This window comes from Euphorbia lathyris, chromosome 1 (assembly GCF_963576675.1).
Source record: "Euphorbia lathyris chromosome 1, ddEupLath1.1, whole genome shotgun sequence".
In the NCBI taxonomy this organism is placed as follows: domain Eukaryota; kingdom Viridiplantae; phylum Streptophyta; class Magnoliopsida; order Malpighiales; family Euphorbiaceae; genus Euphorbia; species Euphorbia lathyris.
In genome coordinates this window covers 123,560,051-123,632,139 of record NC_088910.1, presented here as the reverse complement: position 1 = coordinate 123,632,139, position 72,089 = coordinate 123,560,051, and the positions used below count along the sequence as shown (strand labels likewise).

Genomic DNA, 72,089 nt, shown 5'->3' with positions numbered 1-72,089 from the left:
CGAAAAAGGATCAAAAACAGAAGAAAAACCCTACAAAAGGAGTCAAAGACGACGTAAATCAAAAGCGCCAAGTCAAGGACACGAACGAGAGCAAAGAAGTGAAAAAACGCACCGTGCCGCGACCGCGAATCCACCACCCACGGCCGCGACACGCGTCCTTCAGCTACTTCCTCCCTTCGTCCAAAGCTTAACTTGATGTTCCCCCATTCACGGCCGAGGATCCCCATTCTCGGTAAGTGCAGAATTCTGCCAAAGGTGCAATGAACACATGTTGAAAATCAAGAAACGCGTTCGTTCGGGTGGATAGAAACGACTCTTCACAAAGAACACAATTCTTAACAACGGACACGACTTTTTACCAACGAATACGTCTTTTCACAAAAGGACATATCACTTCAATCACAACCCTTCAACATCTATAAATAAAGAGTTGATGTTGAGAAAAAAGGCAATGTAATGTTATGTAATATAGATATAGAATCAGAGCGTAGAACTAATGTATAAGTTCTAAGTAAAAACAATTCGAGAGTTAGAAATTAGATTCTGTACAAAACAAGATGAGGTACACATGTTGTTTATAGTTTAATTACAAACACAGTAGCGTTTAGACATTATTCCAGTTTTAGTTTGCATTTTGGTAGAGGCCGACCGAATCCCTATTACGAAGTTACAGCGAGAAGATTGAGTAGAGTGTTCGCCCCTGAGCCTGACAACCTCTAAGGAAACCCAAGGAAAGGACTGATCAGTCGTTCACTTGCACGCCCTCGAAGAACTCGATGCTCCATGTTCTCTGTAAACTTGTATCAATTTATATTTCATCTAATAAAGTCCGTTCTATTCGATAAATCGTTATGCAGCACTTATGGTAACCAACCCACTAAAGTGATTGCTAGTGTTTTCATTAAAACGTAGTTAATTCAAAATCATTACAAGGAAACTTTGTTGAACACTTAGGCAAATTATTATCTCGGTAGAGTTTTAATTTGGTTAAGGGCATTATGCCGGCTAAAGGGTTTTGCCACGTTCAAAGCCAATTAATTAGAGGTTCCGTCATTTATTTCATCATCATAATTAATACAAAGTTTAAGTTGTTTTCTTTGCTCAATGCAAACGAATACATTTATTTGTTTTTCTAAAAGTTCTAAATGTTCCTGTTTTGTAAAATTCATCCCTAAATCAGAAAACTTTTCTAACGATCGATATATTCTAATATAAAATCTTATTCTAGCATTTTCAAATACTCAAAGTCCACAAACTCAATTAAACAATTATTTTTTTCCCTAAATTCAATTAGACAAATTTCACTTTTCATTAACATTCAATAGTAAATCTAACAAGTTCGAAATTAACAGATTCAAAAATAAGTTTTTCGTTAAAAAACGTATCCCTGTGGGATCGATATTTTTATTACTACAAGCGAAACCGTGCACTTGCGGAAATCGCTCAACACTTTGTAATCATCTAAAGTGTTCTTATTCCAAAAAGAGCAAGTTGTATCAATTGTGAATTGAGAGTGTCAAGCTGAGTGTTTAGTTGTAAATACTCAGTGGTAGAGAAATCTAGGTGCTGGGTTGTAGCACTTAGTAGGAGTTGAGTAGACGAATAGAGGAAGGTACTCTTGCATATTCAACTGCCTTGTAACCGGTTTGTGCTCTACCCTTAAAGAGCTCAGTATTTGATTCTAAAAGCCCGGACAAGTCTGGGGACTGGACGTAGGCAGAGAGGCCGAACCAGGATAAGTGATACTGAGTAATTTCTAACTCTCTTGATTATATATATATATATATATATATATATATATATATATATGTGGATGTGTTGCTTGTTATATTTACTCAGCATATAAACTGTTTAAACCTGACACTGAGTAAATTAGAGTGCTGAGTTGGAAGCTGACCACAAAAGTGTCAATTCCCAACTCTCAAGTGAAACAGTCTTAGTCAGCATCTGACTAAAGCTGTCTTACATTAAGATCGGCCAAGCTGACCAAATCTGAGTTAATAAACTCACCAAAACTATTAAGTCAACAAGATTAATTAGCGAAAAAGTTATATTAGTTCCTAACCCCCCTTGGAACTAATCACACGGGACCAACAGTACGGACATTTTAAATTGTTGAAATTTCTTACAGTTGTCCATAAGCTAAGAGATGTAACTTCCAATTCATTTGGTATGGCATTTTCCATCACATAATAATGGGAGTCTTACCGAATAAGTCTGAATTTTGAGTTTTATCACCTATTAATAAATGATTAATCATACTAAATAAATGAGAGATTTAACTTTGGTAATTGCTCCTTAAATTTTGGAAATATATTATTGGTTATTGCATTTAATCTTTAAAAGAACTTATTAAATTTTTCAAAATTGTTTTTTTTATTAAAGATGGAAACTTATTGCCTAAAAACAAGATGTAAACTTATTTAAAATAATTTATTAATCTTCTAAATTTGATTAAAGTACTGTCGGTATAGACTTTATACATTGCACGAAAGTTTTAAATTGTTGAAATTTCTTATAAGGGTGTCCATAAGTTAACGGAGGTAACTTTCAATTCACCTAATATGGCAGCTTTCATCCATAATCCTGTAAATCTCATCGGTATAAGTTTGATATCACGCATCAATAAATGATTAACCATGTCAAATGCATGTCAAATATAAATGATTAATCATATCAAATTAAAAAGGTTGAAGAGATTTGTGATATAACTTTAAATTTCATAACCTATTATATTCACTGACAATAAAAAAATCATATTTTAATTGATATTTAAGACTTCATTTTGCAAAAGAAAAAAAAGACTTTATTTTTTCCTTAAATAAAAAGGACTTCATTTTGCAATAAATGGTCCATTTAGTCCATTCAATTCTCTTGCAAAATTAGTACTCCATTCGTTTCATATTACATGCCTTTTTAGAGAGTTGTATAGAAATTAAGGATATTGGAAAAAAGACGTCGCCCCTTATTTATTAATTCCAATATTTATTTATTTTATAATAAGTCCATTATTTTAATTAATTTCCGTAAACCCGTATTTTATAGTAGAAAAAAGATAACTTAACGTGTACTGATCATATAAAATGACATGTAATATAAAACAAAAAAGAATCTCTAGAAAGACATGTAATATGAAACGAATATAGTATAAAATAAAACGTGTTATTCTCAAAAGTTGACACGCGGCAAATAATCATATAATCAATTTTCAACTAGTTTTACAAAAAAAAAAATCAAGTTACAAACTAAATTAATATATAACTAATCGAAGACCCACGTGTTGCACGAGTAATATAATATGATTTCATTATTTTATAATTGTTAATTTAAAATATTGGAAAAATTCGATCTTACTTCAATACAATTAAACTATATTTACTAAGTTTTGGCTGTTTTGTTTGTCTTTTTCTTTCCTTTCCTACAAAAAAAAAAACTATATTTACTAAAATCTCAAGTTCATAATTCACATTCCTTTTGTATTAGATCTTGAAGGATGTAGATAGTTATTATGTAAAAGGGGAACCTAGTGAGAGAAGCTCCTCCTTCTCTCTAGGTTCTTCTACCTTCTTCCCTTCCTTCCCTATTTCCGCCGCCCACCACCCCTCTTCTTCTCCTTTCCGAAAACCGACCCCTCTCCCTTTTCCCTTCTTTGGAAAATATATGGCTTAGCCCCGATCTTACAACAAAGTTCAAGACTACTTCTATCTAGTTGAGGAGGAAGAAGGAAGCTTGTCTTCCTTCTTCCTCCTCCCCCTATTCTTTATTTTTCGTCCTAGTTGTTTTTCCCTTCGTTTTCTATTGGTATCATTTTATTTTGGTCGGATCTGACATATTTTATCCGATCTCTGGATCCGTTTGTCATGCATCCGTTTGTTAAAATTTTTGTTTTTATAACCTTTTCTGTTGTAGCAAGCGCGGAAAAGGTAGATCTTATCCGTAGATCACTGGATCTACGTAGTTATAAAAGAAGGGACTTAGATCCGATATTTCAGAATGGTTCAAAGGATAAAGATTGGACTACAGTTGCTCCGCTGCGAATCTGAGGTTACGATAAATATATGTTTCAACGGTCTTTTATTTTAGTTGTACCTTTGATGGCTTTTTTTGCTTTTTGTAGTCTTTTTCTTGCATTCGTGGTTCATGTAATAGGCTTTGCCTATAGATATGTGAGGTTTTATTCCTTACGATTTTCATGTTGTACTATCAATCTTATTATTACTTAATGAAATGGTTACATTCTCATAAAAAAAAAAGATCTTGAAGAGAGAGAAGAGAATATTATAAGGAGAAATTTGGCAGAGATTTTTATCTATGTCGTAATTGTTCAAGTGAAAATGCTTATTGTTATTTTTTTTTGGAAAATAATAATAGCTTATTTTAATTTTTTGTTAATGCGATACTTTTTTTAACTGAAAAGGCTACTGTAAATCATAAAATATAACAATCGTTAAAACCTTAAGCATGTAGAATTCAAAAACTGATATTTCTATGATGAGAGAGAAGCATAATATATTATAATCTCATACAAAATTATTTTAGAATATAGCAATGAGAGATTGTGAGTGTAAATGTTGACCGTTAACTCAGGTTTGAGAAAATCCATCCAACTTTATTTTTGTTCGTTTCTATTGACTTTATCCCCTTATTTATTTTTAACCATCAATTACAAATTCAGTACACTAGCTTTCATGTTCTTTAATGAATATAACTAGCATGAACCCCGTGCAATGTACGAGATGCATTATAATATTTTGGTGAAAGGAAAAATCAAACGATGATTTAAAATTATAGTAATCAAAATTTATTGAAAAAAACTTATATATTATAGTTCTGATTTATAGATTTTGTTAGAATTACATAGTATAGTTATTTTTTTACATTTCCATCTACATATCTCATAGATTCATGACTTGAATGGGTAATTTGATGACAATTAAAACAAACAAAAAAAAATCTAACTTAAATGAATTAAAAGCTATGCAATTTGAGCATTGTCTTTTTTAACAAATCAAGTAGCTGCTAGCTATTAAATGTCAAAAATACATATAAACTATAAAAAAAAAACAGAAATGAAACAAATTTAATTGCTAGTCCTTGGTCAGTCATAGTCATATGAATACTTTTATTATTTTACATTTATTATTTTACATCGCTACCGATTTTATTCAATATTTTAACATAATTACAGAAAACAAAAAATTGAAATTTGAAACAAAATAACAAAAAACACGTATATAATAAAACAAAAAACATCACGAGACCCCCCGATCTTTCATTGTTTGGTGCATTAAGCCCTCGAAGTTTCATTTAGACACATTGAGACCCTGATCTTTCATTGTTTGGTGAATCAAGCCCTCGATCTTTCATTTAGACGTATTGAACCATTGGTCTTTTATATATGAGTGTATTAGGCCCTTCCGTAAATCAATTCATATATAAGTGTATTAAGCACTTGTTTGGTTAGGTTTATATAACCGCAGTGTTTAGCATTTTCTCTGAACACTGTAACATTTTGAAACTTTTCATAATTTTAATTTATTAAACTGGTATATATATATATATATATATATATATATATGACATAGTGATGTGAATTCGTTATTAATGTTTAGTTAATTAAATCATAAATTTAAATTGCTTTACATGAGGAAGGAACCACTACAAAATTTAGTTAAAAGTTATAGTTTTTCGGGTGCAGTCAGAAGAGTTCAATAAAAATGCTAATATAAGTTCCTATTTATTTCCTCATATCTCAGTATCAGAGAATATAAAATGTTTAATTTATTATATTCAAACAACCAATCCTAAGTTTTAATTAATAGGAGACCGTAATTTTAATAATCACCCAAGGAATCCATAAATGTATGACAGACAACTGAACTTAATGAAGAGGATTCTAGTTTCAAATAAGATAAAAACTACACTTCACATGAATAGATCAAACTCTCTTTTGAATCTGTCTTTGGAGCTTACATATATCATCTTGCTTCTGGCTTTTGATGTATTAGGAGATCTGAACAGTAAATAAGGTTAATCAAGTAAAGTTGATCAATGATCATTTGGAACATGATCTATTCTATAATATTATGATAAATACCATGTAATAAAAACAATCCCATTATTTAGTGAGTTCTCCTCTGTGACATAATCATAGTCGTAAACGGCATTGATATTCATCACACAGAAGGCATTACTCAAAACCTCATAATTATCAGTTGGTTTACCTAACTTCTACACAACAGTTTGATTTTGTTTACTTGCCATATGCTGCATTTTCACCATGGAAGCAACCAAAAAAATGTGTACCATATAATTGCCAAAAAAAATGGTGGAAATTTGCAAAGTTCCAACAATTACAATTTAAAAATAGCTCCCATGTGACCCCATGATTGCCAAAAATGTGGAATTGGAAATGCTCAAATTGCAGCAATAAAATTTCATAAACATATCAAAAACTTTTGGTAAAATTAATCCAATGGAACCATAAAAATTAGTTCAACCAAAATAATCCTATTTGCATGCAATCTATTGCACAAACCATAGTAGTTTAAATTAACTTATGATGCTAAACATTTTAGTTTCTCACTTTAAAAACATTTCAATTATAACATTTATCCCAGTTCACTGTCCAAACAAAAACATGAAAAAGGAAAAAGTTTTTCACATGGGTTGAATGTAGGAATCAGAAATTGAACCAAATAAACTCTATAGGCTAAGACTCATACATAGAAAGTGCAAGTCTTATATTACATTAAAAACTCTTTTATCCAATAGTAAATGAAATTGAATTTTAGATCTGGACATGCAAATGAAATTTCTAAGGGAAGGCATAAAACTTGTTACTTATTGTTGAAGAAATTTGATCAAATGTATCACTCAAAGCTGTCTTTGAAAAAAGAGGTCAAAATGCATAAACATTGGTTCTATTGCGTGTAAGCTAGAGCAATTCCGCACCATCAATCCATGCTAAATGGTAAAGAAACAGAGAGGTAGAAGGCGAGTAAAACTTCTAACAATAAAGACATTGAAAGTAATTTAATACTTATCCCAAGCCTAATCAGATTCAACTATTATGAATAAAAAAACCCATGATATAAACTGTTTCTTACTCTCATCAAAGTCATCTCTTCTTTTTCTCACTCCAATCGCGCCTTCACCGCCACCCTCATTCTCCTCACTCTGTTCATCAACCAACTTCTGTTACTTCAGCCAATTGAGAACAATGTATCTGAAAACTTCACAAAATCGTTCAAGGCAACTGTAATCAGATTCAACTACTAAGAGTCGAAAACCCATGCTTACTTCATCGAATTTCAAAAGTCTGCATATGAAGGACAGATGCAAAAAGAAAAGATGAAAAAACAATATCGCTAATGCTAAATCGGGCGGAAATAAAACAGAGGGAGGGACATATGTAACTGTTTTAACATGCAAAATTAGTTCACTTTATCACAGCAAAGTAGGCCATTATTATCGGTCTATAAAACATAAATGATATTTATAAAAAATATGGGAAATGACAATGTGGGAAAATATGTAAATAATAAAAACATGAGTATATGTTCATTGTAGAAGAGGAAACAAAAGCTATCCTTGTTGTCAATAAGCTGCTCTAGTCATCCATACATGAACCACAAAACCAAAGTACAACATCAGATGGAATAACAAATACTCAGTACTCAGGTCATATTAAAACAGGGAAAAAAACAAACCTCGAATGCTAAAATCTTTCAAGTCAATACAAAGTTCATATAAGTTTGTCAAGACCCTAGCTTTTCCGAAGCAAAGACCTAAAAACTGTTGTGCGTTCAATGAGCTACAACATGAAGGATCAGGAGCAGCTACATTGCAGAAGAGGGAGAAGATATAAAATATTCATCTTCAAGTCATTTATTCATCTTCAGTTTAATGGACAGTATGATTTATTGGTAAGAAGAAACTGAATACATAAACTCAAATTGGTCGCAAGTTATTTTTGCCAATGGTAGTTTTAGGTTGTGGAAAGCTCTTCTCTTACTCAATTTTAGCCACTCAGATGATCAGATCATTGGGACAGTATGAAACTGAACAATTTTCAATCCCATTGGCTTTGGAAAGTAGAAGCTTAAGCCGATGGCTAAATCACCAATCAATACCCTAGCTTTAAACCCATAATATGCTACGTGAGTGTGAAACTCTTTGTCCGTGAATTGCAATTGACTAACCAGACAAATTAAGGAACAAATTAACCATATATCCAAATTTGTTCTTGAACCCAAATTTGTAGCCCATAGCTTTGCAATATCATCAATTACAATTGAATAAGAATCTAAGTAGATCACCCTGCATTGAAATTGAACTCAAAATCCTTTATGAGAGATGGAAGAACCATGTTAAAACGCAATATGAAAATACTAAATGAGTGAAATATACTCGAACCATTTCATGCTGAGACTTTTGAGAATTAAAATGGATTTAGACTTTTGTATTTACTGAGAAAAAAGGAAAATCGCAAATGAACTATCGTACTGAAGATACAATATGATATAATAAATCAAAATTAACTAACTAAAGGCGATGAATTTCCCAACAAAACATGCCATCATAATTCAATTTGAACAAAAGAATCTATAACCAATGCAAAGCAAGGTGAGCCTCTTACCAACACCATAATTGGTGGAAGAGGGTGGAGATCCACCGCAAGTTCTGTCACCTACGCAAAATTTCGAAGCCGTCGATGGGAGGAAGCTAAACGCAATAAAACTGATGGGTAGCGGAATGTTAAGAGTTCAGCCATGGGAGATGAAGTCATTTGAGTGAGAGAAGAAGAAGTATGAGGGAGGGAGGGAGGGAGGGAGGGAGGGAAGGGGAGAGGAAGTGGAGATGGGGAAATCAAACCGAGATGAGCTCAGAGAAACAATAAGAAAAGAAGGAACATAAATGGGAAGATGAAGGAGGGGACGGTTACATCGTGTGAAAATGGTAGCAGTTTCCTTCGTGGAAGTAGAAGCGTTGGGTTTTTTTTAATACTTAAAAATAATAATAATAATAAGTACTTTTAAATTTATTAAATAAAAATCTATGAAAATCAACCGGATACTCTAGAAAATAACCATGTCAACAACAAAAATAACCATGTCAACTATAGTATCCAGCTTTTAATATATTAATTGATGAGCCACTGAACCGTTTTCCAAGAAACCGTTATAATCAATAGCATTAAGTGCTTCCATAAATGCATTAACGGCTAGACATAAAGAATGTATCATTAATACATTAAAAATGCATTAAATGAAGGACTGTCTACTTATCACTTCGATGGTTATGGAATCTAGTATAAATACCTCCATTCTGAGGTATTCAAGGTACACTTAGGTGTTGTTTGATAAAACTGAAAATTAAGTGCTGAAAAAATAAGTACTGAATTTTAAGTGTTGAATATTATAAGTGCTGAAAATATTGAATGATTTAATTTATATAAAAATATTAGTTGATAATGTTTAACTTAAAATGTTAAGTTAAATATTTTGACTTATCAAAATAAGTGGGTTTTCACTTAATTAACTAATTTAAGTGGTGGAGAAACAACCGTTATCAAACGCACTTAAATTAAATAAGTGCCTAACATTTTAATTTACGCAATTAAGTGTTTATGAAACAAGGCCTCACTTATTCCCTTCTTTTGTGCTTATAGTTTAATCTAAGAATCATTATTGACTTAAGCATCAGAGTGTCCCCCGTCGAACCTAATGGTGCCTCACAGGGAAGAGCTCCGGTTGAAGATTTTTCACAAGTTATCAATATTTTAATAAGAGACAAGTCTACGCGTTTATTAATCAGATCCTTAAATCATTTAAGTCATGAACCTAACTCTGAAGACATGGCATGTTGTCAGCTCGTGTGCCATCTAATTTTATATGTTCCTGGATATTAAACCCGGGTGTCGACTTTGAAATATTAAATTAGCCCGAAAATATGATAAGTGGGTAATAAATAAATGAAAATGCATACACCAGAAGGGACAGACTAAGCGTCATCTTTAAAAACGTTAAGTGACGATGTAATGTAAGAACAGAACCACTGATTTGCCGAGCATGATAGTTTCGGGTTCCGCGGCCGCTCATAACAGTAATTAGTCAATTGTATTTCCAAACCCTTTCAACTTCGAGGACCCATGTCGGTAATGTCAAAAGCCTCAAACTCAATATTGGTAATATTTGACATTGTGCAAGTTTTGAAAGAAATATATAAATGAAATATGAACAACTACGAACTGTGGAGCGAATTCGTGTTACTAATAACATGTTATGAAATAAGGTACAATGTAATAAGAAATTGAGAGAAAGTAGTAAGTGTATTTTTTTTATATCTTTTTTTGTATTTCACTTGTTAGTATTACATGAAAGAAATGTATATTTATAGGTTTATAAATATATATATTCAGTAACAACATAAATCGTGGAGTTACAAATATTAAAAAAATTGAGTTACAACATTAAAAAAAATTGAGAGTTACAATAGTTACACATCCATCAATTTATTGACTCCTTCGACCCTTAATTTTAAATTGGGTTAATTTAAAAAAAAACTCACGTAGTTTTACTAATTTGCAAATGGTTTATGTGTTTTTTTTTTTTTGTTAAAAATAAAGAACTGATGTTTTCTTTTTCATTTACAAATTAAGGACTTTTAGATTGTCATTGCGAATTTGACCGTTGACAATATCAAAATAAAAAATTTCAAGAATTAAATTTTTTAGTACCATATTTACCATGGAATTATGTTTTATATTTTTATAAATCACAATTTTTGCGGTTTCTTTTCTTTCAACATTAACTTCATTTCTCATATCCAAACAATTCCTAAATAACCTAAAAGTTAAAAGGTTAAAGAATTTAAAATTATTTAAATATTTTCAAAATAACCTAAAAGTTAAAAGGTTAAAAAATTTAAAGTTATTTAAATATTATCAATTCTTGAAATTCTATATTTTAAGGTTTTTACTTTATAAATGAAAAATATATTCATTTTCATAAAAAAAAAAAATGAAATAACCACCCATCCTCTATTTGAAAAACAGTTATAAATTAGTGAAAGCATAGGTTTTTTATTTTTTCTAATTAACCCTTCTAATTTTCAAGAGTTTTAAAAATCCATATTAGCACTTTTGAACAACAAGGGCGCAAACTGCACGTGTGAGGTGGGTTTTCTTTTAGGGCATGTTTGTTAAAAGAGTAGTGAAACTAGAGAAAAGGATTAGTTTCCGGATGATAATAAAATAAAGGGAAAATTACAAAACTAGGTCAAATGGGAAGGTTATTTACATATTTAACCCATTTACTCAACCTATTACATATCTAGACTCATTTTGTGTGACTTTTCAAAAATACCACTGACCTTCCCACTTCCCCCCTATCTCCGCGAATCACCGCTCCCCCCTATCTCCTTGGTTATGCGAAAAGTTGCTCCTGCATTAATGATTTCAAGACTTTTGATCTTCCTTTCTTCCTTTAAATTGCACGAAATCTGCACCATTTCGTCAAAATCACAATGAATTTCTCATTTTTCTCTTTTCATCTCTTGATTCTGCAACTTCCGAACCCTAGAAAACGAAGCCATGGTTTTTCATCTTCATGTTCGTTGCTTGGTTTCTTTCTTCTTGTTACCATCAAAGAAATGGTTTTTCTATGTTATTTCCTTCGTTCTTCCCATGTTATCATATTGTTATTGTCGCTTTTGGGGGTGAAAGGGACGAAAAATGTAAGTATCTGTTTTTTTTTCTGCGTTTTATCATGAATTCACTTCGCAATCGATGGTTTCGCTAAGCTTTGCGAAGAGAACGAGCCTGGAAAGTGATGATCTACTTCGTGTATTGATGATTTCGCGACGTTCTGCGAAGAGAAAGAGTCTGAAACGTATGGATCTACCTCACGAATCTATTAGTTCGCGAAGTCTGCGAATAGATCCTTACGTTCCAGACCTCGCAGACTTCGCGAAAAAATCGTTATGCGACGTAGATAGTCACATTTCAGACCTCGCAGACTTCGCGAAAAAATCGTTATGCGAAGTAAAATCACCTCTTCCCCTGCACATTTACATTCGCATGCTTCGCTAATTTTCATTTCGCGAATCCAAAATCGTCCTTTTTCATAACTAACACGGTTAATTTTTTCTGTAGATGGTTGAATACGTAACATCCCTTTCTGAAAGACGGCGTACTGAGCTGCAGGGAAGATGATTTTCCTTCCTGTATAGGGATGAACTTCCCCAAGATTGACACATTCACTCCTGAAATGATTCGTTAGGAGAGGTTGTGTCAATCTCGGGGTGCACCATGAGACACGTCCATCCCATAGTGCCAATCTTGTTAGTAGATTTTGATAATGTTATGATTTGAATGTCGTTATTGTGGCAATCTTGTTGTAAATTTTGATAATATTAGTAGAGTTCATTGTGGCAATCTTGTTGTAAATTTTGATAATGTTATGATTTTAATGTTAGAATCCGTTGTTGTTTGCCCTTTTTTGTTATATACCACTTCGCGAATTAGCTTCAAAACACATCCAGGCTTCGCATATGCGAACTAAATTCATCAAGCAAACCCAAACATTTACTTCGCAGACTTCGCATAGTATGGAATATGCGAAGTCAGACGGGATGGGGCGAGCCGCGCGTAAATATTGGGGGTATTTTTGGAAAGTCACACAAAATGAGTCTAGATATGTAATAGGTTGAGTAAATGGGTTAAATATGTAAATGGCCTTCCCATTTGACCTAGTTTTGTAATTTTCCCTAAAATAAAAACGCCCAATGCTTATCTAGCCCCTTTAACTTATCCAAATTGGTGGTTTTATCCATTCAATTCATCGAATGTTCTATTTATCCCTTTAACTCTATAAAAATGGTATTTCTCACCCTCTTAACTTGTCCAAATTGGTCATTTTATCCATCATCAACTCATCGAATGTCCTATTTACCTCCTTAACACCATAAAAGTGGTATTTCTCACCCCTTATGATCCTATTTAACCCCTTAACTCTATAAAAGTGGTATTTTTTACCCCTTTATAGTGCAAAATTAATAGAACTTATTCAAATGAGTTTAAAAATATATATTTTTAATATCAACCTTTTATTTTGTTTTAATTTGATAATTATATAAATCTTTCACGTGTTTATTACAATAATATTTTATTATAATAATTAGATAATCAAAATTTAACTAGCCAAAAAGTTAAAAAAAGAAACAACGAATGAAAGATACAAATAACAAGAACATTAATATAAACAAGTTAAAGATGTTATATGTAGGGATAATATACCAAAATAAGTCTATAGTTTTTGTGGAAGTATCAATTTAGGTTCTACGTACAAAATAGCACCAATATAGATTTAACATTTAGAAAATGATATCAATTTAGGTCTCGATAATAGATTGTAAGGGGTGAGAAATATCATTTTTATGGAGTTAAGGGGATAAATAGGACATTCTATGAGTTGATGGGGGTAAATGGACAAGTTGAGGGGGTGAGAAATACTACTTTTATGGAGTTAAGGGGGTAAATAAGACATTCGATGAGTTGGAGGTAAAATAATCAATTTGAACAAGTTAAGGGGCTGAGAAAGCATTATTTGGTAAATTACACCCATGGCCACTGAGCTTTACCCATTTTCACATTATGGCCACTGAACTTCATTTCTTCCCGGTATGGCCACTTAACGTCTCAAAATGACCGTTGACGGCTAAAAATAAAAAATTCAAAGCGTTAATGATATTCTAAAGAATTTTAATTTTTGAAATTTTTCGTTTTGAGGTCATTTGGTTAAAAGAGAGAAAGTGAATTTTTAGAAAGAGAAAGCTCTAAAAAATGTGATTTTCGAAAAAAAAATGTGGTTTAATGGTAAATGTCGTTCTGAACAACTTTAATTCTTGAACATTTTCATTTTAAGGTCGTTAACGGTCTTTTTGAGAAATTAGTTAAATTTGAGTGGCCACCGGTGTTAAAAAGTGTAAAGTTCAGTACCATAACGAGAAGAAATGAAGTTCAGTGGCCATAATGTGAAAATAGATAAAGTTCAGTGTCCATGGGTGTAATTTACCCAGTAATATTAATATGCATCCTGAATACCAACGAATCCATTCCTCCCTTTTACCCATTCATCACTCCAAACAAACACGACCTTATTTTCAGATAGGGTTTCGCCTTCATTTTTATTTCTCCTTTGTTTTTCTTTAATAGAAATAAAAATTCGAAGGGTTGTTTGTTTGGCTCCTTTATATTGGTCCCCATTTTGTACTCTCTAATATCCTCTTTTAACTCCGTCTGTCAATACCGAGTCGGAAAATGGCCGCCACGCACTAATTCTACTCATATTGACTAAACTGACCTCGTCGGAATCCCACTCATTCCGCCGCCGTTACTTTTAGTGCTATTACCTTTCGCTCCATTTTCTTTACCTAAAAGTATCGATCTCCTTCGCCATCAGTTTTAGTGAGGGAAGGACAAAGAGAGAGAGAGTGTTGTTTTTGTTAGGGTTTTGCGTGGACTTTTCAAGTTTGTATTGATGGACGAGAGTCTTCTTGACGATATTATACGGCGGCTGGTGGAGTCGAAGAATGGTAGGACGACGAAGCAGGTGCACCTACAAGAGACGGAAATCCGGCAGCTTTGTGCCGCATCCAAGGAGGTTTTTCTCAGTCAGCCTAACCTTCTCGAGCTTGAAGCTCCTATAAAGATTTGTGGTAATAGTTGTAATTAGATGCTCAGAAACTCGATTTGGTTTACTCTATGTTCTCTAGGTGTTCGATTGCGATTATTTTTATTCCCTATTTTAGAAGTTTTATTGAGTATCTTGTCAATGTTTTATACGTCTCTGCACTTTGATTCCATTCAAGCTTTGGAAATTTGAACTTCTCGCTGTTTGATATCTGATAGCTGCTAGAGATGGGGCTTTTCTATGCATGCGATTGTATTCCGGAATTTCCATCCCTACGAAACAGAGACGGCAGGGTGTTCACTGGATGATTGAAGGAATGATTAGTCTGTGGCAAGCCTGCCAAAAGTTTGTTTTAGACTTGTGATTGTATTGGCCTCGCTAGAGTCTTGGCTTTGGTTGATGAGTTTCATAATGAAGTTATACTACTAGTACATGCATAGGGCGGCTTATGTGAAATGTGTGATCATCGTCAAATAATTTTGTTGGTAACTATCAAGATTTTGTTTTGGCTTATGTTTGCATGTTATGTCAATTGACACGTCATCTAAATGTAAGTATTAAGATATATCTTTTGTAATTGTTACAGGGGCTTTTCTTTTCTTTTTGAATGTGTATAGAGATTTGGATGATTAGAGTCAGCTTTATAATGAAACTTTTTTCCGAAGTTCTGGATACATACTTTCACTATTACAAGTATGAATCTGAAAACCATTTGTTTCCAGAATCGATTATCAGACAAAGGGATGTATTGATTCCTAACTATTGGCATATGATTAGGCTTTAAGTAATTCACATTCTTGTTAATATACATTTTTCAATGGTAAAGGGCAAGTGCTTGTGTTATGGTTATCTTCTTTGGTACACCTAGTTTCCATATCGGTCTAGACAAAAATTCTATTTCCTATTGTAAGAGTTGGCTTTTTGCTCATTCAAGAGGCATTATTTATCTGGTGGTGGAGCTGGTCTTGTTATCACGCCATAGCCATTTTAGGTAGATGTTAAGATGATATTATTCATAGACACGTGGGTTTCCGGGGGAAATGCGCCCTTGTATGACGAGACTGATTAATTATATCATCAACCACAAGGGAAAATTTTCCTTTTCCTTTTTTTTTTCTATGACAACTTTCGTTTTCTAATTGGTTGTTAATGATGGCGTCATCATTTTGGACGGTCAATTTAAGAAAATGTGATGTCATATGCTTGCATTTTCTTTCTGTGTTTCGACCCAATATATGCTTCGACTATGGGCCAGCTTGCTTATATTTTTGTTCCCTTAAACTAAAAGAAGTCTTGGGCCACCACATACAAATGAATATAGTTCTGAATTGTGTTAGAAGTGCATATTCGTTTTAGCGTAGACAACCCTATTTCTTCAATAGGATTGTCTGTTTTTGGGTCACCTAATTTTAACTAATTGCTGGAATGCGGAATGTTTGGTGCATACATAGATACATTTAGCATTCTATTTTTACTTGGAGATGTTCAGTCATAATTGGTTAGTGGTAATAATTTTGGAAATTTATCTGGAGATGTCAGTATGCTTCTTTGTTGGGCAAGCCCTCTCAGATTCATTGCCAATTTAGCTTCTTTTTGTTATTTAATGAGTCAAATATTCTTTGTTAATTAATGAGCTCATGTACACTGTTTGTAATGGTTTGGCAGGAGATGTTCATGGTCAGTTCTCAGATCTTCTACGCTTGTTTGAATATGGTGGGTACCCACCGGCAGCAAATTATTTGTTCCTGGGAGATTATGTTGATCGCGGAAAACAGAGCATAGAGACAATCTGCCTCCTCCTTGCTTATAAGATCAAATACAAGGAGAATTTCTTTCTCCTGAGGGGCAATCATGAATGTGCTTCAATCAATCGTATATATGGTTTTTTTGACGAGTGTAAGAGGAGGTTTAATGTGCGCGTCTGGAGGACATTTACTGATTGCTTTAACTGTCTTCCTGTTGCTGCTCTGATAGATGAAAAGATTCTTTGCATGCATGGTGGATTATCTCCTGATTTGAAAAACCTAGACCAGATTAGGAATATTGCTCGCCCTGTTGATGTTCCAGACCAGGGCCTTTTATGTGATCTATTGTGGGCTGATCCTGATAAAGATATTCAGGGCTGGGGAGAGAACGACCGAGGGGTTTCATATACATTTGGGGCTGACAAAATTGCTGAATTCCTTCGGACACATGATCTTGATCTCATCTGTCGAGCCCACCAGGTAATGTTACTTGAATTAATCTCAGTACTAGAGTTTATGTGTGTACGCATTTTCAAACTATATTGATTGTTGATCTATCCAATTTTGTTAATAGAAGCATTGGACTGTTTTCCAGTGTTTACATCAGTGACTTTTGAATTTGTGTTTACTTGTGAAAAGTCGATGTATGCAATGTGGAAGGTCATTAAGTTTGTGCATGTTCTATGCATCTCTGCATGCATAGAGCATATCCTATTAGTTTGTTTAATGATATTGCTCCCTTAATTTTCTGTTGAGCCAATATAAGGAATTTTTTTTAACCATTAGCTGGACCATACGTTTGTTCTTTAAGAAAATCACGTTGTCATTTTATTTGGTTTGCTGGTGCTGTAGTCTGTGCTCATTGACATTAGATCTATGTGATAAGTAGCATATTGATTCTCAATTAATGTCTATGTCTTTCGGGGTTTTTTTTTCTTTCTTTTTTGCTATTTATGAGAGTGATTAATAGGTTGTTGAAGATGGTTATGAGTTTTTCGCGAAGCGACAGCTGGTCACAATATTCTCAGCACCAAATTATTGTGGTGAGTTTGATAATGCCGGAGCCATGATGAGCGTGGATGATACGTTGACCTGTTCCTTCCAAATCCTTAAAGCTTCTGAGAAGAAAGGAAAATTAGGATTTGGTAACAATGCGTTGAGACCTGGAACTCCACCTCATAAGGTATGTATCTTGATTAACTGAGCATATTATAACTAGACTTCGAATAACTTCTCTGTCGTATAACTGCTTTGAATAAGGTGTATGCTGCATTTGTGATCACTCGAAGTTCTGCACGACTCAAGTATCAGACAAAAGTTACAGAAAGCCAAAAATTAAAGACATGAGATATTTTCATTTGTTATTTCAGTTATAAATTGTGTTGTCTTGATTATATAGTTTGGGCGAAATTGGTTTCGTAATGCCTACTTTTGCTGCAAAATGCAGCGAAGTGGAAACAGAAATCTTCCAATCACCCGGCAATATAGATTCCAGTACCAAAATTCTGTCAATTTCTTACACGATTTACACAAACATATAATCAATCATGTGGAATATATTGATTATATAAGACAATTATAACACAGTAACCTGTTTTGACACGACAACACGATTTACACAAACATATATAATCAATCATGTGGATTATATAGATTACATAAGACAATTATAACACAATGACCTGTTTTGACACCCGTACATGTTTCTCGGTTACAGGGGAAGGGTTGATTTATTTGCACAAGTATTAAAGAAAGATCTGAAGTGGCAAATCAAATGGAGTTGATCTATACTGCTGGATGATTTTATGCAGCTTGGCAAGATCACAGAAGCTATTAGTATTTTACCTTAATTGACAGAAAAGGTGAAAATATGAAGGGATAATGTTAGTGAACAAAGTCAAACGAGCTGAGGCACTCAATTGGGTAGTTATCTTTTTTTTTTATTTATGTAAAATGGAGCTTCTGACTTTATACTCAACTTTAATTGGATGGCAATGACCTCTCATCCTCTGTTGCTTGCAATTAGGTGAAAACTTTTTTTTTTTTTCTGTTTCCCTTTCCACTTCGATTGGCCTACCTGATTTACAGAATTTGAAAACGTCCAATTTGTCCCTTTTTTTTCCTCAATTTGCGCCTGTGTTCTTTATCTAGTACCCCGTTAGTCCCATGGAAAACATTTTTTTTTTCTAACATTCCATAAAATAGGCGTAGCTAATTTTAGTTTGTTGATTTAAGAATCAATTTAATCACTATAAGTATCAATAATATACTTGGTTTCATCTACAAAAATAAACTATGTGTTTTGACCGATTTAAAAGATAGTTTGTGATTTCTTGGGTTTCTATCTCCCCGTGGTATTTAAACTATAAGTAATGGTAACCGGACAATCCTCAATCCTCTAGAGAAAAAGTGTTATAAACCATTCCACTCACAACTTCTTTTGCCTTATTCTTTTGAGTCTCTTTTGTCACACTCAGAATTTGTCTTCCTTCACCTTCAATAACTCGCATAAGAAAAAATATGTCCAAGAGAGAGACATACGGAGAGAAATAGATCAAAAAACAATCTCCATTGACTTGATGTTTCTTTTCTTTTCATTAGTTTTCTCCATTTCGTTTCTCTCTCTAGATGTCATTGTTAAGAGCTTTTTTAACAGATAGAGGCAAAGCATCTCACTTTTATATTCTAGAACTCCAGTAATGATGTTAGGGAACAAAAGGAGAACAATAAAGTAAATGACAAACATTCAAAATCCCTTAATGTTGGGCGAATTCCGCAAGTGCACGGTTTTACTTGTAGTAATAAAAGATACCGATTCCACAGATAACTTTTTATAAAAAATTAATGTTCTGATTAAATTCGTTTTTTCGATGTTAATAGAAAAATTGTTAAATGTTTAAATTGTTTCTAAATCTTACAGAAATTACATTTAGATTAAAGCTTATTTCAAGCTTAATTTATATTAAGCAAAAACACAACTTATAACTTTGATTTGTTTAGAAAATATATAATAAATTACCAATTTTCTCAAGGAATTGAACTGTAATCAATCTTTCCTCTCGGTCTAAGACTGAAAACCTTAATCAAATTCGGTGTTTATATCCGATTAATCGACCTATCGTAATGACCAAATATAAATCCGAATTTGCTTAAGTGTTCAATGAAGTTTGCATGAGAAAATACCAAAATCTCTTTATAAATACTTTTGCATGTATACACTTGTTAGAATTACTTAACAGAGAAGAAGAAGTTTGAATGACATTTAACTAGGTATGAGTTTCAGGTTCTCAATCCTTAACTCAACTTCGTAGGTTTGTTAGACCGTGGGTCGCCCCCAATCCTGGTTTTTCTCGTTGAGCCTTCGAAATAGCACCTCTCTGTCGATCTACGAAGCATAAACTCGACTTGAGTAATCAGTGTAACTCTTTGAAACTCTGAATTCTTCCTCTATTTATAACCTTCCAAGAGGTACGCTGAAGAGACGTGTCCGTTAGTGAAGAGTTGCCTCTATCCGGATGAAAGGATGCGTCGTTTGGAGATATAAACATGGAAAATGTGCTTAAACAGCTTGCTGTCCCTGTAGAGATTCAAGAATCTCGTACGTGACAAGGGGAAGAGGGAAGGAAGGAAGTGCGCATCATGGCTGCTCCTAGGCGTGTCGCGGTCGAGATTTAAGGATCTCGATAGTGACATAGACTCTTCTTTTCCTCCTTTGTTTATGTGCTTCAATTCTCTGACGTGATTTCTGATTCTCGTACGTGATTTTCATTAAAGCTTGATTTCTCACTCATTTCTACTCCATTTTTGCTCCTATTTGGATTTTTTCAAATAATTAACACCTTGCACACAAACAACAAATACCAGCATGAAATCTTTCCAAAAGAATATAATTAATATATTTTTTACATGAAATTAATACATTTATGCATGCTAATTTAGGTATATTTTGGGCTTATCACTTAACCCCAATACACCCAAAATCTCACAATTCTCCCTTGAAGAATATCACTCAAATTAGCAATTTAGTGTCAATTGCTTGGATGATCAAAATCTATGCCAAATTGCCAATGCATGGTATTTGTAGAAAAATTCTGGGATGTGAATGGAAGAAATTAAAGTAAAAAATTACATGAGAATAAAAGAAAATAAAAGGGGCTAAAGTTGACATTGACCAATTTCGGCAGGTGGTCTTGCTGTTTAATTTCAAAGCATCTACACAAATCTCTACATTGATTTGAAATTTCACAAAAGTCTTCTTTCGTAGTAATACCCTTTTGGGCTAGCTCACTTATTGCTAATACTGATCAAGTTCAAGTAATGCTTGAACTTAGTTGTTGGAGGGTGCTTCATCATCATGACGGTTGGATTATCCGCAGTACAATTTTATTGACAGTGATATTTCCTTCAGAAATAATGTCTCGAATAAAATGGTACTTCACATCAATGTGTTCCGTTCTTTCATGAAACATCTGGTCCTTTATCAAATATATAGAATTATGGTTATCACAGTGAATGATAATTTTCTGTAAATTTGAACTGAGCTCACCAAACAAGCCTTGTAGCCAAATAACTTCTTTTATAGCTTTAACTACAGCCGTATATTCTGTTTCAGTAATGGAGAATGCAATTGTAGGCTGTAAAGTAGCTTTCCAACTGATAGAACTGTTACCAAGAGTAAACACATAACCTGTGATGGATCTTCTTCTGTCAATATCACTTGCATAGTCTGAATTAACATAACCTGCCACTATCTTCTCACTCATTCTAAATTTTAAACAAGCATTAGTAGTACCCCTTAAATATCTCAGAATCCATTTCACAGCATTCCAGTGAACTTTACCAGGATTGGACATATATCTACTGACTACACTAATTGCATTTGAAATTAGTGGACGACTACAAACCATCGCTTACATGATACTACCAACCGCACTAGAGTAAGGTACATGTGACATATATTCAATATCCATTTCAGATTATGGACAGATTAACAGAAAGTCTGAAATCATCAATAAGTGGAGTACTTACATGTTTAGCATTTTTCATTCAAAATCGCTCAAACACTTTATCAAAAAAACTTCCCTAAGTTAAACAAAGTGTTCCTGCAGCTCTATTTCTATGGATCTCAATACCAAGAATTTTTTTGGCAGCTCCTAAATCTTTCATCTCGAATTCACTACTCAACTTTTCAATTTGTTGATATCAGATATATCCTTGGCAACAATAAGCATATCATCAATATAGAGTAGCAAATAAACAAATGAGTCATTTACAAGTTTTGTGAAATAAACACAACTATCATATTGGCTCCTAAAATAATCATGCCCAATCATAAAGGAATCAAACCGCTTATACCACTGTCGAGGAGACTGCTTTTACCCATACAGTGATTTTTGTAACAAGCAAACATAGTCTTCTTTGCCTTCGATTTCAAAACCTTCAGGTTGTTGCATATAGATGTTCTCCTCAAGTTCTCCATGTAACAAGGCGGTTTTAACACGAATAGAACTATGTTTAATAACATGAGAGAAAACATCATTAAAATCAACTCCTTGTACCTGATTATAGCCCTTAGCTACTAATCGTGCCTTGTATCAAGCATCCTCAATGCCTGGAATGTCATCTTTTCGTTTGAAGACCTATTTACAATCGATAATCTTCTTATTTTTTGGTTGTTTCACCAATTCCCACGTTTTATTTTGGTGAAGAGATTCCACCTCCTTTTGCATGGCTATCAACCATTTTCTAGAATAACCATCGGACATGGCTTTTGAATATGTTGAAGGATTGCCAACTCCTTCAGTCTCCTGCACAGCAACACAAGCAAAAGTGACATAATGTGCTAACCTTAAAGGCTGCTTTCTTTCTCTTTCTGACCTGCTTCTAACAACTGAATGCTCCTTTTTTATAGTTGCAGATTCTTCTACTTCGATAGACTTTGTCAATTGGTCACTCAATAGAGATAATAAAGAACATAATGAAAATCTAAATGTCTTTCGGACGAACACAACTATTACAGTGATTGTGTATTGCAAATATTGCTCAATAAACACTTTGAAAGTTTTGATTTCTAACTTTTGTCCTTTTGGTGAAAAGTTTTCTGTTGTAGAAAGATGGTCTCTTTTGTCTTGAGTCGCACTTCTGACTCAGCAGACGTACAGTCTGCCAACTTTCCAATTTAAGCGTGTCCATATAGAGATTGAGGGGACATGGCTTCTATAGCTTGTCCTTTTTGCCAGTTTTGGAGAATTAGCGTGATTGTGACAAGGTCAACGCCAGCTGTCTGTTGCTATTGCTTATGGGCTTCTGATTTCGTTGGGCTTCCTTCTTTTAGATCCAGAAGACCAGCCTTTGGGCCTTTTGTTTATTGTAAGGCCTATTTCATTTATAATTGACCTAAAGCTTATGTATTAAGACATTAAATAAACATAGTTAGCTTAAATCAAATTTAATTTATTTTCTTTAATATGAATATTTTTGGGGATCTAATTTTCTTAATTAATTTATTTTTGTCAGAATAAAAAAACTCTTGGAAATTGTGTTTCAACAATATAATCTTGGGAAAATTACACAGAAATTCATCTTTGAGAAACTATATACAATTATGTCAAATCATAATTTGAGATTATGTCAAACTAGTAAAATCAGTACTTTTAATATACTTCAAGGATTGAAATTTATAAATTAGAAGTCTAAAATATATTTTCTAGGGTTTATGATTTATGAATTGGAGTATATAACTTTTAAATTATGGTGTAAAATCATAATATATAGAGAATAATGACATATTAAGAATTAAGTTGGGTGATATGACTTAGTTGTAATTTTATACTTAATTATGATATTCATGTATTTGACCCTATAATCTTCATCATTTAGGCACTTTTGGATATTCAGATCATAGTCTTTTTTTCTGCAACCACATAGATGTAATGATCTACAAACAAGATCAATAATTTTCGCTCTTGGTAAATCCGAAAAAGATATAAGTGAAAGGATTATTAAGAACATATGTAGTTCAAATGGATAAATAGATCGAGTAGAATATATGAACTCCAACTAAAGTAAATTTAACAAGCAAAGAAAAAACACCAAATCAGTGGGATGAGGAAGAAGGAAGGCAAACTTCCTTATTCCATCTCAAAGTAGATCATCAAAATAAGGGAGTTTGAGGCTTAGTAAATCTTTAACTTGAGAAGAAGAGTTCGTGAAATCTTAAAACCAAAATGAGATGAATCTAAGGAGAGGGGGAGTTTCTTTATATGATAAGTGACTGATCGAAACTAGAATTATTTTATAAAATGGATTTGTTTGTCATTTTTTATTGTTATTTAATTCTTTAATTTTTATTTTTTTTCTAGTTTTATCCCTAATCACTAGCACGTAATGGCATTGCTATTAATTTGATGAGAGTAGACGACACTTACATGCTTCTAAACATTTATTTTACTTGTATGAATAGACATATATTTCTTATTTTTTCATGTAATTTTCATGTGTTAACAAAGACCTAAGAATATTTTTCATTGTTTTAATAAAACATTTGTTTTTATTATAAGAATAAACATTTGTTTTATGTGTATGGATTATTAAAGGAGAAAATAATAGCTATAAAAGACCACTGCATTTATTTATCATTTTAAACAATCAAGTAATTACCAATTGTTAGCGGTCACTTAAGTTTTACCAAATATGTTTACAACTAGTCAAATATGCTAAACAAAAAGGTAATCAACTAACTCCTAAACTCTAAACATTATTTATCAAGCATGCCATGTGAGAATTTTTTTAATAAAATGGTATGTGTAGTTTCAATGTCAGTAAGAAAAGTATTTGTTGGGTCCGCCTAATGTTTCGAGATTGACTTGTTCTGGAAAGATTGACATGAGCTGAGTCGGGCCTTAGTGTAAACTCGAGTAAATTACATACGTGGTGTACAACATTTTACCTCTCTTCAAACTTTGGTGTACAACTTACAATTTTGCACACAAATTGTACAACCTTTTGATAAACTCCCACTAAAGTGTACAATTAGTAATTATGACGGTAAATGTGAATTCAATGTGCTACATCAGCAATTTGACATCTCTAAAAGCTAAAAATTGACCCACCTAATATGAAATTACTGTTATACCCTTTATCACATACCATTTTTCTCTCCTTCATCTCTCATTCATTTATTCTTCTCTCTAGCACTTCCTTTATCTCTCTAAAACCAGTTGTCACCCCACTTCTCTCCCCTTTCTCTCTCTAACTCCAAGATCAACATTCCTATGATAGCAACTTAGCCAAGCAATTCCTTAAAGACTCAACACATTTAATGTTGAGGATTAAAAGAAGTGTGATCATGTCTTCAGTTGATGCTTCACTCTCTAATAATCCATTGGGAATGGAGTGGAAAGTAAAATGATGATAATTGGAAGAATCAAGGGAGTTGAAATTAGTATGAATTATAACAATAGAAAAGCCTTTTGGATATAATATATTTGTGATTTGAATCATGGGATTTATGTGACCTTGTAAAGGTAAAGGAAACAATATTGTTCCTATTTGCTGCATACCATAAGACTTATTCATAGTTGTTTTAATTAATAGTGGCTTAATTGCTAACAATTTGATTTGTGGTTCCTTACTCTTATACTCCCTCTATTTCAAAATAATTGTCACATTTGACCAAAGCACATATATTAAGGAAATGATTGATTTGCATTAAATTTATGCAACATGGACTAGAATACCCTCTATCTCTCTTCATTAATAATTATCATTTTTTGTGTCTCTCATTAAATTGAACCTCTCTCCATACATTGAAAACTTAAAATAGCAAAAAGTTTAATTAATATTAAGCTCATTAATAGGGGTAAAATAGGAAAAAGTTGCATTGGAAACTAAACCTGACAAATAATATGAAATAGAAAAATTTGATCAAAAGTGACAATTATTTTGAAATGGAGGGAGTATTATTAGTACGGTTAATTATAGTACTTGAAAGTTGTTGAATAATTGTTGAATTTGTTTTTTCACATCAACAATATCAACCTCCAAGTTTGGAACTTGTTCCACATCAATAGACAATTTATTTATCCGATCCCTCCTTTAAAAAATAGTAGATTCTTGTTTTCGTAATTTAAGCTTCAACTTCTCAATCTCAGAGTTCTTTTCATCCATAGTAAGTTTCAAGTCTTGGAGTTAGAAAAAGAAAGGGAAAGATAATGGGAGAAGTGAGGCTGTAAATGGTTTTAGAGAGCGAAAGGGAGAGTTAAAGAGAATAATAAATGAAGGGGATATGGAGGAGAGATAAAATGATGGATGTGATAAATGACATTGATAACTTGTGAAAAAATCATTGATCAGAGCACTTTCCTGTGAGGTACTGTTGCGATCGGTCGGGAACACTCTGATGCCAAAGTCAGTAATATTTCTGAGAATAAACTGTAAGCACAAAGCAGGGAATCAGTAATTTGATCCCAGAAAGATGGAGTATTTATATAGGCTTCTTTAACCTTCAACATTAATGGGGAAGCATGTGAAAAGTCGTGTTTAATAAATGACTTCTTGATGGTTATTAACTGTTGTGTAACAGTTCTCATAATTGCGGATGTTAGTGCCACTTTGTCCTTTTGGCATCTTTGTATCTGCCCTAGAGATTCGTCGACGGATGCTTATCCATAAGAGTATGGATGACAGATCTTTTGATACCTAATCCCTCTTAGTATGTATCTTTGCTCATGGCGGCTCCCTCATCCCTTGTTTAATTATGCTTTTTCCCCATGTATAATATTTGGATGTTATCAAATGGATATGTAGATGAACAGTCATGTCATTACTCATCTTTAATTGCTATTAATTGTCATCAATTCTCCATTAATCCCAACATTCATCATCGAATGCCTTAGAGTAGGAGGTATTCGAACAGTCAAGTCTTTATTCCCCTTAATGGTCATTAATTGCCATTTAATTGTATTTATTCTCATTCATAGATGGTTATAAAGACGTCTTTTGGTATGCTTAGAACCGCCAAGGCATATGTACGCTCTCCTTGAGAATAATGATGGATCCCTATTACTCGCTCTCATCAGGCGTATCTTATTATGACATGTCTCATCATGGTCCACGTGGCGTGGTATAATGTTAGAGATTCCTTCATTTTTCTTCATTATTGCATATTCACCCTTACATTAATTATCATTAATTCAATATTAATCATTCATAAATACCTCTTTTAGAAGGAATAATGATTTGTCATTATTTCTATTATTTTTCCCTTATTCCTCGCTATAGAAAGAATAATTTGGGTTGTTATCAGACATAAAAATAATTTTCATATTAGATGGATCAAATTTTAACTTTTAGAGAGGTCAAATTGATGACGTGTCGTGTTGACTTCGCATTGACCGATCACAATTACAGATTGTATATTTTAATGGGAGGTCATCAAAAGGTTATGCAGTTTTGTGTGTAAAATTGATAGTTGTACACCAAAAATGTGAAATATGTCAAATGTTCTGTACCGTTGTAACAATTCATTTCAAATAACAATAATAAATAATGGAAATAAAAACAAAAGCAATTAATGGTAGTCACCACCTAATTAATGCTATGACAAATTAGTTGAAATTATGTACATATCATCACAAGAGAGATATGAAAGATGTAGGGTTAGTTTAGCATTGCTTTGGCCAAAAGCATTTGTTCTAGTGAAAATTGTTGTGAGATGCTGTTAGAAAAAATACCCATGAGAAAAAATAATAAATGTGAGGTAATTGCATGATAAAAAAAACTAAAAAGTAAAGAAACAAAAAATAATATATATATATATGGCAAAAGTTAAATTGAAAAATAATTGTCATTAATTATTACATTGAAAAAATAAATAAAAGGATGTCATTATTAATCATTAATCTTTTTTTTTTACTAATTGATAATTAATTACTCCATTTTATTCTCACCATAACATCTCATTCCCTCTATTTTCTATTCCTACCATATTGAAAGAAAAAAATCTCAAAATGAATGTGAAATAGTGGGAAATATTATGGAGGGAATGAGATTTTTTTCTTGACCGAAAATGAAATGGGATGATGAGAAACTCAAGTTTATTTATTCTTTTATAATTTATTATCTTTTTTCTCATGAATTAATAATCACTTCATTTATTTTTTCAATCAAAATTATAAAATTTCTAAGGGAAGATGAAATTGTGGAAATAGAAAATAGAGGGAATGAGATGTTATGGTGGGAATAAAATGGAGTAATTAATGATCAATTAGTTAAAAAAGATCAATGATTAATTAGTAAAAAAAATGATTAATGATCAATTAGTCAAAAAAAAGATTAATGATCAATAATGACATCATTTTATTTATTCTTTCAAGGTAGCACTTAATGACAATTATTTTTTTTATCTAGTGTCCCAGGGCGCCCGTTAACGGGCTCGTGTATATATATATATATATATCAATTTTTTTTTTTTAGATAAATTGGAAAAGCTATTTTCCAAAAAGTTATAGATGGTAGTTTTTTTGAAAGGAGCTTTTAAGAAAAACAATTTTCTATTTACTAAATACTGTTTGGTCTAATACACAAATAACCCCTGAATTTGTTCAAATATTGCAACTGCTCCTTACAACTTTCAATTGTAACAACTTACCCCTTAAACTTGTTCAATTGTAAAACATAACCCCAAACTAGGAATTTTTCTACCCTGTACTTGAAGCAATCGTTTTTACGTTTTTCCGAATTCGTATAACGTCAAAGATCTGATTATCACACTCCACGAGTGTTGCAACTTTACGATTGCTTCAAGTGCGGGGTAGACAAATTCCTAATTTGAGGTTATGTTTTACAATTGGACAAGTTTAAGGGGCAAGTTGTTCCAATTGAAAATTATAGAGGGCAGTTGCAACATTTAGACAAATTCAGAGGGTTATTTATATATTAGGCCATGCCAAACATGCCGTAAAGAGAGATTAAGAAAAAAATCTTCCAAAGAGATTATTGAGAGTTAATGAGGAGAGCAATGTAGAGCATTTTGGAAAACCATTCAGGTATAGAATTTTATAGGAAAATTATTGTATTTGAGATTTTATAAATTCTCTTGTATTTGTTCTTAGTTGCTCCACTAATAAAGTTTCTCCTCTTTCTGACGTAGACAAATTGACCGAACCATATAAATATTGTGTTTTAAGTTAGTCTGATTATTAAACTTATCTAATCCAATCCCTAATTCTAACACAATCCATAGAATTTTCTAATTAAAATAACGACGTGAGATGCTATGAATTATCTACCGAAATAATAAAGTTAGATAGGAAGGAAAAAAATGATTGATTTAGAATAAACTTCAACAATATTATCATCTTGGGTAAATTAAAAAAAAAAACCCTGTGGTTTCACTTATTGACAAAAAAAGATCTGTGTTTTTTCTTTTATCAAAATGGGGATTGTGTTTAAGACCGTTAACTAACACACGAAAAAACAGCTAACCCCGTCAACTGAGCTGACGTGACAGAGGGTTTTTTGTCCAGTTTTTTTTCTTTCATATAAAAGGCATCCCTTTCCATCAATAATCGATCACCAATTCAATTTAGGGTTTTTCCCCAATTTAGGATTTAACTTCTAGGGTTTCTCAATCTATGAAAAAATTGGGGGAAAACCCTAAATTGAATTGGTGATCGATTATTTTGATGGAAAGGGAGACATTTTATATGAAAGAAAAAAAAACTGGACAAAAATACCCTCTGCTACGTCAGCTCAGTTGACGGGGTTAGCTGTTTTTTCGCGTTTTGGTTAACGGTCTTAAACACAATCCCCATTTTGACAAAAGAAAAAGCACAGATCCTTTTTTGTCAATAAGTGAAACCACAGGGTTTTTTTTTGGAATTTACCCTATCATCTTTGTACTAAAAAGATAATTAGAACTTTAAACTATTAAATCATTAATAAGGCTGTACTAAGCGAAAATCATGAACGAGTCTCCATCCATCACAACTAAAAATCACCAATTGAGTCCTTATTGAAAATGATTTAATTGAATAGTTTCAGACTTTCTTCCCTATATTTATTTTGAGCCAACACATAGATTATTACAGTCCATTTCAAATAGTCACCGCATCTGATTTTAGGATAAAATGAAGACTCAATTGATGATTTTTGCTTAATTCAAAAATCTCATTAATTTTTTTTTGAAGTGATAAGGTACCAAAATAGGCATATGATTTTTGGAAAAGTTAGGTTCCACATACAAAATAACACTAATATAGGCTTAACGTTTAAAAAATGATACCAATTTAGACCTCGATAACGGAAGGTGGTACGTCATTCACATTACTCCGTTAAGTTTTGTCAATGTATGTGGAGAGAGAAATCAGAACTTAACGACGTAATATGAATGACGTATCACGTCCCGTTATCGAGATCTAAATTGGTACCATTTTTTAAACGTTAACCATATATTAATGTTATTTTGTATGTGGAGTCTAAATTGATACTTCCAAAAAACTATGTAAATAATTTATTAGGCTCAACCTTTTTACGCAACACATTATTTAGCCCCCTTATTTTCAAAAACACATTATAAGGTCCTTATGTTTTATCAATATTAATCATTTGGTCATTTTGTCTATTTATTTTAGATTTTTAACTGAAAATATCTTAGTTTTCAGATAACCACAGTACTATATAAAATGGTCATATTACTCTGTCATTTTCTATCTATCTATTTACGCTAAATATACCAGTTAAAAATATAAAAATAAATAAATAGAAAGAATAAACGATTAATATTAACAAAAAAATATAGAACTCATCATTTATTTTTTTAAAATAGGAAGATTAAATAATATGATACGTAAAAGATGTAAAGTAATAAATTATTTATTCCAAAAACTATAAACCTGGATTTTGAAGTTTTAATTTAGGGGGTAGAAAATGTGTCTTAACAAGAAAATGGAAAAGATTCGAAAATAGAAAAGATATGCAACCCAAAACTGGCGGCAACATAGCTCTCTCCAAATTCAAAATTGAGCTGTCAATTTTTGTTCTTTTCGAGACAATTGAAAAGATACCCCTTCTTTTTTGTCCATTTATATAACAACTCCTTCCCTTGCAAGTTTTGCGTGATATAAGGAATTTTTTTTTTTTTTTTTTTTAATTAAATTTTAGGTTTAATGTATTTTTTGAAGAAAGGTTTAATGTATAAAATAATAATATTTTAGTTTTAATATCCGTAAAATAATATCAAAGAATTCAGAAACTTTTCAAATTCCGTTATTTAAAATTAAATTGATACTATTTTATAATCATTGAAAATAAAATTATTATTTTATATGTTCGCAGTTAAATTGATGCTTATTTAAATTTTTTGATAACATGTTACATAATCGTATGTTTTATATTTATTCATCTATTTTTTTCAATAACTTTTATATGATAAGTTTAACTATTTAGGGGTGTTTGTTTATTTTTTTTATTTCTATTTACTTTTTTAGAAAAATAATTTTTTTTCTAACAACAAATAGTAAACCGTAACAGCAAATATGTAAATAAAAAGGATCCTTAATTAGGTTTTAATTTTATTTTTTCGGATATTTTTTAGATAGATTCTTTTCCGATTAAAACTTTCTACGTACGTTAATCGAATTAAAATTTTTAATAATTTAATCGACTTGAAGCTATTAACTACTAAAATTTACCTTTTTTTTTTGAATCATACTAAAATTTACCTTAATTGGTACAAACATTTTTCCTAAGTGATTAATTCAAACATTAAATGAAAAATTTTACTGTTAAAAAACGTAAGTTTACTGTTCTAGAACCGCAAAAGCATAATAACGGTTTTATTAAAATAACACAAATGTGCCATCCTTTTTATTTAAACCTCCACCCAATCATTTTACACGTCAGACTTTCTATTCCATAAAGCCCTACGGACAATCTCTTATTTACGCAGAGCTTCATTTGGTATTCTCGTAATTAACGTTTATATTGAACCTTATTTTGTAAACCATATAAAGTGAAATTAATCTGTATATAAGATATCTGTTTTTTCTATTTTTTTTTATAAATTCAATACTGAAGAAAAATCCGATACTGTTGAAAAATTAGGACCTTCAACCTTGGATTAAGTGAGAGAGGGAGCAGAGTAAACAAATCGTAGCGAACAAGATAAGGAGGCGGAGCGATGACTGGCACGACGGCGCTGAAGCCGGTAACAGGAGGTGCACCGCAGAAAATGGCGGGGTCGTTCGTGAACTCGTTTAGAATAGCAGCTGTAGCTGACAGATTAACCGCGCACCTTCAGTTTGCTAACGTCTCTAATCCGACCGAGTTCTTTAGTCTATGCCTCGCCCTTGCCAGGTATTTGAGCTGTACTGTGCTCGTATTATCAGAAAATGATAGTATTTTAATTTTGGCTTTTGATTTCGATTGGCAGTGGCGGATTTTGGTTTCTTTCGGTCGAATGTTTGGGTTTTTTCTTTGGAATTTTAACTTAGGGAAAGCAGAAGCAATTTAGTGAACCATTTTATTTCTTTGTTTCATCTTGTTGTATGATAAAATTTATCCAAAATTGCTAATAATTGGGGAAAAGAGGAGGGGATGGAATTCAGATTTAGTAGCTTACTCTTTTTGAATAATCTAGGTATTTCACGCTAAGGGATGCGTGACTTCCTTTACATTTTTTGTTAAACTCTTGTAGGGTTTCATGGTTAGAATGATTCTGAGAAAAGGCCTGATTTTTTTTTAAAGCACGATGATGGGAAGATGATATTATGTCCTGCAGGAACTAGTTTGTTGTTACTGGATTCAGGATAAGTTGTTACATCGTATAAAGTACGCTATGCTCAGAGATATCTGAGACCAAAAAGATGACTGCTGATTAGTTCCTAGGTTTGAAGAAAGTTGGTTGAGGTCTGATAACTTAATAGGGGAAAAATTGGGCTTATTAGTTGCTATAAGCTTGGTACTGTTCAACAATTTCTGAGAGAAAAACAATGTCATGTTGATGTTTTATGTATCCACCATAGTTATTAGACTCGTACTCTATGGTCTGACTTGAAACCTTCCTGAATCGGCCATGACTCGGCCGAATCGTTGGTGGCTGAGTCACCCGAGTCGGTCGAGTCATGGCCCTGCTTGAAAAAAAGAAAAAATTAAATAGAAAATGGAAAACGTACAGGTACTGGATTTTGAAACATCCATTTAGTGGAATAATAAATGATATTAATGTTGAAACAGCCTGTACCTTCTATAATGCATTGAAACTTGAAAGATCCATTTTGAAACAGCCTGTACCTTCTATGCCTAGCTATGAAATTTATTTGTGCTATACCTGTATACGTTAAACATAAAAAAATAAAACGAATAAATGTAGAGATGTTTCAAATAATTATGACTCTTCATTTGAAGTTATGAAATTGAAAGATGACTCTTCAACTTTTATGAAAAGGTTATATATTTCTATTAGGATTGCATTAAATTTGAATTTTAATTGAAGTATTTAACTTGATATAATTTCTATTTGGATATTAAAATTTCATTTTTAGACTCATATTTAAAGTTAAATATGGTTAATATTTTATTTTTTTTTATAATATTTTAAAATTGATCCGTAATCTTACGATTTGACACGATTCACGAGTCTCGATTCAACAACTATGGTATCCACTGTTGGCTCTCAACATGTTTTGCTTCTGATCCTTTCTGATTGTGATAACAGTTTGTGGTGTTATCTTTATTTCATTTCTTGGATATCCTCTACTTTATATGCAATTAAATTTTGACTTCACATTTAATTGATTTTATTAGTATGACATTTGGACTGCTATAGTTCTTATTTATCCTTATTTTTAAATTTTGGTATTTCCTGGACTTGATTTAATTTACCTCGACATATGCAGAGGTATTGATTGTGCAGTTGCAAGCAGTGAAGTTCCTCCCAACGCTCAAAGGTTACCATTATTATTAAAACAGGTGACCTTTCTTTTATTCTGTTAGACATTAAATTGTAAGTTTTCATGGTTGCAGTCATTAGTTTAATGATGGAGCAACATGTTGAGATTAATATGGAAAACTCTTCAATTAAAATGTTAATATTTTGTTCAATATTCTAATAGTGATGTTGATTGAATTTAGTTACACAAGGACAAGACACCCTGCACCTTTGTTCTGTTCATTGGTGCTATTTTTCTTTTTTTCTAGGTGTTTCTGTAGTTGGGTGGTCCGAAGTGGTCAAGAAGACCCTTGTTGATATATCTTGTTTATGAAACTCCGTTCTCTTCCTATGCATGTTTTGGAGCTCTCTAGTTTGACACTTCTTTCATTAATAACAATATAAAGGGAATAACGTATGGCATTGTAACTCATAGTGCTTTCAAGTAGTATGTTTTGATAATTTGAACATCCAAGTAAAATACAGCAAGTAAATTTTAACCATCTAATCAGCATAACAAAATTGTTATCTGAAAATTATTAGTGTTGAAGTTTCAATCCATAAATGGAACTTGAATGATTTTCATTCATTTGAAGACTAAACATTGATATATGAAAACAGTGGTTCATAGATTTTAACCCTAAATTACTAAAACAGTTCCAAGGGAGCATAACATAAGAGAGGATAAGGATCAAATAACTGGGTGAATGAAGTGATATGTTGGTCCTCTTGTGGGGAACAAGAAATGTCAGAGCTTCATTTTTATTCTGGCATTGTGAAGAAGGATTGCTATATATTTTCTTACTGAAGTTATGGTTGAATTAGCTGGGAAATTCTTGACTAGTCTAGAGATGAAATTTCACTTTGTACCCATCTGATATATGGTGTGCGCAGCTGACATATTGTTCACCATCATAATTCTATATATTCTCATTGACTAAGACAGTTTCTAAGAACGTGATACTCTAATGTCAATATGTATGTGGATAGTTATGTTCTGAAACAAATGTCATGTTTTCCTTTTCTTTTTAGGTATGCCAACATAGAAAAGATATCTTCTTACACTCAGCTATCCTGGTCCTTATGATTTCTGTCAAGGTACGTGACGAATTAAAGGTTTTGCAGATCACCATGTTGGTTGGCATCTTCTGAAGTTTACATCTCAATGCAGTGATAGTGATACCTCTCAATGTTCATTGCATGCGTTTCCAATAATTTATATATATATTTTATTTGCCCTCTATCATTTTACATGCTGTACTCCATCTTCCTTACAGTGGCGGGGACGCGTAGTGCGACCGGGCCGCCCTTTTGTACAGTTATATGTTAAATTAATTCATCCTTGACAATAAAGTAATCATAGCATGTGAAATAACTGTGTTGTTGCAATTTGGACTGCGATCTGAACCTTGTATAAAGTAACTGATAGCATGGAAGTTATGTTTTTGCTAAAACTTGGACTGCAATTTGAACCTTCTGTTGAATATGATAAATATTTTATTTGTCATATTTGAAATGATATTATTATTTTATTCAAGCACATATAGGCTTGCCTGATTCAGTATAATCACTCACTACTTCTGTTGCCAACCTCTTCCATAGCTGTCTCTCTGCCTATCTTATTTTATCTCTCAGATAAGATGATTTGTTCAATAGAGAGATGTATAGTAATAGCGAATTGGACGCTGAGCACGCCTTAGCGAGAATATTGTTCATGTGGGTGTTTAAGAATAAATGGGCTTAATAGGAGTTAAACAACCATGGAGGAACTTGTTCACGCAGCTTTCATTATGCAGGGCGTTTTCGATGATTTATAACATGTTATGTGATATTATTCACCTTTTTGTCTTCCTATGACTAGATGGAGGTGCTTCAAAACTAGTATTTCTTAGATTTGACTGTTCCTCCTCATATTGAACATTCTGTATTTGTTTTTTTCCTTTTTATGTTCAACTCTCTTGTTCACTTTGTTTTGACATGATAGAACGCTTGCGAATTCGGATGGTTTCAAGCTAAGGAAACTGAAGAACTATCTGCTCTAGCTAATGAGGTTTGCAGCTAATTTTTAATCCGTTATTAATTGTGATGCTTTCTTAGCTATTAATAATATGATCTATTTCCTCCATTGTATAGGTTGGAACCAACTTTTGCAGTCGAGGAGACCTAAATACTGCTTCGGGTGATTCTCTCTCTGTTATGACAGTTATTATGTCAAGGTAACAACACTTGAGTGCTTGTATTTTATCTTATTAATATTATCTTTATGAAAGCACGTTATAGGTTCTTCGCATTCCTTTTTTTTAAGATTATACCCACTTAATGTTTTTGGAGTTCCTGTAGTCCAGACAGAGCAAAACAGTAACAAAAATAGTTTTGATATATATATATATATATATATATATATATTGTCAAGGGTGCACATCGATATTAAGTAGGGTTACACACATATGCTTACTGACTTTCTAACTGTTCAACTGTAGTCAACTTTTGCCATTTAACTTTTTTGTGTGTGAGTTTGTTTGTATGCATGCATAGGTATATATGTCTGTGTATGGTTTATATTGTATGTGTATATATACATAATAAATCTGTATGCATAAGTTTATGTATGTACACAGTATGCTATTACTACTTGTTCCATATGCTGTTCAATAACTATGCACTTAGGTATTTGTTTGGCTCTTTCGTGGGAAATTGCGGGCGTGCCAGAGAATTATAATATTCTCGAACTATGGAATGAAATTGAGTGCGCTTTCTAACTTCTAAATATCACTTTAAGGAATAAAGAGACCTAAAATTCCAAAGGATTCGATTATCAAAACGATACCGACCTTACAGAAATGATTAAGAACAAACAAAATAAAATTCAAAGGAAATGATGTGCTTGGATTGAAATTAAACTGAATGTCTACAGACTGAGAAATAAACTTGAAAAGGGGAAAACTGAATCTGAGAATTCTAAATTGCTGAAGTCTAGAGATAATTTGCTAGAGTTTTGCTTGGATGTGTTGAGTTGTTGAGTCGTGATTCCTTCCTTTTATAGACGTTGGGGTAACTTCGTGCTTTATTCCACAAGTCACGTTCTCCATATTGAGTAACTGCTCCACTTTAACTTCCACGATGAATTGATACGTACACTTTTTGATTTTCCATGCTTTTTAATTGGCTCACAGAATACATGTTAGAAATATTAAATGACCTCATGATCCCCTAGGTTTATCTCAAGTATCCTTTGATATTCACTCTAGGAAGTTGGTTTCCCCTGAGTTCCACTATAAGAAGTTGGTTTCCCACGAGGTACACTATATGGTTTCCCCTAAGGTACACTATAGGAAGTTGGTTTCCCCTAAGGTACACTCTAGGAAGTTGGTTTCCCTCGGGGTACACTATATGAAGTTGGTTTCCCACAAGGTGCACTACATGGTTTCCCCTAAGGTACACTATAGGAAGTTGGTTTCCCCTAAGGTACACTACATGGTTTCCCCTAAGGCACACTCTAGGAAGTTGGTTTCCCTGGGTTCCCCATGAGATGTTTCCCTTGAGAGAAACTGAGGTTCACTGTTGTTGGAAATTCTAAGTGAATGATGTAACAGGAATATATAAAAAGTTTCCTAAAAGGAAAAGTTTCTCCCATGCAAAGTATATACCATGATATGTATTAGGAAAATTTTATTTTTGGTGCAAACAGTATTACACTAGAATTTCTTGAGGATGGCTGCGTAATATTAATGTAGCCTTGAATGCTATTCGTTTCTGAGGAATTGCATATTTTTCAAGGTGGCAATGCCTTTGGTAACACTTGAGCATCTTTAGATAAAATTTAAATCTCTCTCTCTGCAGGTTCTATCCACTTATGAAAATGGGGCAGATACTTGTTTCTCTTGAAGTTAAGGTACTTTTTTCTTTTGACTTCCTCTGGCATCCTCAAGAGATGAACTAATTTATCTCTCTCTGAATTGTAGCCTGGATATGGAGCATATGTGAAGGACTTTCACATTTTAAAGAATACAACACATTCTTCACAGGAAAAGATAGTAAGCATCTTGTACATCATTTTTTTTAAAATTGTAGCTGCTATGGTATGCAAAAATTCGCAAAATTTCTAATTATTGAACTCTATAATCCAAATTCCAACAGACCGACCTAATGATAGGAACTAGCGTTATTGGTTATTTTTACAATTGAGAGTATTGCAGTCTCTGTGTCACAATCTGAATTTTTTTACCTTTAAGCAGTGTAGTACTAGATCATTATCTATGTTACTGCACCAAATTTGTTAAGAGTTGTAAAATATTTGACTCATGGCTAGTTGCACGGGCTTATCTTTGAAATTTTCTGTTCCATTCCAACATGTGGTCTAATTTGTTTTGTGGTGGCCTCATTGAACTTGGATAAATTAATTAATGCAAATCAAGTTTGACAGTAGACTCTGGTGCTAGATATTGTGTTTTTGGTTGCTCCCTAAAGGCAAACAATCAGTACTTTGACATTAGTGTCTGGAAATACAAGTAATGGACATGTGATCATTGAGCTAAACTAATTTCAATCTTTCGTTTTCACATATCACTTGTTTTGAGGGATGGGCGGGTGTGTTGGATTGAAAGTTAGAATTATGGATTATGGCACTTGACCTAAATTATCTTCGTGATGTACAGCGGTTGTTTGTGGCACAAATAGATAATACAGAAACATCAGCGTGTATTACGAGTCCACAGGAAGCGAAGTATGATTCTCTTCTCCTGCTCCTTTTACTGTTTTAGTTGTTGCAACACATTTTTAATCACTTCTTCTTTCTAATGCTTGTAGCTTCCTGTTGAATGGAAAAGGAGTGGAAAGAAGAACTAATGTTGCAATGGTTAGTTGTTTTGCTTTCAAAGTCTTTGTATTTGTGGATGCGGAAGTTTGATTTATATCTTTATATTTGTTATTTTTTCTTAGGACACGGGACCACAGGTTCCAACTAATGTGACTGGAATGCTTAAGTATGGAACTAATCTACTGCAAGCTGTTGGCCAGTTCAATGGTATGCCAAATGAAGTGCTTCATTTTCAAAGGATTATTATAGTGTTGATTTTGAACCATGTCTTATTTCCTTTTAAATAAATTGGAAGGTCATTATATCATAGCTGTTGCTTTTATGAGTGTGACGCCGTTAGCAGGCACTCCCGTGCTACAAGATTATGTTCAACCCAATATTGCTGCATCAGATCCAGGTATGGCTGTAGGGTAGAAAATAGAAGTACGAAATAGATTTTCTTTGCCTTGTATGTTAAAATAGGATTGTTTTACTTCCATAGTGCAATGTGTTATTTCTATCAGCTTATTTTATGATACTTGATTTTCAGATTCCGATATAATTGAGGGGCCATCACGCGTTTCACTTAATTGCCCCATCAGGTATTATATTATACTTGCAACTTGAAATTTGTTGTTTATGATTATCTTTGGTATTTTCTTTTTAGTATTTGATTTTACGAGTGAATACGTTCTTGATTTGCATATTTTCCGTAATTTAGTTGGAACAAAAAGAAATAAAAGAAAAAGACAATATTCTCAGTTGTTTGATCTGCTCTAGCTGTTTCTCTTTGATTATACCTTTGTTTTTAGTATTGTACAAGTGATTGAGAACCTGATGTTTCCAGTTGCTGGGGCAGTTCATTATAGAATCAACCTTGAATGGGAGAGGGGTTCTTCATGATCTTTATTTGAGAACTACCATATGTTTGCTTAAAATTTTTCTTTAGTTCCTCTACTTTCCTCTATATCAGATATTATATGCTATATACTAATTTCTTATGAACCCAAATAACCGCTGATTCACCGGATATCTATCTCACAGTTATACGCGAATCAGAAATCCTGTTAAAGGACAATCATGCAAGCATCTTCAGGTGAGTGTTTCTCATGGTATAAAAACTTGAATGCGATAAATGGGTAAATTACACCCATAGCCCCTGAACTTTGCACTCACCTTTAAAATTGTGCATTATGGCCACTGAACTTTGCACTCACCTTTAAAATTGTGCATTATGGCCACTGAACTTTGCATTTTACTAGCATAATAGCCCATTTACCGTTGACCAAGTCAAAATGACTGAGGAAGATCTCAAAATGGAGAAGTGCAAGAATTATAGTTGCTTAGAATCACATTCCTATGTAACCACCATTTTCGATTTTCCAAATCACCAGTTTCGGATCTTTGTCTCTCTTAATCGAACAACAACTAAACTACCTTAAAACGAAAAAGTTCAAGAAAGTTTCTTACAGTATCATTTCCATCAACTCTACAATGAAGAGTTATCTGCTATTGGAGTAGTCATTTTGATCAATGTCAAAAGGGCATTATGTTAGTAAATGCCAAGTCCAGGGGCTATGGGTGTAATTTACCCTGTGATAAATGTAGTAATAGGAGAACACAGATATTGCACACACAAAAGAATGGAATTGAGTTCTGTTAATGAAATTTCCCAAGAACTGAGAGATAGGTATCAACAGCTCGAGAGAGATAAAATGGAATGAGTCAAGATCCAGTCCCCATAGGAAAATGAGAATTGCCCATTTACTCTTAGTCTTACTGAGCAAAGGCTCTGCTTACAAGAAGCGCAAAGAACAGAAAGTACTATGCCGATCCAGCCTAATTAACCACCTGGAAGCACCTTCCTTGGATTCCTCCTCTACCCTCCAGCTCACCCGTACTACCCCTCCCTTTCTGCTGTGATATTTTCTTTCACGTATATACTTTCCAGACTTTTGGGCTTTTGCTGGCCTGATCCAAAACATTCCTTTGCACGATCTGCCCCTCTCATGTATCTGGATCATGTTTGTTCATATTGTTTTGCATCACTAGACCTCTGTATATGTATGTTGCAAGTGATTGGTTGTGCCTTATTCTGTGATTTCTTTTTGGATAATTGGTTTAGGATATTACAGTCTAATCATTTACTTTAAGAAGGAAAATAGAATACAATTTACTCGTGTTGGCTTAACTTGGTTAACAGATTCCGGTCAACTGGCTTCACTTTTCTCCTTGTTAAATAGGGCTATGTCCCAGCTGCTATTGGGGTTCGAAACCTATATATTCGACGAGTTTCAGTTTAGCTAGCTGGAACGCTGGCTCCTAGTTTTTTCTTTTTATTTAATTTTATTTTAATTTATAGATGTCAAAATCAAATGATAAAAAAATTTCAAAAATTTGCATGGCTTAAGCCAATCTCATTTTTTCACTTGAAACATCTAAAGGGTATCAATTTTAGCCAATTTACTGAGAATCTGAGATTGGTAAAACATATGCTAATTAACTTCCGTGTTGAAATAAAATTAAAACATATGCTGAAGCTGAAATTACACAAATTTTTGGTTTTTGTTTTATTATCTATGGCTTTCTGTTTTTTCTGATTCCTGTTGCTTTAGTGTTTTGATTTTAGGAATTTTGTTGATATAAATTCAAGAAGGCCATCTTGGCGATGTCCGCATTGTAATCAGCATGTCTGCTACACAGATCTTCGAGTTGATCAGAATATTGTTAAGGTGAGTAGTTTTATAGCTGCATCTATGTCTAATGCGTCTGTTGTGTGACTATATTTCAGGTTTAATTAGTTTCAGAAAGTTAGTATGGACATATTTGTTCAGATGATACAATTTCAGGGGTCTTTTTTGTGTTTTTACCCTCCTTTTCCTCTCTAATGCGAATGCTTTATCCATTGATAGGTTTTGAAAGAAGTGGGTGAAAATGTTGCTGATGTGATAATCTCTGCCGATGGGTCCTGGAAGGCTCTCTTTAAGAGCGATGGACATAAAGAGAGTACTAATTGCGCGAAACAATTGCCTGAACAGCAAGAATATGCTTCTTCCTCACCTATCGATCCTGTCGTCATGGATCTTACAGATGATGATTTGATGGATGTGGACGCAATTGCGTTTGTAGACAAGAAACCTTTTTCGGCTACTCATGGAAGTCAACCTGTTGATCCTAATTTAACAGTGCAATCAATATTGGATAATGCAGTTACAGTTGATCAAGATGACTTTTGGTCTAGTGTTGTTGATCTTGAGAGTGGACCCGGGACCACCATTGCTGGGCTAGGGATGCAACCTCTTAACCCTATGCCTGAGCCACCTAGAAATTTTATGACGCCGGCTCTGGTAACACAGAGTAGTTCTTCTGCATTGAGCCGTGATGTTGGGAGTCAGTCGACTAATGATCTTCTGTTGCAGTTACAACAGTCGCAGCTACAACAGTCGCAGCAGCTTGTCAATAATATAGAGTACGGGAGGTTGTCACAGGTACCCAGAAATGTAAGCAGAAATCCTATAGCAGTTCAGGCCCTACCCGCTCCTTCTCAAACACTTCAAGCACAAAGAGCGACAGGTCATTTGGATAGTATGATTGCTAATGGATCACCTCTCGCCTCACAGGCTTCCATGTCTTCTCCACTGACTTCTAATGGTTTAAATGCCAATTCCAATATGGGCAGGCAATATCCAATCCCAAGGTCTCAAACAAATCCACTCCAAAGTTCATTGCCTTTGCACCATCCCTCAACATCACAGGTTAGGTTTATTTCCTTTGCCCTCCTGTATTTTATTACTCCCTCTATTCCATTACATGTGATGTTTTTGTTATTTTCACTAGGATTAAGGAGGGGTTAAGTGCGCCTTTGGTCACTGAACTTTCATGGTTATTTCAAAATGGTCACTCAATTTTAATTTGTCTCAATAAAAGCATTCAACTTTGAATTTTGTCTCAATAAAGTCAGTCCTTCGACTTCAAAAGCACAAAGACGAAGTGACCTGATTGGCACAACAACGGTAGTCAACTTTCACCGTGGACCAAAACCACGTACGGCTGCCACCTAGATGACACGTGACTGCCACCTATCTAACCGAAACGACGCATATCGGCTAGGTGGAAGCCATGTGTCGTTTTGGTTAGCTATGTGACAATCGTGTGTCGTTTTAGTTAGCGGTGAAAGTTGACTAGTGTTGATGTGGAGGTCACGTCATATTTCGGGTTAGGCTTGTCAATGGAGAGCGGGGAGTACCCATACCCATTGGGTCTTGCCCCATTAGGGTCGGGGAATCCTCAATATCCATTTTCATAGCATCGGGAATGTGTAAGAAAATGCCATTCTTGGGGATGGGTCAGAGACGGTAATAGCTATGCTATCCCAACCCCATATGGATGCTCAACCCATTACCATTACCATTAGGGTTAATTATGAGAATATCCATGGGGATTACCCATTAATATATAATATTAATAATTTAATATTATATAGCATATTTTCTAGCATTTACTAAATAATTTCAAATTTATCTTATTTATATTTTGTACAAATCCGAACTATAAACTTATAAAAAACATAACTTTAAATATAGGCAATTTCCTCTTTAAATTTTATATGAAATGATGGAAAAAGTTTGGATATTTATAAAAAATATATATATTTCATTTTTGATGTGAGTTTCTATTATAATTATTGTCTAACTATTTGTAGTTAGCAAATTTAGTAAGTATTAATTTAGAAAAATAATAAACCCATTACCTGTTAAGGCGGGCATGGATAAAAATTTATCCCAATTTAGCTTAATGGGGCAGGGATGGGGATGGAATAGCTGTTCCCATGCCCAACCCGCCCCATTGACAAGCTTATTTTCGGTGTCTTTTTGCTTTTGAAGTTGCCGGAGTGACTTTATTGAGACAAAATTCAAAGTTGAATTGTTTTATCGAGACAAATTGAAATCGAGTTACCATAAGTTCAGTGACCAATGGTGCATTTAATAACCCGATTAAGGAGCTATTAATTAGGTTTAAATTCAGGATAAAATTGAGTCTTTAGGTCTAAATTATCCTGGTCTTAGAAAGACTGAAAATTGCTTGATCCACAAATTTAAATCTAATTGGTTCTAAGTAATGAGTTAAATTAAATACATTTCCTAAATTCTAAGACACTCTCATTCTTTGAGAGTAAATGAAAACATATGGGTAAAATTGAAAGAAAAAAGGTAAATTTCATTGGAAGTCTAAAAATGTCAGATAAATGGAATTTGAATTTTGCTAAAAAATGTTGACATATAGTGGAATGGAGGGAGTATCTTGTACTTTTGTAGATAAGTATGCTTTGCAGTTGTCCTTCATTCTAAATCTGCCTATTTGATTTGCAGCCTTCTCAACAGGTTGCTGGCCGTCAATATGCCGGTGCATATAGGATGTCTCAGACTATGCAGCCTCAGGATATTAGGAGACTGCATATCAGGAGTCCGTCTCCTGGTGTTGGACAATCATCTTCACCTCTCCCACAGCAGCAAGCAGTCCAAATGACTAGACAGCCGCCATCAGTGCCAGTTCAACTCGACACAACCAGAGGTGATGGGATGAGGACACCGTTGATGTCTCAGAGAGCAAACGTTGGAGCACCACAACAAATGAATCCTGGAAGCATTAACGTTGTGGATCTGTCATCAGACGAATGGCGTCCAACAGGACGAATGCGGGGAAGCATCACTGGTCAAGCTGCAGCTGCTTATGGAGATATGGTGATTCGAGCCACCACCCCCCAACAAGGACAAGCTCCGCAGCAGCCACAACCCAATTTCGCATCACCACCCCTACCCAATAATGTTCCAGCCAACCTGCAGGCATTCCTTGCCAACAGCAGGAGCAGGAATTTCTATGCTTCCCAAACACCGTCTAGTCAAATGACCCCACCGGCCACTACAAATGGAGGTGCTGGTTCTGCTTCTGGTTTGGGTTCTGGTTCTGCGCAATGATCGTTACGTAGTTTTGACTCCAAGATAGGTAATGATGTTGATAGAAGCTGCATGGCTTCGCTATATATATGGGAAAATGGCCAATTTTGAAGAGATTTCAGGTTTATGGTAGTTATATTTGCATGTAATTAGTTTGTAAATTGCTAGTGGAGATGTGGGTGTTTGAGTAGCATCACGCCGGGTACTTTAGCCGAGGTTTTGTCAGCAACAATTAGAACTGGAAAGCCACGTCTGAGCAGCTAACTCACTGATTGAAAGGGCTCAGCCAGTCAGGTTAACAGTTGCGCACAGAGTACCATAGACAATACTAATATGCTTTTTAGTTAGTATATTGGTAGGCTGCAATTTAGTGGGAGCATCATGTAATGGGAAGTAATGGATTAAGGTTTATTTAGTTCTGTTATATTCAGTTTAAGTTTAGCCTAGCTGGCTGGTAATTTGGATGGACTTGGGTCGGGTCCCTGTTGAAGACAGGATCATTTGGTCTGTCAGCCCGCATGGAGACTGAAATTCGAAAATAGCCTGGAATCTTATGAGGCAGATCTATTGAATATCCTAAGGTCGACTAAGCAGGGATCGTTTTGAACAAATTGAATATTCACTCGGATTTAAAATCAACTCTAAAAACTCAATTTAAATAAGTCCGTCTAAAAAGAAAAGATATATACAACATAGCATTAATTTAAGAATTACTAACAAAATGTGATGTCATCCGTTAACTCTGTCAATTTAGCGCCATGTCACATAAGGTACCAAAATATGCTTAAGGTTTGTAGAAAGTATCAATTTAGGTTTCACGTGCAAAATAACACCAATATAGGTTTAATTTTTATAAAATAATATGAATTTTTAGGTTTCTTATAAGGATGATTTTGCAGTTTAATACAAAAATTATTGAAAGTGATATAACGGAGCTTTCTTTAATTCCTTTCTAGTTTTTATTTCTCACGGGATCTCAGCTTGAGGACTGCCTGACGACACTATTTTAGCCTGAGGATTGCCTGACGGCACTTAATTGAGCTGCAATATAACTACTGGTTCTCACAGTAACATCATTACTAATCACTCTAGTTCAGCACATGTTTATGCAATGTTATTTTTGATTTAGATAACCTTTTAGGCTGCTTTACTTAACGGATGACGTGTCATATTCTGTTAATAATTCCTAAATTGATACTATGTTGTAAACGTTAAGTCTAAATTGATGTTATGTTGTAAACGTTAAACCTATATTGGTGCTATTTTGAACATGGAGCCTAAATTGGTGCTTCCTCAAAAACCTTAGGCCTATTTTGGTACCTTATCCCATTTTAATAAGACCTAATGCTCCTCCAGCCTCCTTAACTTGTTCTAATTAGTCATTTTACCTCCCAATTCATTGAATGTCCTATTTATATCTTTAACTCCATAAAAGTGGTATTTTTCACTCCATTAACTTCTCTGATGTACTTCTAGATTGTAATTTTTTAATTATTTATATCGAGGTATACTAATTTTTTTTCTATGAATGAAACAATTGTCTTTCTCCTAAAAAAACCCACTAGGCTCTAGTCAAAATGTGTAGCAAGGTTAAAGGGGGTCGTTTTACAACGAATCTGTTCCGATGCCTAAGATAGTTTATTAAAGGACTGTAAGATGATCATAATAAGTAAATAAAGCTCCAATGTAAGTTTAATAGAATGATTTTTTTTTTTACCTTAGGCTGAGCTTACTCTTTATGCCGACATTGAGCTGTTGAAGATGGTTACAAATTGGAACTGGATGGGCCACGTGTATCCTATTGATAGGAGGAATGTGCCCACATATTGGGGTTTGATATCCCTCAAGGCCAATTGACACATGATTCTCGAGATCAAACGTGATTATGGCAATAACTAGATCTTTGACTAGGTTGAGCGAAACTTCATGAGTCAAGGTTCCTAGTAAGCAGTCGTTTTGCTGTATTTAATTGTGGAGACGCTATGTATTCTGTGTCTTCGAGAGTAGGTTCAGACTTCAGCGCCACCACATGGCAGAGTTATATTTGCCTGATATTAATAGGATTTGTATTTTTTTATTTTAAATAAAAAATATAAATATAAATTATACTATATAAAGGTGATATTGTAAAATATTTAAGATAGAAAAACTTATATTTTTTAATATTTATTATATTATTGTCCTTAAAAAATAAAGTGCTCGCTCGTTCAATACCGCACTCTCCACCGTAACCAGAGCAATGTGACCAAGATCGCGAAAGATTCGAGGATCGCTGAGAGTAACCTTGCCCTCCTTATATCGCCGAGCCCAAGGATAAAAGAAGTAAAGAATCAACAGAAATTCCAAACGTACAAAGAGATAGGAATATACGAAAAGAAAAAGTAACATCGGAAGTATCCCATTGGGTAAATTGATCATATTCATTAGCAGTAAGAGGATTCTCCTCTCAGATCATCTCTGCGCTTTTCTTCCTTTTTTCTGCCTCAGAGAACTAAAGGATGAGGAGGGGCATCCTCCAAGATAAGTACTGCCTTACTTGTATGTCACTAGAGAGGGGAGAGAATAATCCCCGAACAACCTTAAATCTCCTAATCCGAGCCAAAACTTTAGCCAAAGTAGGATCCTTCGACTCAGCCTCTACAAAAGGGCCGACCCCACCAAAACACTCCTTTGTCACTCCATAGTGGAACCCCATACTTGGGCATTGTCCCCCCTTGAGCCTCATCCCTAACATACTTTTAGGATAACTCCGAATCAAACAATATAACCACAAGGACATCCTCAGTAGCTGACCTTCCTGAGCCAAATCCTTGACATTGGGCTCCATGGTATGTTGCTCAACATTCAAAACATGTATAATCTAACCTCGACCATGGGCGGGTAACCAACAATAGAGCCTGACATCAAACTATCCTCCATAGGATCTAACAAAACGTGCTCAATCGGGGAGGGAGGTGGCCCCTTACTTATAGATGGTACATCAAGACCAATTCAGACGTTGCCCCTCAAACCACACCAGTAGATCCAATCCAAGTAGCATCTTCACGAGAACTGCTGACACCAACAGATCTAATACAAGCATCATCGTCACGGGGAACATTGTTTACCAGTTCTGACCCTGACACCACCAGTACCAGAGCATTTATAAGAGTCACACTTGTCTTAGGGGATGACACGCCTCCAACCATTTCAACATTAGCCCTAGTTGCAGCCTCCCTCTACATCTGTGTTAATATACGAGCACAAATATTTGGGTTAGACATGATAAAGACCTCCAATGAAGAATAAAAGAGAATTAAAATGAGTAAGAAAGAAAATCACCTCAGAGAAGCTTAACATACTCCTCTATGCCAGTGGCATAAAAACACCCATCCTTGACAACCAATACACATGGCAGACTATTTTGAAGCATCCCAATACAATCAAAGAGTCCAGAACACTTCCACAAACTCGAATAGAAAGCGCAAGAAAAACAAAACGAGATAAAAATCAAGGAAAACTTACTTTCGATTTCAACTAGATTTCTAGAAAGGAAGAGCAAAACCAACCCAAGAGAGCAGCAATAGATAAAAATAAGTGTAAAATGAAATTCACCAACCTCATTGCCCTTTATAGGTGTGAACGCACGCTACTTTCGGGAAGGAGTCTCACCGAGTCATCCGAAAAAGAAGTGCATTGTATCACGAGCGGGATAAATATGATTAATGATGCTTGGTAAAATGTGACATGGAACAATCTATAGCTGAATTGTACAGAGTCGCCACCTGATCCTTTAGATCGAAAAAGTTCGGTATAGTAGATAAAGCACTCGACTACTACACCTTTGAGAGATAGGTTCTGGACAATCACTTACTCATCTTTAATGTTAATTTAACTTAAACTTTAGTGCTTGATTTATTCCAAATATTGCTATGGTTGATTTTAATTAATGTGGATGTTGGTGTAGTCGAAGTGGTTAATAAATGACTCAATTGATTACACATTTACAATGAATAAGGGATACAAAATACCAAACTGGAATATACAACATGGGGTACAATCCTAATATATATATATATATATAGGAGAGGGCTCTTGTGAGAACCCTTTCCTAGGTGAGAACTACCCAAAACTACGTCGTTTTGGGTAGAAAATTTAAAAAAAAAAACTGAAAAACACTACTACTACTTGGGGGGGGGGGGTCGAACCTTGGCCTCCTCCATTACACTCCACACTCCTTACCATTGAGCCATTTGCTTTTCTTATGTATTATGTTGTGCACTGCTTAATAAACCAAGATCTTGCTCGGCCGACTATTGCATCCCTGAGTTCGGAATCCGAAACTCAAGTCAAGGCATCGAAATATGAATTTATGTCCATTTTACCCGGATAACTAGTGGAAACTCTAGAACAAAATCCTGGATTTCTGCCAACACATCCTGCACAGAGAGTAAAATATGCGTTTTCGCACAGTAAGGCACTTTTCGATGCCATTATTAGAGGAGTAACTGGTTTTTCAGGAAAGCTCAATCTCGAACCAGGAATAAAGCCCGGCGGGAATTGAATAGGGGTGAAGTTCATTACCTCGACCCCAACGAACGGGCATTTTTTTCTCGATCCCGCTCGTACTGGGCGCCAGGCGAAGCTCCTATCCCCAAAGGCCACAGGGTTTCTAAGAAAGAGGGTGCGGGTAAAATCCGCATCTTTATTATTTAATATTTGATGCATTCACTTATTAATATTGATTAAATATGCATAATAATAAATTATTAATAGAAAAAAAAGAAATTTGCATAATAATGAATTATTAATAGAAAGAAAATGTCCATAATAATGAATTATTAATAGAAAAAAAATCCCAAAACATGCTCCAATTTCTTATTTATTTAATTCCTTTATATTTTTGTAATTTATGTTATATAAGAAAATATATTTTTTAAAACATACGTTAGAACATATATTTTAAACTTTTAAAACACGAACTATGAAGTTTAGAACGTACAAGATATTTTTTAGAACATACGTTATGTTTTTTAGAACATGTGTTATGTTTTTTCGAACATGAGTTATAAATTATATTATAGAACAAATGAAAAAACGATCCAGATATCTACTGATTTTTTAGAACATTATACTTAATTTTTACAACACAAACTATATATTTTTTAAAACATACGTTATAACATATATTTTAACTTTTAAAACACGAACTATGAAGTTAGAACGTACGACATATTTTTTAGAACATACGTTATGTTTTTTTAGAACACGTGTTATGTTTTTTCGAACATGAATTATAAATTATATTATAGAACAAGTGAAAAAACGATCCAGATATCTACTGCTTTTTTTAGAAAATTATACTTAATTTTTGGAACACAAACTATAAACTTTAGAACATATGTTATGTTTTTTAGAACATACGTTATGTTATTTAGAATGTGAGTTTTTTTTTTGACAAAAAAATGGCCCATATAATTACTATTTTTTTAAGACATTATCTTAATTTTTAGAACACAAATTATAAAGTTTAGAATATATGTAACAATATTTAAAATACTGTCTTTAACAATTTAAAACATAAATTACAAAAATATAGAGGAATTAAATAAATAAGAAATTAGAGCATGTTCTTGGTTTTTTTCTTTTAATAATTAATTATTATGCACATTTGTTTTTTTCTATTAATAATTATTATGCGAATTTAACAATATTAATAAGTGCATGCATCCCCCCATCAAATATTAAACAATAGAAGCTACAAGGGCATTGCTATATTAATTAACGCGCAGCAAAATATACAAGGAAAGCAAATGGCTCAATGGTAAGGAGTGTGGAGTGTAATGGAGGAGGTCTGGGTTTGACCCCCCCAAGCAGTAGCAGCTTTTTTTATTAAATTTTACACCCAAAACTACGTAGTTTTGGGTGGTTCTCACCTAAGGTGAGTTCTCACCTAGGGGAGGGTTCTCACTTGATCCCTCCCGTTTATATATATATATATATATATATATATATATAAACGTTTATTAAACCTGCAAAACAATAATAGTTAGGGTTGCAGGACTTTGGATCTATCTTCGATGCTTTTGGGACGCCGGACTCGACACATAATACTCAAATACGGACTCAAATATGATATATATGGGTAATCATAGCGGGGGGTGCATATGATTGGTGTCGTGGAACATGACCAAAAATCCTAATTTCATAATCGATTCAGTTACTTGGAAATATCTTCGTAATGCCGCGACAAGTATGAATTGGTTCATTTCGAATAAAGCGTATACTCGAAATAATCAATTAATACTTGTCCTGGAAAACCGATCCCTAACTCTCGTAACGAAACATTTGTAGATGATTAATGATTCAATCGATTATTAGAGATATCTTCGTAATATCGTAATAAATGCCAATCCACTCATTTTGGGTGGTTTAAACTACCGAACGAACCAATTTCACATCTTTTATGGGAAATCGATCCATAAACTCAATAATGAGTTTATCACCAACCCGAACTATCAAATGATGATAAAATGATGGATTTAACCCTTCGCTTATATCTATCATTCTCTCGAACCATTTGTTAGATTATTAGGTTTTAATCATGTTTAACCCATTTTAGATTCGTTTTGGTCATCTTATTAGTCCTCAAAGCGCATTAGGTACATAAATCCATGTTTGGGCTACGTTTATTGTCCAATGATCAAAGTTCAAGTGAGAGCCAAGAGATACGTTAAACAAGAGTAAAGACTTGCACTTTATAAAAAGAGAGAGAATGGTTCCTGACATTTAAGGCTGATCGACCTCCATTTCTAGGAGCTACACATCATTCATATTTTTGCATCTCGCTTTTTTTTTATAGCTCCAGGCTTTTAATATCATAATATAGACTTAAAGACACCGTCCAACCCCTTGAACCTAAGAGTTCGGGTAGATCAGTTTTGTTTAAAAGAGCAAACACGTGGATCTATGCGATTTAAGCGGGAAACATAATATTAAGGCCGATCGACCTCTGAGGGGGACCTTGATGAGGCCGATCAACTTTCATCTTCATCCCAAATACCATTATTTTTCCCTATTGAAGGACGACCGACTTTCGTCTCCCTTTCAAGTGGAGAAAAAAAAGGGTAAATGGCACAACTTACACAAAACAACGCAAGGAAATTACAAGATCTTTAGGCCTCTCAATTTGTTTCCTTTGTAGCGTGTATCCACAACTTAGAATGAGCTAGATTTGGATGATTCCCTTCCTCCACACCTTTAAGCAAGCTCCTTGAACCCGAACAAGAACAAACTGACTCTTTTGGTGACATAGAACTGTTTTCATTAGTTTGAGATGCTATCCTAGCAAACCCAACCTTGTGACGAACTCAAAAACTGAAATATGAGTGTGGATTAAGGGGATTAATGCTTTGAACACTCAAGAACCTCACTCTCTCTTTAAGCTTTTTTTCTTCTTGATTTCTTTTTATACCTCTTTCCTCCTCTGGATAAAGTGATTTTTCTCTAGCTAAAGCCCCTCATATTTCTTAGACGAAATGATATATAGGAGGAAAAGGACGAGAGTTGCGACCAGATGTAAAACTGTCAAATCCCCGAATTCCTAGAAGTGAAGACTGAACGACTTTCCCCGGATTTCAAGAGAAGTCCAATCATCGTCCATGGGTGATGTGGCATTGATTTTTTTGAGCATTGAACATTCAATGCAGGCCACTTCCCAATAAGGACGACCGTCTTACCATGATGGACGATCGTCTTTGATAGAGGCCGATCGACCTCCTTTGACTCTAAATTTTATTTCTTGCTTATTTTGTTCTCATTCAACTCCTCAAAACTTGTTTATGGCTTAGAGGTAGGTACATTTTCTTAATCAAGCTGCAACTCAAGGTTAACAATTGATACATCATCGAGGTCAGAAAAATCCATGCTCACAATAGGGTCTACCAAGAAGCTGAAAGAACAACCACCATCATTACCGAGCAATAATGATCATAGAGAATTAACTGCTATTAGCATACGTTTATAAAAAATAACGCAAAGAACGACACTTAGCAAGCGGGGGATAGACAATTGTCCACTCAAGCAACACCCTTTAAAAATAACCGCGCCTTGACACATCGACACTTAAAGCAGATGAAAAAGACGAACAATTCAATCGTGAAAGCCTGCACATACGCCTTATGAGTCCACTATTCTAAATCATAAAGGCATAAAGCCATCCCCCCTCGAAACGGCACGGGCCTTAAGCTCTCCAGGGTATAATCAAAGGAAAACCTTCTCTTCCTAAAGCATGCAAACCCCAACTCAAGGGGCATATGATATCAGGCGAATGTAAATTAGCCCACATGACATCACTAGCAAAGTCTAGGAAATCACTCGGAGCTAGAATCCACATGGCATCATCATAGAGGGTCATAGTCACCCACAAGACTTAGTCACACAAACACGATTTGGGGGATCAATACTAGTCTAACTAAGATCAACTCATCGCGACACAATCTCCTCTGATCCCGCCAATCACAGACTTAGTGGGTTTGTGGAAAACATAATCCTGCCTAGTGGATACAAGTCCACCTATCAACAAGTGACATATATCCTTAATGACTTCAAGGTCTGTAACTACCTCAAATTTGCTCAACCACATTATAAACAGAATGAACAACATCCAAGGTACACATTCAATCATTAAGCTCACACTTCACATTTTTAGGGCCGTTTGTTTTACCTACTGTTTGCTGTTACGGTTTGTTGTTTGCTGTTAGAAAAAAGCTGCTTTTGTAAAACCTAAAACTCTCCCATTTGAAGTGAAAAGGCAAACATGAGAATGAAAATAAGCAACCAAACACCCCTTTAGTTTATTGTTGTGTTTATCCTTATATCATCCCTAAAAGCTTACTTAGGCATTAGAGCGGGTTATCCAATCTCTGACCCTTCTTTGATCATCTCTCTGTCTTATTGCAAGCTTACTCAGAGATCTACATGATTCAGCCACATCAATGTATATCTAGGAGATGTTTTTGATTTTATGGAAATCCAATACACATCATACTGTTAATAATTTTATCTTAGAGGCCGAATATCAAGCCATGACATCAACATCTAGTGAATTACATTGACTATTATATTTATTGAATGATCTTTATATACCACATCTACAATTAATATTATTTTTTTATGCTCATTTGCAATACAGATGTAAAGAATGAAGTTTTTTTTACGAGAGGACAAAATATATTAAATAGATTGTTATTTCATTCGAGAAAAGGTTCAATCTGACATGGTTCATTCTTTATCCGTTTCTCCAAAAACATGTGTATCCATATAAATATTGTGTATATATGCTTTTTGCGTGTTGGATAAAAAAGTTAAAAAAAAGTAAAAATTCAAGGTTAAAAACGTTCCACTCCAAACTTATTTCAAAATTATAAAAAAAAAAGTGTAAAACAAATATATAATTTGTTTTTTTATTTGTTTGTTTTCTTAATTATATTAGAAATTAGTTTAGCTTGTACAAATGTTACGATTTTTAGTTATACTATTCACAGTTGCGTTCACATGGATCCTAATAACTACATAAATTTAGTCATTTATCGTCGGATCTCGGCTTGCATTCACATAGACCTTAATGACCACGTAAATTTAGTCATTTACCGTTAAATATAGGCGGATTAAATATAAGCCTTAGGATGTTTTGAATCTCTACCTTAGGATTTTATTCCGTTTAGATCTAACGATAAATAACTAAATTTAAGTGGTCACCAAGGTTCATGTAAACGCAACTAATACCATTCATAATACGAGTAAAATTATATTTCTTTCTAAAAAAAAAAAGTAAAATTATATTTTTACCTCATCCCGTTAAAAAACTGAAAAAATGTAGTCTGGATAAATGGGTTATGGGCTTCCGACGTTGATTGGTTTTTGTACAGTTAGTATCGTCACCACCGTCTCCACGCCGGTGACTTCTTGCCTTCTTGGCCTGTATAATCTCAACCTTCTAATTTTCCCACGCGAATGGTCAGACTTGGACACTGATTCGGTAACTCACCGATTCACTTGGTTAACGGGGCATGAAGTGCCGATCCGTTGCGTGTATTTGGTCAGGGTCACCTCCGATTCATAGGGTCACCGCCACTGCGGTGCTGAACCAACCACCGACCTTATACACTGGTGGATCCGATGGCTCCATTCTCTGGTGGAACCTCTCTTCTTCCGATTCTAAATCGGTAATTCAGCTTGATTCGCTACCTTTTGTTGATCTTCTTAAATCGTAATTCCTTCCAGTTTCTAAAGTGTTCATTAGCTTCTCTGAATTTAAACTGTCAGCTAAGTATCTAAGTCCATCTTACTTTGATTGTTTCCGAAAGTGAAAATGTAGATAGGAGACATGGCCGAGTTTGAGTAGAGACAGTCCTCTTGTTTTTCTGTGTAAATGATGATTAAGCAGTTAGCTCATCAATGTTTCTTCAGTTGTAGCTCGCTTGATTATGTCTTTTGAAATTGATCTTTTTTCTACTACTTGTTTGAAGATATGTCCATATGCTGTGATATTAATAGTAGCAACATGATGATGATATAAGAGTATGTTAGAATTGCAGTTGTCTATACTATTGCTTCTCTTCATGTGTGATTGTATAGCTGTTGTTTCATATATTTGAATTTATTATTATCCTTGATTCAAAACTGAGGCTCAATTGCTGAATATGTCACTTCTAACCAGCAGGCTAGTTCATTGCGTTTCTTAATTTGACAGGAGATCAAACCAGTGGCTATGCTGTGTGGTCATGCAGCACCGATAGCTGATCTTGCAATCTGTTCACCTGTGGTAGTTTCAGGAGATGATAAAGAAAAACACAATTTAAGCAATGCTTCTGAGACCTCAGTCTCCGATACACGTGGAGCTTTGATAAGTGTTTGTGCTGATGGTGTTTTGTGTGTTTGGAGTAGAAGTAGTGGACACTGTCGACGCAGAAGAAAGCTCCCACCTTGGGTTGGCAGTCCATCTATTGTTCGTACAATGCCCACTAGCTCTAGATATGTATGCATAGGCTGTTGTTCTAGTGATGCTACTTATTTGTCTAATCATCATTTTGTTAATTCTTTTGAGGGGGATGAGGCTTCAGCAGATAACGAATTTCACCATAGAAAACCCACAAAATGCACTGTCATAATTGTTGATACTTATAGTCTTACTATTGTGCAAACTGTTTTCCATGGGAATTCAGCAATTGGGCCATTGAAGTTTATGGATGTAGTTTTGTTGGGTGAGGATGGGGAAAAACATTCTGTTTTCATGGCAGATTTGCATGGTAGGGTGCAATTGGTTCCAATATTAAATGACTCCGATGGTGAGGTGGCGAGTGAATTGCATCAGAATTCTCAGTTGCACATCTGGGGAAATGGGATGAGTGGAGGACAAATTGTTTCAATTGCAACCAGTGGTAACTTTATAGCTCTTGTGCTGAAAGATTGCTGCATTTTTAGGCTTTTGTCCAGTGATGCTATTATAGGAGAAGTTTCTTTGGTAGACAGTCTTCTTCTCAACAGTGACAATTCTACACAATTAAGTGTAATTGGGGCGTTCTTTTTTGGAAGTGGTGGTGATGCTGAAAAATTGCAGACTTCCCAAGAACCATATGAGCATATTGAGGAAAACTTAGCTTTGTGGAATACTGCAGGTTCTGCAGTTGTATATTCTATATCATATTTGAACGATTTATTTAAATGTGAAGCTCTTTGTCAGATTCCTGCTGCTTCTCATCCTGGTGATGCAAGACTACAAGTTTCTTTCAGTCATTCTAAAAATAAATTTCTCCGAATTGAATCAGTTTGCTTTGATAGTGAAGAGCCTTTACGATGGAATACCCATGTTACAATATGGTCTTTATGTCAAAAACATGAAAACAATGAGAAACTGTCTCAATGCAATTTTTTTGGACGAAGTGATTTATTGGCTGACTGGATCTCAAACTCTAGTCTGCCCAATCAAGTCAGTGATCATGCTGGCAGAAACATGGCAATATCTTGTCCTCGGAATTCGTTCTCCAGTTCAGGCACTGAAAGTAGTAAACGTGCTGTTGGTGAAAATTACAGTTCTACACATGAAGGACGAACTGTAACTGCTTCCATGGTTATTTCTGAAAATCTTTTTCTTCCTTATGCTATTGTATATGGTTTCTTCAATGGAGATATTAAGGTTGTGCGCTTTGGTATGATTCTGGGATTGGATTCCCTTGAAAGAAGTCCTCGGTATGATGTAAATTCCCATGCGTCTGGACAATATATTACGGGTCACACGGGTGCTGTACTATGTTTGGCAGCACACCAGATGTTGGGTACAGCACAAGGACGGAGTTTCAAACAGGTTTTAGTTTCTGGAAGCATGGATTCCACAATTCGCATTTGGGATCTTGACAGTTGCAGTCTCATAACAGTCATGCACCAACATGTAGCACCAGTTCGCCAGATAATCTTTCCCCCTGCCCAGACTGAACGCCCATGGAGTGATTGCTTTCTCTCTGTTGGGGAGGACTCATGTGTTTCTCTTACTTCCCTTGAAACTTTGCGAGTAGAAAGAATGTTTCCTGGGCACCCTAGCTATCCTGAAAAAGTTATGTGGGATGGTACAAATGGTTACATTGCATGTCATTGCCCGAGCTATTCCCGGACAGCTGATGTTGATGCTTTATACATTTGGGATGTAAAGACAGGAGCTCAAGAGAGGGTACTTCGTGGAACTGCTTCTCATTCTATGTTGGATCACTTCTGTAAAGGCATCAGTGCTAATTCCGTATCAGGTGCAATATTAAATGGAAATACTTCTGTGTCCTCGTTGGTACTACCAATAATTGAAGATGGAGGCTCTTCTCAATCCCATATAAATCATTTAGAGAACAGAGTCACCTTGTCAGCTGAAGCAGATATGTTAGACCCCACTACTTCTAAAGCACCGAGTTCAAAGAGAAATTCTGCTGCAACTGCACCATCTTTCCTACAAAACAGCAAGAATCCCATAAGATGCACTTGTCCATTCCCCGGGATTGCTACTCTCACTTTTGACCTTGCATCATTGATGTTTTCTTCTCAGAAGCATGAGCCTATAGCAAATATGACCAGTAAACTGGAGAACACCAATGTGAATGAACAAGGATCTAATTCCCAAAGTCCCCACCAAGGTCGTCTTGATGATACTTCTCATAAAAATGGAATCTCAACTGATACCCCTGAGGTGGATGACTGGATCAGGTCACTGGAAAAATTATTGCTTAGATTTAGTTTATCCTTCTTACATTTTTGGAATTTTGAGAGCCAGCTGGATAAGGTGCTAATGACAGACATGGAGCTGAGGAAACCAGAGAATTTTATTTTATCTTCTGGTTTGCAAGGGGACAAAGGATCTTTGACACTAATATTTCCTGGTTTGAGCTCTAATCTCGAGGTATTTTTTTGCATAGACTTTATCGAAATGTTTGGACCATTCATCTTGTCTGCCTTATTTTAGATTTCTCTAAGACATTGAAAACAATATTTTCAGTTATGGAAATCATCATCAGAATTTTCTGCTATGAGATCATTGACGATGGTCTCTATTGCTCAACGAATGATTAGCTTGTCTTCATCCAGCTCAGTGGCCAGCAGGTATTTGCAGTGAACTCTCAAAAAAAGTTCTGGATGATAATTGTTTGCTTACACAATATATTTTGGATCTAATTATGCCTTGGGTGTTCTGCTGGGTTAAGGTGTTTATGAACTAACTTGATGAATTATTTGCTCAGTTAAAATTTAAAACCAAATAAAATGATGCATGTCCAGATTATGTGATATCGAATTACACAATATGCAAGATCTGATCAAAATATCTTGTCCAACTTTGGAGAAAGGAGGGTGTACAATATCCTTACAATTGACAATCTAAGGTTATGGTAAAAGTTGTTCTTCTGAACGTAGTTATGCAATTGACACTATTCTATTGCATCCATCCATATACTTTGTTGTCAAAATAATAGGTACTTATGATTTTCCCAAGAGATTATGCAGTTTTGGTTTGCCTTTCTTCATTGTTTTAGTTATTTTCTGCCCCAGTGTAGGATATTCAACTTTATGTAAATCTCTCCCGTCCTGATAATCTAGTTTGAAGTTTCTGAACGAAATCCTGAATGACCTAACTTATCTAATTTTGCACGGGCTCTTGAACAAATAACACTTTGAATGAAAAAGTCAGGAGACAGGAATGCCTTTTTAGCTTGATTTCTGGCGAGGAGATATCTCATTTCTCAAGTGAAGTGGTGGTTTAGGTCTTTAGTGTTTGGTACATCTAGCGTTCTAAATGGTGGCGTTTCCTATTATTCCTTTTTTAAATGCTAGTCTCTAAGCCAGAACAGTAATGATGTGATATGCAAATCTCTTGCTGTTCACCATTTACATGAATCTGCAATCTGTGCTTGTCAGTGTTGGAAATATGATTTGATCTGTGTAATTTGCAGAGATCTTGCAGCATTTTATACTCGGAACTTTGCACACCAACTGCCAGATGTGAAACCACCTTTACTCCAGGTGACATCTAATGATATTAACCTTTTGATAACTATTTTTAACTGTTTAATGCACTTTTTTTTTTCCTTTGTGAAATTGAGTTGTCAAATTATTATATGTAACTTAGTATATTGTAGATGGTTGTTTTGGAATTAATTCAAGTTTTTGACTAGAGACCTACTTTTTTCACTTTAAAGTGGAATGAATGGTCTGTTATTCAGAATCCCAATATTCTGTATATATGTCCTCAATAGTTATCCATATATATGCTCTGATCCTTAATGTGATTTTGTGATGCATTAGTTAAATAAAAAATTTCAAGAGGCTTATGCTGTCTTAGTTAATCTCAGAACTGCCAATTTAAGATGGAGGAAAACAATAGTTTTACCTGTAAAAATTACTGTTTGCTATCATTAATTGTTTTCTTGAAGAATTTAAAGTAAAACCTCAAATTTGCATTTTGTGCCATATCAGACAAGTAATATATTTTTTTTAACAGCTTTTGGTGAGTTTCTGGCAAGATGAAAGTGAGCATGTGCGTATGGCTGCTCGCAGTTTATTCCACTGTTCAGCTTCACGGGCAATTCCATCACCTCTGTGTGGTCAGAGAGCAATTGATCATGCAAAACTTCTGAGATCTCTTAGTGAAGGTGGAAAAAGTGAAGGTGATACTTCAAAAGTTGGAGTATCTAGTAATGGATCACATGATATTCCTTCTTGTGAAGGTGAATATTCAAAATTAGGAGTATCTTCCAATGGTTTGTCTTCTGAAGTCTCACCTGAATCACAAGGAATAGTTCAAAAAGAATCTTCTGACGAGCCATGTAAAACACAAGGGGTCACTGAGGCAGAAGAATCTAAAATACTTGCTTGGCTAGAGTCATTTGAAGTGCCAGACTGGATTTCATGTGTTGGAGGGACAAGTCAAGATGCCATGACATCCCATATCATTGTTGCAGCTGCATTGGCCATATGGTATCCTAGTCTTGTGAAACCGAGTCTTGCCATGTTGGTAGTCCATCCCTTAATAAAGTTGGTTATGGCTATGAATGGAAAGTACAGTTCTACTGCTGCAGAGCTCCTCGCAGAAGGTATGGAGGGTACATGGAAGGCATGCATATGTTCTGAAATACCTCATCTGATTGCAGATATATTCTTTCAAATAGAATGTGTTAGCGGCCAGTCTGCAATCTCATCTGGGCAATATCCAGCTGTACCATCTTCCATTCGAGAAATTTTAGTTGACATTCTTCTTCCAAGTTTAGCAATGGCTGATATTCTAGGCTTCTTAAGTGTTATAGAAAGCCAGATCTGGTCTACTGCATCTGACTCACCTGTTCATGTGGTATCTTTGACAACCGTAATCAGGGTTATCCGAGGTTCTCCAAGATATTTGGCGCAGTACCTTGATAAGGTTAGTGGAGCTGGGCTAGATGTGCATAAAACTTCAGAACTTAGACATCTTATTGTGAATTTTCGTATGACATGTGGCAGATATACAGGTGGTTAACTTCATATTACACACCATGGATCCTGGCAACTCAGTCATGCGCAAAACTTGCCGTCAGAGTTCAATGACAGCTTTGAAGGAAGTTGTACGTGTATTTCCTATGGTAGCCTTGAATGACTCATCTACCAGATTGGCTGTTGGAGATGCTATTGGGGGGTTTAATAATGCCAGCATTTCAGTATATGACATGCTAAGGTATCAGAAGATAACATTGAAGTTTTAGACTAAAAACTTATGGTTATTCTATTAATAATTCCATGAAATGTGTCTTTCAATGTGATATGAAAGGGCTTGGTGAATTCAGATCTTTCTTAAGATGTAACCTGGTAGAATAGGAAATTGATTCAAAATAGTTGCCTCAAAAGTAGCTTCGAATTGAGGCTTGTTTAGTTTAGTACATGGCTTAAATCTATATCTAACCATTTTAGATTTTTTGTTAGCCTAACTCAGAAGATGGTTTTGGAGTAGCTTTATTATTATTGTCCGTAACAGTTATATGAGTCTGCTGTTCTTCCTCCAAGATGACTTGGGCCTGAAATTTTTAGAGGCTGTGAAACATCCTTGTTAAACTACTAGTGTTAAAAGAAATTCTTCTTCCTAACAGAGAACGCATTTAAGCAAAATGTAGGTTTTGTTTTTTTCAAAGAAAGGTCAAACCCAAGGATGTCAGTTTTTTCCTTTTTGTTCTTCTATTAGTAAGATTTTAAACCAAGACCTATGTTGCCCTTCTCCACCATTAGAGACAAAGCCTAATGGACTGAAGAGAACCCGTGTTTTATACTTCTCAAAACGTGCAGCTAGAGTTGACAAGAAGCTTCGTAGATGCACAATCACACACTGTGGACCAACCTAAAATCTTGATAGATCACTTACTATTATTCTGTTTTATGACTTGAATATAGCAGAGAATAAAGTATTGCATGAGGGTTTTGTTGCAATATTTCAATGGAAATGGTTTCACGCTTTTCCAAATGCATAGTTTTTTTGCTATTATCCATTTGATTGTAATATCTCTTACAATGAAATAATCCTAGGATTGATAATTGCTTAAACTTAGTTGATCCTTTTTTTTGCAGTGTGACAAAAGTAAAGGTTTTGGATGCAAGTGGACCTCCTGGACTTCCAGCTTTGCTTTCAGGAGCATCAGAATCAGCTGTGACCACAGTGATTTCTGCTTTGAGCTTTTCCCCTGATGGAGAGGTACTTTATCTTGGATGACATCTTTTTATTTTTTATTATGGCTGCTTCGATCTGAGATTGCATTGTGTGTCAGTGACAAATGCAGTAGATATTTTTATACAGCAGCACAGTTATGTATTGAACTTTGGGTATCAATACGAGGGTAAAATACTTCCATGACCCCTGAAATATAGCACCACTAACATTATGACATCTAAACTAGTAGTCAATTCAATAAGAGATCTCGGATCGAATCTGTATATCAATACCGATTCGATCTGAGATCTTGGAATTGGAATAAGTTCGGCAGCGGATCACAAAATCTTGGTGATCTTCTCGAATAGTGATTGTTGAAGTTCGTTTCTTCACTTGTTTGTAATTTTGTCCTCCTAATTGCAGGGGCTGGTTGCTTTTTCTGAGCATGGTTTGATGATGAGATGGTGGTCACTGGAATCTGTGTGGTGGGAGAAACTGAGCCGAAACCTTGCTCCTGTTCCATGTACCAAACTGATACTTGTTCCTCCTTGGGAAGGATTTTCTCCCAATTCTTCTAGGTCTAGTGTGATGGCAAGCATAATGGGACCTGACAGACCCACCAATTTGCAGGTTATTTCCCCACCATTACCTTCTAGAGAAATTATTATGAACATATGAACCGAAAATAAGATATTCCAGCCTTTAAATTCACAAGGGTAAAATACACCCACGGCCCTCAACTTTGGTGTTTCTAAAATGATGGCCTTGGATTTTAAAACCGGGTATAAAAGTCTTTTGACATGTACTAACATAACCAATTGACTGTTAACCAGTGTAAATACAGATGGACTGCGTGAAATGCCGGTAATTCACTCCTGGAGTTTATAATAATAACTTGGAACTTAAAATCTCAGCTTCATATCTTATCTGCAACCTCTAGAGCAGCCAAGGAGGCACATGCTGGGGTTTTGTTTCATCGGTTTATAAATCAGAGAGCACACCACCATTTCTTCAGTGCCTATGGAGAACTTCTACTATACACCTGTTTAATACACCCACCAATTAAAAGAAATAAACATGTACACGTGGCATTATTTGATTGGACGGGTGTATTGTAGAATTTCTCAGGGCCTATGGGATACACGAGTTGATACTAGGGTTGTCGTGTTATAATGTTTTGTGATCTATATATTTCACATGATTATATATAATGTAAATGCAGCAAAAATGATAATTTAATAGTATCAAATGAGTTGTCTTTGTAAATCGTGTTATCGGTCAAAATTTGACAACCCTAATTGATACAACATTGCTGTATTACACTATAAGATGTTACTACCAAATATATTTTCTGAAGGTATTGTTTTGTATTGTTTTCAGGAGAATGCTAGGGGTTCGAGTTGCCCCGACAATCTGAAAACCCTACTTCAGAATCTTGATCTCTCTTACCGGCTAGAATGGGTTGGTGATCGGAAAGTACTTCTTTCTAGTCATGGTATGGAGTTGGGCACATTCCCTTTATAAGATGAAGAAAAGAAACAACAGCAACATTTTCCAATGAACTGTTGATCTTGCTGTCTAAGAATGTCGTCGAGGCAGAAGGATAGGATTCTCATCGTGTACGATTTGTACGTTCACTCATAATATTTCCAAGTTTTTCCTTCCTAGTTCCAGCTTCCCCAAGTAGAATCTTATGGCTTCTTAGGCTTTGTTTGATGTGTCTTATCAATTTTTTTTTTTGGTAGTATTTTTTGTTTCCTTATATATTGGGGTTTGGGGTTAAACACTGTAAAGATGAGAGGCTTTTCCAGTTCAATTTTGCTCTCAAATATTGTTTTTCAGTTTTTGTAAATGATTTCTTAAAATTTGCTTAGTTAAAACCAACGAGTTATTAATATATATATGCTAAATCCTGGACTGCCGGATTACGGAATCCTGGTTTCTCTTGATGGAACCTGTTTATAGGCTCGGTTTATATATAAAATTGCTCAATTTAAGCTAAGTCTGATTTTTATAAATTTAGGCAGATTCAAGCTATTATACCACCAATTAGCGTGGTTGTTGACGAGATGCCGGGAGTCCAGGAGTCGAGATTGGGAGTTGAGTCAGATTCATACGTTTCGTGAAGGTAATCAGGTTGCTGACTGGATGGTGAACTCATTTCCTTTGGGTGACCGATTCATACAAGTGTGATGTGCCGTCTGTAGGCCTTCAGGCTATTCTTTGTGAAGATCGGTTTGGCCGACACTTTCTTTTCTTTGTTTTGTTTGGTTTTCACCCTCCTCCCATTACTTAAAAAAAAAATAGCACTCTCTGATTTCGGAATCCTGTCTTGTCTTGATGGAACATGTTAGGCTATAAGGAATTTATGTTTAAAAAGCGCAATTTAAGTTCAGTCAGATCCATTATTAATTTAGGTATTTAAGCTCAGTCTGATCCATTATAAATTTAGGCAGATTCAACAAAATCACATTCTAAGTCCAGCTTGTTTAAAATTACCTCAATATATATATTTTTTAATAATAAAACTTAAACAATATATATTTGGGACGGATTGACTAGTAACTTTTTTTTTTTTTTTTATAAATGGAAATTTACATACAAATTCATTTTTTAAAAACTATCTACAATTATGTCGAGTTATAATTTGGATTATATCAAATTAATAAAATTATTATTTTTAATCTATTTTAAGAATTAGAGTTTATATATTAGAGGTCTATGATATATATAGTTTAGAGTTTAGAATTTATAAATGAGAGTTTAGAATTTTTAAATTAGGATACTTTATTTGTTATATGTAGAAAATAAAGACATATTCATAATTAAGTTTGATAATCTGATTTACTTGTAATTTTATAAGTAATTATGATATTCATGTAGGAAGCCCAGTTAATATATCAGCATTCCATGAATGTAGTTAAAAAATCATCTCGTTAACTCCTAAACTTGTTTAAAGTGTTAAGTTGGCCACTTGAATTTATTTAGAGTGACCTATCGATTTCTTGAACTTGCTTATAGTGATTTATTGGTAATGTAAACTTATTTAAAGTGATTTACATTTCAATTTGTCTAATTCCTCTTTTGTTATGTCATTTGAACTTAGAAAATTAATCATATCACTTTAAACAAATTTAAGGAGATGTTATGTGTTGTTTACTGTTTGTTGTTGTTGGAAGATGTTAGCGGATTTCGCTCCAAAATACACGCATATTCTAATGTTTAGAGTAATCATAAAAAGAATCAAGCAAAGACTAGGTACTGATAATGAATTTGTAAATGTTTGAAATTGTCATTTACAAAGAAAGGTTAGGATGTACAATTCTTTTTTGCTTTAATTTCCAATTGAGGAAAGAAAAAAGCAGAAATAATTAAATTCTAGAAAGGAATTGCAACTGCCTGAGAAGAGGAGTTAAAGTCTCCATGACTTTCTCAGAAGGATGATTGTGAATCCCTTCATAGGTAGTCACAACAACTCTTGAATCTTTCGACAACCTCTGTATCTGTTTCTTCACATTACACGTAGCTTGTGTGCACCTGTAATAGCTCCTTCTCCCATCACAAACATTTTTAAAATATCAAACTAATATTACATAAAAAATTAATCCATCTAAACAAATCTTTAAAAAAAAAAAAAAATAAAAAATAAAAAAGAATTTATTTGAATTGATAATAATGCAAATATATGAAATATTACTAAAGAAATTTTAACGTGACTAAACAGATAAGAAGATAAACATATAAGTAATAATATCGACGTGTCACCATCTGAATGGTGTTCTAGGACTTAACTATTATAAATAAATTATATTTTACCGTTTTTAGAAACGCATAATACTTTCATTTTGGTGTGTTTTTAATGAATTTGAATTTTATTTTCATCAAATTTTCTCATTTGAAAGCAATAAATTTGAAAATATTTAATTTTTTTTAACCAAACTAACTAAAACCATGTATGAATTTAATCATACTTGTCTTTTTAACAATTTCCATATAATAAATTAAACATTCATTTCACATTTAAGTTATGCTTGTATAAAAAAGGATTGCTTAAATTATTTTTTGAATTTGATTTCTAACGATACGTAGGCATAATACCTAAATCAGAAAGTAAACTATGTAATAAAGATACATATGATGATTATTAGGATTCACTTATCAAAACTAGACTATAAAAAAATTAAATATTGGGTGAATAATTATCACATAATAATAAAATTCAAATAATTTTGAATAAGATAATTTGAATTAGAGTTCTCAATTTCTAACACGATAAAAACGCTTTATAAAAATAATTTTCTCTCACAATATATTTAAGAATTATCATTTAAATTCACAAAAACAAAGTTGTTATAATTAACACACAAAACATGAAAAACTAGCTTAATTAGTGAAATAATTAAATAATTATAACAAGGATAATAAAATTAGATAATCATTCATCATACCTTTGATGAGTGCAGTTTTTGACAGCTTTCTGCCCATATTTTCTCCACCTAAATCCATCATCAAGAATATCATCAACACTTGTCGTATGAAACGCAATTCTTGGTGTCGTATCTTTCTTCTTCCTCTCAACTTTCTTCTTCTTCTCCCCCACATTATTTTCTTCGTCTCTAACCCTTTTTAGCGACGGATTTTGACCGTTAAAAGAACCAGAAAGAAGGCTAACCCAATCAATTTCAGAATCAAGCTGATAATTACAATTAGATTCATCAAATCCAACTTGATTATCATTATTATCTGATGCTAATGGAAGAGAGTTGTTGAGGTTTGAAATATTAATGAAGTTGTTGTCTGTAGAAGTAAGGATTAATGGTAGGGTTTGATCTTCATTAATGTTATCCATGATTAATTATGATTTCTAATTATGATTAGGCTGGAAAATTAGAAGGTACGAGGATTTATTTATATATAAGAATAAAAATGTTATAACTTGAATTCGTAAGTAAACTCAACTAAAATTCACCTAATTCAGTTCAACTATCCTATACTTTAAAGACATGTGCCCAAATATTGTATCTTGGTCGTCCAAGTTTCCTACAGATTTTTCTTCAACTACTGACTAAGGAAGGAAGTAAATGTTTCACATAATAATAAAAATTGTTTTTCATATACTTTATTTTTATTACCATAAGGGGCGTTTGGTTCGGGGTTTTTTAAAAAAAACCCATTCCCATTCCCTTTACCCATTTTAGATTATGAGATTACCCCACTTTAGGTTAACCCATTACCCTAAGCCATGTAGGGAATTAGATTCCCTTTACCTCATTCCCTTTCCTAAACATATCCAAACATACAGGGGAATTAATGTTTATTCCTTTCATTTCCTTTAGTTTCCCTTTCTTGATTCATTTTCCCTTACCCATTGTGAACCAAACGCCCCTAAACTTTTTGGGCTTAATAATTTTTTTTTTTAAAATATAAAAAGGGAATGCGCGTTCTTTCCAACCAATTGAGTTAATGCATGAGAGGCGCCAAACGAATGTTGTCGGACATAATTTAGCTGCTTGGTCAAGCTCTCTATCTAATTTGGAAATTCTCATCGAAGATTTTCCAGTTTGTGTTTCTTTTTGCATTCAGGATGATGTTATGTTTTTCGTTTCGTAATACAAATTTTGTAGTTATAAAAAAAATAAATATAAAAAGGAAATGCTAAATGTCCAAAATAAATACATAAAAAATAGAACAAAAAAATACAATCTGGATTCATAGATTTACCAGTAGAGAAATGTGATAGTTGGAACTTTAATTTAAGGTATGTTTGTTTTACCTATTGTTTGCTATTTGAAAGAATTCTTTGCTTTTGTAAACGGTTACTTTTTAGGTGTAAAAGGTAAATAGGAGGATTCTAACCAAACACCTACAACTCTCTCTTTTGAAGTGAAAATACAAACGGGAACATGAAAATGAGTAACCAAACGCCTCCTAAGTTTTTGAAATGAATGATTATCTTATATTGCATTCTATTTAATTTATTAGTTCAAATTAGAGCAATTATTGATGTTGATCTTTTATGTATTTTTTTTTTGACAAAATATTTTATGTATTTGATTGGTCTTAAACTATAAGCTGTTAATGTTGGTATGTTAATTCCTTAAGATAACTAAACAAAGTACGGTTGAGGTGGTTTAGACTATGTTAGTTAATGATATAAGTAAGTGATTAACCCCTAATCTTGGCCATAATTAAAACTTGAATTGAGTATGTATTTATATCCTAAATGAAAACCCAATGCATTTTCAACTTTAAGTTGAAATTAAATTACAAAAACAGTATTGTAAATCTCTATAATACTTCAAGAGGAAATTAAAGAAAAATGTTACAGTTTGATCGATTTGTGAAGTCAGATCCGTAAAGGTTACAGATTTATGTACGTGTTTTATGTTTTAGATATTCCTCAAAAAAAAAAAAAAGATCATTGTTCATGGAGTAAGAATATATATTTTTTTAAAATTTTTTCTTAAGAGGTCCAAAAAATTATTGTTCGTAGGTAAATGTGTTGTTTGATATAACTGAAAATTAAGTGCTGAAAAAATAAGTACTGAATTTTAAGTGTTGAATATTATAAATGCTGAAAGTATTGAATGATATAACTATTTGATAAATACTAAAAATAAATACTGAATTTAAAAATATTAGTTATTAATATTTAATTTTAAATTTTAAATAAATCTTTTAACTTATTCTAGTGATTCTGTGATTTAACTGAAACATTTACTGTGTGTTATCAAATAAACCTAAACCAAATAAGCACTTAATTTATTAATTTTAAGTGCCATCGGGAATATTTTTTAACTAACAAATTAATCATTCAATTTTTAAACTACAAATATATTTTTAGGAATCAACTACCCTAAACTATAGGTTTTTCATTTTTACTTTCCCTCGTACTTTAATTTGGGAAATGTAGATATATGTATGGGGCAGTTTGTAGCTTGATAGAATGTGGTAAAGGTCAGATAGTTAGGAGTTGGTTTACCTATATCCATTTAGATCTATGCATACGTATGCTCTTCTATATATTTTCCTAACATATTTCATTTTCCTTTCTCAATTAAACTCAAGAAATTTAACTAATTTCTTTTATTTGGTTCGATTTTAGTTTGATTAAAACTCTCCGTTTGAAACCATTACTACCGAACCTTATTTCTGGAAAATACGCTTTTATTAAGGTTCGGTCAATACATGATAATGTTCTTATTGTATTTGAAGTAATTTATAGCATGAAAAAGAATGTGGGAAGGAAGAAGGGTGAAGTGGCTTTAAAAATTGATATTAGCAAGACATGATAAGATAAAGAGAAAATTACAAAACTGGGTCAAATGAGAGGCTCATTTACATATTTACCCATTTACTCATCCTACTACATATCTAGACTGATTTTGTGTGACTTTCCCATAATACCCTCAATATTTACGCGCGTCTGTCTCCATCCCGTCTGACTTCGCATATTCGACCATATGCGAAGCCTGCGAAGCTAATGTTTGGATTTACTTAATGAATTTAGTTCGCATATGCGAAGCCTGCGAAACTGAAGTTTGTTTTGCTTGATGAATTTAGTTCGCATATGCGAATGCTGGATATGTTTTGAAGCTAATTCGCGAAGTGGTATATAACAAAAAATGGCAAACAACAACAGATTCTAACATTAAAATCATAACCTTATCAAAATTTACAACAAGATTGCCACAATAACAACATTCAAATCATAACATTATCAAAATTTACAACAAGATTGCCACAATGAACTCTACTAACTAATCATTTCAAAGTGAACCTAACTAATCCGGTACCAATCTTGAAACGGATGAGTAATCTTGGTGTGCACCATGTGACACATCCATCCCAAAAGGTCTGGACTTCCATTTCTCATCCCAGAAGGTCTGGACTTCCAGACCTTTTGGGATGGACGTGTCCCACGGTGCACACCAAGATTACTCATCCGATTTAAAATTGGTACCAGATTAGTTAGGTTCACTTTGAAGATTGGCACCATGGGATGGGCGTGTCCCATGATGCACCCCAAGATTGACACAACCTCTCCTAACCAACAACTTTAGGAGTGAATGTGTCAATCTTGGGGAAGTTCATCCCTATACAGGAAGGAAAATCATCTCCCCTGCAGCCCTGTACGCCGCCTTCCAGAAAGGGATATTACGTATTCAACCATCTACAGAAAAAATTAATCGTGTTAGGCAGGGAAAAAGACGATTTTAGCTTCGCGAAATGAAGATTAGCGAAGCATGCGAATGTAAATGTGCAGGGAAAGAGGTGGTTTTACTTCGCATATCGATGCTTTCGCGAAGTCTGAAACGTGACTATCTACGTCGCATATCGATGCTTTCGCGAAGTCTGCGAGGTCTGAAACGTGAGGATCTATTCGCAGACTTCGCGAACTAATCGATTCGCGAGGTAGATCCATACGTTTCAGACTCTTTCTCTTCGCAGATCTTCGTGAAATCATCGATTCATGAAGTAGATCGTCACTTTCCTAGGCTCGTTCTCTTCGCAAAGCTTCGCGAAACCATCGATTGCGAAGTGAATTCATGAAAAAATGCAGAAAAAAATAGATACTTACATTTTTCGCCCCTTTCACCCACAAAAGAGATAATAACAATATGATAATATGGGAAGAACGAAGGAAATAATGTAGAAAAACCATTTCTTTGATGGTAACAAGAAGAAAGAAACCAAGCAACGAATAGGAAGATGAAAAACCATGGCTTCGTTTTCTAGGGTTGGGAAGTTGCAGAATCAAGAGGTGAAGAGAGGAAAAAGATAAATTCATTGTGATTTTGACTAAATGGTGCAGATTTCGTGCAATTTAAAGGAAGAAAGGAAGATCAAAAGTCTTGAAATCATTAATGCAGGAGCAACTTTTCGCATAACCAAGGAGATAGGGGGAGCGGCGGTTCGCGAGTGGTGGAAGTGGGAAGGTTAGGGGTATTATGGGAAAGTCACACAAAAACAGTCTAGATATGTAGTAGGATGAGTAAATGGGTTAAATATGTAAATGAGCCTCCCATTTGACCCAATTTTGTAATTTTCCCTAAGATAAATTGGGAGTATTTATCTGCCATTTTGAGTCAGTTGGGTTTCTCTGCGATTTGGATAAAATATATGAAGATATGTGTTGAAACGGTCTAGTGCTCGATAAAAGTTAATAGTTTTGTCATTGGTCCTATCTCACCACACTGCGGTCTTCGGCAGGGGGATCCCTTATCGCCATATATATATCTATTCCTTTTATGTGTTGAAGGGGCTTTATGCCTTAATTTCACATGCGGAATGTACATGGCGGCTACATGGGGCTAGGGTGTGCCGTACGAACCCCTCTATTTCTCACTTGTTATTTGCAGACGATGCTTTCTTGTTTTTTCAGGCTAGCATTGAGGAGAGCCGCAAGATGAAACGGTTACTATCGGTATATGAGCAGGCCTCGGGACAAGCAGTCAATTTCATAAAATCGGGTACTATTCAACAACAACGTCACACCAGTACTGGGGGAAGCCATTTCATGCTTACTGGGAGTGTCTGCTCCAATAATGATGTAGATTGAAGTCGATTGAGAGTTTTAATCGTAAACTCACAAAGATTACAACTTCTCTAGCTAAACTAGAAGGTTGAATAAACCCAATAAGGATAACCTTGGTGCTCCAATGGAGGCTCTTAATTTCAATTTCATCAAAGTTGTTGAACATTACAAAAAGAAAGGCTTAAATACTCCCTCTAAACATGGGAGAAAAGACTAAAAGCCCTTGAATAGGGTTTTTAGCAAAACATAGGAAAAAGGGTAAGATGGGAAGGGAAGGAAATAATGGCAGTCTCGTAAATTGTGGGTGATGGAAAAACAGTAATTAAATAAGAGCAGAAATGGTCCCCCAATGGTGAAAACTTGGAGGAGAAGTATTCTCCAGCTGAGCACGCTCCGCGCCTCCAGATTCACGCCCCGCGTGTTGGAGCTCCTGACCCTGGTGACGCTCGTTGAAGGACCTCACACGTGGCGTCTTCGGGACTACGCCCTGCGTAGTTGACTCTCTGGACTTTTTTCATCTCGGAGGCTAGGATTATGCTCCGCGTACAAGGAGCCATGCCCCGCGTAGGAGAGCTGTTGGCCTTTCCTTCGGAAACAGGGCCTTCCGCGCCCCGCGTGCTAGACGGCACACCCCGCGTGTTTGGTTGGCTGCCCTTGCTCATGCCTTCCCCCAATGGATCTCTTAGTGTCCCATCTCTTGTCTCCGGATTTATGTTTGGGGATGAGATGCCCTCATCATTCTCCCCTTCTTTGAAAGAGTCGGACTCCATCTCGGACACCTTGGTCGGCAACGACCCATCCGGCTTCCATAAGCTCAAATCCTGCACGTTAAAAGAAGAAGACATTTTCCCAAGCCAATTAGGGAGGGTTAGTTGGTAGGCGTTGGCACTAATCTTCTTAGTGACCCGGTAGGGACCATATTTCCTCGGCCTCAGTTTGCTACTAGTAGCATGCATGAGCTGCTCCTTCCCCAAGTACACCATCACCTCATCCCCCACCTCAAACTGCACGTCTCTCCGATGTTCATCAACATTGGCCTTGACCTTACTATGTTTCTCTTCAATGCTATGCCGAACTGCTTGGTGCATCTGATGGTAGTCGTTGGCCAAATGGTGTGCCGCTGTGCTCTTCTTCTCTCCCTTTGGAACTTCTCCCAAATCAAGAGAATGGTTCGGTGCTTTGGTGTATACAACCTCAAAAGGTGATTTCCCGATGGTCGAACTCACGACGGAGTTGTAGGCAAACTCGGCTTGGG

The 72,089-nt window shown here is 34.3% G+C and overlaps 3 protein-coding genes and 1 long non-coding RNA gene across 8 annotated transcripts; 3 read left to right on the top strand and 1 right to left on the bottom strand.

Annotated features, from left to right (window-relative positions):
* Positions 1–5,099: 5,099 nt before the first annotated feature.
* On the bottom strand, positions 5,100–8,988 carry LOC136210874 (uncharacterized). Of its 2 annotated transcripts, XR_010678242.1 has the most exons (3): positions 8,642–8,984; positions 7,110–7,321; positions 5,100–6,013 (listed from the first exon to the last, which is right to left on the bottom strand). It is a non-coding gene; the product is annotated as an uncharacterized lncRNA (long non-coding RNA). The 2 variants fall into 2 exon arrangements; XR_010678241.1 differs by lacking the exon at positions 5,100–6,013 and having other exon boundaries at positions 6,993–7,321; positions 8,642–8,988.
* Positions 8,989–14,143: 5,155 nt separating this feature from the next.
* LOC136210873 (serine/threonine-protein phosphatase PP1) lies at positions 14,144–18,493 on the top strand. Its single transcript, XM_066002300.1, has 4 exons — positions 14,144–14,721; positions 16,362–16,921; positions 17,412–17,624; positions 18,159–18,493. The coding sequence occupies exons 1-4, from the start codon at positions 14,544–14,546 to the stop codon at positions 18,168–18,170; spliced, it is 963 nt and encodes a 320-aa protein (XP_065858372.1). The 5' UTR covers positions 14,144–14,543; the 3' UTR covers positions 18,171–18,493.
* Positions 18,494–31,522: 13,029 nt separating this feature from the next.
* Positions 31,523–44,568, top strand: LOC136210872 (E4 SUMO-protein ligase PIAL2). The gene is made up of 16 exons (XM_066002299.1): positions 31,523–31,798; positions 33,340–33,412; positions 34,404–34,469; positions 35,356–35,421; positions 35,505–35,587; positions 37,212–37,263; positions 37,334–37,405; positions 38,027–38,094; positions 38,178–38,226; positions 38,310–38,394; positions 38,483–38,584; positions 38,717–38,768; positions 39,211–39,262; positions 40,782–40,898; positions 41,079–41,921; positions 43,536–44,568. The coding sequence occupies exons 1-16, from the start codon at positions 31,623–31,625 to the stop codon at positions 44,139–44,141; spliced, it is 2,562 nt and encodes an 853-aa protein (XP_065858371.1). The 5' UTR covers positions 31,523–31,622; the 3' UTR covers positions 44,142–44,568.
* A 9,435-nt stretch (positions 44,569–54,003) lies between these two features.
* On the top strand, positions 54,004–63,193 carry LOC136210870 (uncharacterized). Of its 4 annotated transcripts, none has more exons than XM_066002296.1 (9): positions 54,009–54,325; positions 54,853–57,537; positions 57,634–57,737; positions 58,583–58,652; positions 59,131–60,045; positions 60,134–60,336; positions 61,218–61,341; positions 61,720–61,926; positions 62,677–63,193. In XM_066002296.1, exons 1-9 carry the CDS (start codon positions 54,170–54,172, stop codon positions 62,818–62,820), a joined length of 4,608 nt encoding a protein of 1,535 aa, XP_065858368.1. In that variant the 5' UTR covers positions 54,009–54,169; the 3' UTR covers positions 62,821–63,193. The 4 variants fall into 4 exon arrangements, 3 of the variants coding, with proteins under 3 accessions (XP_065858368.1, XP_065858369.1, XP_065858370.1); XM_066002297.1 differs by having other exon boundaries at positions 54,186–54,325; positions 54,823–57,537; XM_066002298.1 differs by having other exon boundaries at positions 54,193–54,325; positions 54,828–57,537.
* The last annotated feature ends 8,896 nt before the right edge of the window (positions 63,194–72,089 follow it).

Excerpts from the sequence above, each read along its gene's own strand:
- LOC136210873 (XM_066002300.1), top strand. The coding sequence starts at position 14,544 with ATGGACGAGAGTCTTCTTGACGATATTATACGGCGGCTGGTGGAGTCG. Across the intron at positions 14,722-16,361 it reads AGCTCCTATAAAGATTTGTG|GAGATGTTCATGGTCAGTTC; the intron begins GTAATAGTTGTA and ends ATGGTTTGGCAG. Across the intron at positions 16,922-17,411 it reads TCATCTGTCGAGCCCACCAG|GTTGTTGAAGATGGTTATGA; the intron begins GTAATGTTACTT and ends AGTGATTAATAG.
- LOC136210872 (XM_066002299.1), top strand. The coding sequence starts at position 31,623 with ATGACTGGCACGACGGCGCTGAAGCCGGTAACAGGAGGTGCACCGCAG. Across the intron at positions 38,227-38,309 it reads GAAGAACTAATGTTGCAATG|GACACGGGACCACAGGTTCC; the intron begins GTTAGTTGTTTT and ends ATTTTTTCTTAG. Across the intron at positions 40,899-41,078 it reads TTGATCAGAATATTGTTAAG|GTTTTGAAAGAAGTGGGTGA; the intron begins GTGAGTAGTTTT and ends ATCCATTGATAG.
- LOC136210870 (XM_066002296.1), top strand. The coding sequence starts at position 54,170 with ATGAAGTGCCGATCCGTTGCGTGTATTTGGTCAGGGTCACCTCCGATT. Across the intron at positions 57,738-58,582 it reads TCCAGCTCAGTGGCCAGCAG|AGATCTTGCAGCATTTTATA; the intron begins GTATTTGCAGTG and ends TGTAATTTGCAG. Across the intron at positions 61,342-61,719 it reads GCTTTTCCCCTGATGGAGAG|GGGCTGGTTGCTTTTTCTGA; the intron begins GTACTTTATCTT and ends TCCTAATTGCAG.